The sequence below is a fragment of the Ambystoma mexicanum genome, chromosome 5p (genome assembly GCF_040938575.1).
Source record: "Ambystoma mexicanum isolate Mex_15411 chromosome 5p, UKY_AmexF1_1, whole genome shotgun sequence".
Taxonomy (NCBI): domain Eukaryota; kingdom Metazoa; phylum Chordata; class Amphibia; order Caudata; family Ambystomatidae; genus Ambystoma; species Ambystoma mexicanum.
Genome location: NC_090930.1, coordinates 846,227,071 through 846,299,159, shown reverse-complemented (window position 1 = coordinate 846,299,159; position 72,089 = coordinate 846,227,071).

The following is a 72,089-nucleotide window of genomic DNA, read 5'->3' as shown; positions in this document are numbered from 1 at the left end:
CGCCAAACCAGCCCCCGTTACCTGCGGCATCCCACAGGGATCCTGCGTCTAACCTACACTATACAATGTGTCAACAAAACCCCTATTCGACATACTGGATCATTTGGGTGTCATCTACACGAACTACGCAGATGACACTCAAATACTCATCCCACTAACAGGCAACCATTCCACTGACAATAAAGTCCTCAACAACATTTATTCTATCATCCAAGAATGGATGACCAAGCATGGACTATGCCTCAATTACGACAAGACCAAGCTTCTTCTTTTAGGTTCCCAATCCAGACTCAACAACCTTGACAAACTTTACCAAACATTTACCATTGACGGCAACAACATTGCTGTATCTAACCATGTAAAAACCCTAGGAATATACCTCGACTCTTCCCTCACACTGACTAGACAAATCAATGCCATCTCATCCTCTACCGCCTACACATGCAAGCTTATCAACGCCTGCAGACCCTACCTATCTACATCCAACTGCACAACCCTTGCTAGAGCACTAGTTCTCTCGAAAGTAGACTACTGCAATGCACTCTATCTCAGCACCAGCCAAAAGAACATTGACAAGCTACAAGTTGTTCAAAATAATGCTCTTAGAGCAGCTCTGAATATACCAAAATCTGAACACATCTCAGATTTGAGATGCTCCACCCAATGGCTATCTGTACCCCAAATAATTGAGTACAAAACACTCTCCCTCACCCACAAGTGCCTGTCCAACCAAGCCCCCAGATAACTTGCTGACAACTTCACTCATAACATCTCATCTCTGCCAACCAGATCAGCCCAAACACATTGCTTAAATGTCCCCAGACACAAGCTCCAAAGAGCAGGTGGCTCAAGCTTCCCTGTGCTTGCCTCGAAACTCTGGAACTCCCTTCCACTTGCTCTCAGAACTGAACCATCCTTCCACCGATTCCGACAAAATGCTAAAACTTGGCTAATCACCAAAGAAGCATAAGCCTGCACTCATTATTCACTTGAGACACTTGTACATATGTTTATAGACATGCATAACCAATACAACCTGCATAAACCATTTTTTTTGTAATTCTCTTGTAAATATTCTACTTGCTATTCTTGTTCTGAATATTCCCGTTCCACAACGGATTGCCAATACCGTGAATATCATGTACTATAAGAATTATGCTTATGTATCTAGTATCCTGTACTACAACAACCATGTATATATTACCTGTTACGTGTAACCATGTCAAGTGCCCAGATGCCCCAGGGTCAGGCCGTGCTATACAAACCAATAAACTAAACTAAACTAAACATATATCACACATGAAGAATAGGAAATGCATCAATTAAGAAGAAAACAGGAGCTGCCCGGTACACAGTATACAAGAATGCAATTATGGAACAATGGGAGAGTTGCCGCCGGACACACTTTCAGATTGATTAATAGGATAACTGTTAAAGGCTGACCAAACATTCTTGGGGCGGGAGTGTATTGGGAGCATTGTCAGGTACTCCTCCTCACAGGTACGGGACCAGGTAAGTGCACTGAGCCATTTCTGAAAGGTCGGGAGGAGGGACTTTTCCAGCTTTGTAGCATGCACTTCTTTGCCACCATGCAGCTTATGTCAAGAAATTTAGCCTGTCGTCTAGTGTCATCGGATTCTCACACTCCAAACAAGATCCCCAACGGGTTTGGGTCGATCTCTACACCCGTGATGTCAGCAAGGGCCCCCAAGGATCCCCTCCCAAAAGTCCACCAGTTTATGACATAACCAGAACATGTGTACAAGAATGCAATTATGGGACAATGGGAGAGTTGCGGCCGAAACACACTTTCAGATTGATTAATGGGATAACTGTTAAAGGCTAACCACACATTCTTGGGGCGGGAGTGTATTGGGAACATTGCCAGGTACTCCTCACAGGTACGGGACCAGGTAAGTGCACTGAGCCATTTCTGAAATGTCGGGAGGAGGGACTTTTCCAGCTTTGTAGCACACACTTCTTGGCCACCATGCAGTTCATGTCAAGAAATTAAGCCTGTCGTCTAGTGTCATCGGATTCTCACACTCCAAACAAGATCCCCAACGGGTTTGGGTCTTTCTCCACACCCGTGATGTCAGCAAAGGCCCCAAGGATCCCCTCCCAAAAGTCCACCAGCTTATGACATAACCAGAACATGTGTAAGTGGTCTGCATCCTCCTCACATGTGTTTGTGTCAGTGCCAGCATATTTGGAGAGTCTGCGAGGAGTGTAGTACAGTTGTTAAGCAGTTTAAACTGAATAAGGCGGTAGCGGAAATTGAGGGATACTCTTTTGGTGTGGGAACACATCTTCTTCCATAGATGGTCAGAGATCTCTAGGCCCAGCTCATCTGCCCACTCAGAACATGCACAGGAGGGCCACGGGGGTCGGGGGGATCCGAGCTAACAATAGTTTGTACAGGGAGGAAACAATGCCACAAGTGCCTCTCGAGTTGGCTATGAAAGCAATCTTAGGGGAGTCAGGAGGTTCGTCAGGGAAGGTGGGCCACATAGCACGGAAAGAGGCACGGAGTCTGTAGTACTGTAACATTGCAAGCGCAGACCCCATGTGGCCCTGCCTCCATGACTGATGATCAATGAACCTCCAGTTGGGGAAGAAGTCGGTTATTGCCTGGTATCCCAGAGCTGCCCAGTGGCGAGTGAGAGCAGCATCATTTGCGGGTTCCAGCCCAGGAAATCTCCAAGCAGGAAGCCACTTATAATAGGGGCATGTGTCAGCTATTGAGTTAAGGAGGCGGCCCCAAGTGTGTAAAGTAGCCGCAACTGGGTCAAATGGGGAGTCAGGCGAGAAGTCTTGCTGGAATACCAGGGTCATGGTGTTGGTCCCAGCTGCAGCCAATGTTTCCAGCTTAACATGCGGGTGAGTTAAGGGACCCGGGCACCAGTATGTAGCGTATTAGGCCTGCTCAGCAACCCAATAAAGCATCAGGTCAGGTGCTGTTAGTCCACCCCGCTCGTATGGGAGCACCATGTCAAGCCATTTCTTGCGGACTGCGCCCGAATGCCACAAGAACTTGCACAGGTTTTATGTAGGTTCATGAAATATTATTTCCCGGGCCAAATGGGTATGTTGCAGAACACATACAGCAGCTAAAGGACCAGGATCATTTTGATAAGGGAGAGCTTCCCAGCGAGTGACAATGGAAGGGAGCACCATCTGGCCATTTTGGACTCAGCAAGTTGTGCAACAGCCACATAGTTACCTGCCAGCAGGGTGGACCCAGAGAGGGACACCTGGACTCTCAGGTATCGGATACCGCCGGGGGACCAGTGGAGTGGATATTCAGAGGCAGGTTGTGGTGTGTTGGCAGTAAGTGGTAAAATTTCTGATTTGGAATAGTTGATTGTAAATCCTGAGCAGGTGCCAATAGGCATGATATCTCGAAGTATGGGGCCAAGGTGGATGGATCCCTAATATATAATAGTACATCACCTTTGTACAGGGATATTATTCTGGGAGTACCTGTCAACCGAACCCCTCTATGAGTGTGTCAAGCTCTAACGTGATCAGCCATGATCAGCCATGGGCTCTATGACAAGCGCGAAGAGTATTGGAGAGAACGGGCAGCCCTGACAGGTACCTCTAAAGAGTGTGAACATCGCAGAGGTCAAGGAATTGACCCGTATCCTGGCTACAGGGTCAGTGTACAGCAATTTAATGTATCTAATCATATTAGGACCGACACCCATGGTCTCCAGAACCAGCCACATGTATTTCCATGAAACCATATCAAATCCCTTCTGGGCATCGAGTGCGACGGCAATGGCATTGGAGTCCTGGTCAATTCTGGCCGTTAAATTAAAAAGCCGCCGGATGTTCAGGAAAGTGGACCTCCCCGGCACAAACCCTGCCTGGTCCTCATTAACCAAATCTGTCATGAGCTGGAGGAAGCAGTTATCAGTCACCTTAGCGAACATTCTGGTGTCGATGTTCATAAGTGAAAGAGGTCTATACGAGCCTCACTCATCACTTGGCTTGCCTGGTTTGTGCAGCACCATAATGATAACCTCACGCAACGAGGAGGGAAGGACAGCGAGACGAGTGACTCCTCCCAGACCTCAAGGAGTCTGGGAGCCAGAATGGCAACATGTTCCTGGTAAAACTTAGGGGTAAGCCCGTCGGGCCCAGGTGCCTTGCCCTTCGGAAGGTTGGAGATTACCTCGACTAATTCCTCCAGTGAGATCGGAGAGTCAAGCTGATCCCTGGTGGAGCCAGAGATGAGTGTCATGGGGATCTGGCCGAGGAGGTCTCTCATATGTTGCTCACTGTGCTCTGGTGGCAATGCGTAGAGGTTAGTATAGAAATCAGTAAAGATTTCTAGTATCTGCTGGTCTGACCAATGAGGCGTTCCTCCAACATCTTTAATAGACAAACTTTGGGTGTGGTCCCATTCCCCTTTCACTAGCCTGGCTAGTGTTTTCCCAGGTCTGTCCTCTTCCCTGTACCTACGCGCGGCTTGCGGCCGGCTGAAGTAGCGGACCTCCCTGGTGGCATGCGCATCGAAGGCACCAAGTTCCTTGTTGATCTGCGCAGGTTTAGATGGGTCGGCTGTAGTGGTGTAGTCCTGCTCTAGGTCCGAGAGCTTAGCTTTGGAGCGATTAAGGTCGTTTCTTATGGTCTTCAACATGCCAGCTTTCCTGGAGATAGACATCCCCCTGATATATACCTTGAATGCGTCCCAACGGATGCCAGAAGTAGTGGACTGTGGGGAATTACATTCAAAGTAGGTGACGATGTCAGCCAATATGTCAGCTTTGAAAACAATGTCAAGGAGGGCCGCATATTTAAAACACCAGGTGCTACAGGTAGGAGCCGGCGATCCAAGCTCCACAGACAAGGTGATGGGTGCATGATCGGATATCGTACGGGTCAGTATCTGGGCCTCACGGACCTTACCAACGAGGCAGTTGGACACCAAAAAGAGATCAATTCTGGATGAGCTGTCATGCACGGTCGAATAGTAAGTGTATTCTCGCAGGTGGGGATGGAAGGTCCTCCAGATGTCACAGCTGTTGAGCGCAGCACAATGTGAATGCAATTTGCGTGCTGCACACGATAACGCCCTAGGTGCCAATCCTGTCCTGTCAAGGTCGACATCTAGAACCAGGTTCATATCGCCCCCCCCCAGAGGATTTGGACCGCCACATAGCCCAGCAGGATTGTGGCCACAGCATCAAAGAAGTCAGGGGAGTCCACATTGGGGCCGGAGGTGTTTACCAGGAGGTATTCCCTATCCACCAGCATGCAGTGTAGTATGACGTATCTGTCATCAGGGTCAATGTAGCTTTTTAAGAGAGTACATTTTATAGATTTATGACCAATGTCAGTACCCCTTTAGCCTGAGGAGAATAAGTTGTGTAAAACCTGTTGGGTTCCCAAGATGATGCAATAGTAGTTGCCAGGTGAGACCGAGCATGTGTTTCCTGCAGCATGAGTATTTTAATACCGTGTTTTAGGGCATAAGCAATAATTTTGCGAGACTTGGTGTAATTGCCTAAACCCCGGACATTCCAGGACATTACCTTAGTGGGCATCACACAGGTCTAAGGTACATCCCAGCAATGTGGCTCAGTGTGCCATTCCATCTAGCGTCATTGCCATTAGGCAACTCTTTCATGGCATGAGATGCTTCTTTACTACTGCCATTTTTCAAAGGTTCACCCCAAACACCCCTTTCCCCTCACCACCCATTAACATTCGGCGGTGCCCACATCCACCCCCCGCCCACAACTACCAACAATTCCCTTTAACCAGATGTCAGGGGACCCAACACAACCACGTCCAACTGCTCTGCAGGCCCAACAGGGGCCAACAACCAAGAACCCCTCTAGATTAGCAGTTGCAACCGCAATAGGGTGCGCTGTTGCCGTGCGGACATCAAAGAAATAACAGGAGCAATGAAGTACCAGACCGGTACATATATCGGCGGAGTGCATATTAATCACACAGTTACCGTTACCATTATGTGCATCAAAGGAAAACATCAATGAAGCATGAGTAGGCCAGGTCTAATAGCCTCGAACAGTGGGCGTACAAGTGGCCTGGTCACTGTTGCAAGTATAACCATGAGTCCCTTAGTGATTAGTGGAGTAGTGATCAGGCCATGGTGAAGCCGATACGGTTCATCAGGTGCACCAAAGATACCAAGGGCCAGGCACATATGTTGTGGGAGAGCCAGAATGGCCAGTATTACTATCATCACATTATTGAGTGAATATTAATGAACAGACATGGATAACAAGAAGGCAGATAAACCATTAAACAGTCACTATAGGCAACTCAAGTATAGACCCACAGTAGGTCAGTCATTTTCCATGAGGTCATCGGCAGGATTATTGAGTGGTATCTGTGCCTCAATGAACTTCACTGCCTCATAAGGGACCGTAAAGAAGTAAAGTTTTTCCCTAAAGGTAAATTTGAGGTGCGCAGGAAACTGAATTGCATAGGAGATGTTGCGTTCTCTCAACAGTTTTTTCACCCCAAGGAATTGCCTTCTCTCCTGCTGAACACCCACCAAGAAGTCAGGGAAAATCCGGATGGTTTGGGAGCCAAGGTGCAACTCTCCCTTCTCGCGTGCAAGGCGGAGAATGAGATCCCTGTCTCTATAATTCCGAATTTTGGTGATGATAGGTCTAGGGAAATCTCTGGGCTTAGGCCGAGGGGCTAGAGCGCGGTGTGCACGTTCAACAGTGAAGAAGGGGAACAAATCAGGATTGTCCAGCAGTTCCTTAAGCAGGTTTTCATCAGCCAACTCCATGCGGTCTTTAAGTGCAGTCTCCGGAACACCTATGATACGTATGTTGTTCCTACGCGATCTGGACTCTAAGTCATCGCATTTAGCCTTTACGGACTTCATGTCACATGTGAGCGAGGTGACAGTGTCCTGGAGGGAGTGCAATGCATCTTCGTTGGCTCCTATTCGAGACTCCGCCTCAGTGATCCTGGTGCCAGCATGATCGATTTGGGATTTGAGTGATGCAACGTTGGCGTTAATATTGTCAAGCTTCTCATGGAAGGAAGCAACGTTTTTGGCCATGGACTCCATCATTGCGGTGAGGTCCGGGGCAGGCACACCAGGGGGTGAGACAGGATCCTCAGGGTTGAGTGATTAATGATTTGGCTCCGCTCTAGGCACCACCTTAGCACCTTAGCGTACTTATCCATTGCTCCTACTTTGCTGGTGCCCCAGGAATGATTCAACATCTCTGATTGACAGTGGGCCCCAGATGTGTAGTGACAGATGTGGTGAGTACAAACAGTTAAAGCTGGGTTCCACTGGTACACAGTGGTTGCCTCATAGGATGATGGGAGGTCAGGGTGGAGACACAGCCGGGCAGCAGTGCAGGGATGTTGATTATGCACCCACAAGTACCAGGTTGTAGTTCAGAGGGCTGAACCTCAGTGTGATGGCACAGAATAAGATTCTACAGTGATCCAGGGGCACGTGAATGTAAGCTGGGCAGTTCACAATAAGGTCTATGGAATGTGTGGCAGCAGGGTGGGCAACGTGTGCATGGACATACCCCACTGCCCAGAGCCCGCAGGGGGCCGCCGCGCGGTCACAAGTCGGCTGGCTCAGCCTTTATGGGTTGTTGGGCCAGGAGCACAGGGCCGTGTGGCAGAGCAGAACACTGTTGCGCTGAGATAGCAGGGTCAAAAGGACTCAAAGGGGCCCTGCACACAGACCCCAGCAGCAAGTTAGCTGTTATTAGTGAAGGGGCTGATGTCTCCGTGTCAAACAAAGTGCTGGCACAGGGCGCAGCATAGGGAGTTCTAGAGACAGGAATCAGAGTATCACGGGCCCAATACTGCCCGTGCACCAAGAAGGCACTGGTTGCAGCTGTATGTCGCTCTCAGCCCGCCCCAATAGTGAGCTCACCTGCGGCTGGAGTCATGGGCAAGTTGCCCTCTGTGCGCCCAAGATCCCCTGAGTAAGGAGGCTTGGAAACATGTACCGCTGTAACAGTTGGGCGGTCACCTAAGCGTCCCACAGGTGATGCCCACTGCAGGTGGATGCCGTTTGATGGGCCCCCTCGGCCCGAGATAGACCAGGTGCAGCGCACACGGGCGCCAGCTGCAGGCGCGGATCCCACGGCGCTGAGCTCCCCAAGGTAAGGCACACACCTCAAGGCAGTCCGCTCACTCCGGCGTGGGGGCCGGCCCAAGGCCATGTCCGCCCTCCCGGCTCCCCGCACTAGACCAGCAGGACCGGAGCTCTGACCGAAGGGGGAGCGGCCAGTGTCCCCACAGTCAGCAGCGGCGGGGCATCGAGGCAGGCCAATTAGAATGTCGTTGATCCAACGGGTCCCGCAGCGCAGCACCACCAGTCGATAGCTAGACCGCACCAACAGCGAAAGTTCACATGGCCCTATCAGGGCCCTGAAGCACCAATTTCACTTGGGGTTGAATCTAGACCCTCCTCGGGAACTCCTATGCAGGCAGTGCCAAGGCAAGAAGCTGGATGCCTGATATTTCCGCCGTTGAAGTCAGATGCAATTTGATGCCGCACGGAGCTCAAGGGCTAGGCAGCCATTTCTTGGGCTGCTCAACAGCGCCCCCTCTGATTATTCTGCCAATTCCCTTGGTTATTCTGAAAACCTCTTGCCCGAAATCCTCCCCTTCCTCGAGAAGCAAACTCATTATTGTCCTGATCAAACTGCCTTTGATTATTCATTTGTGGCACATTCGCCATCTGCTGTAAATTCTATCCGTCTACACTAATCAACAGTGCCCCTCCAATGGCATGCTTACACAATTTTTTCTGTACCAACTTTGCCTCTTCGCCTTTCCTAATGTCATCTTTCTTGCGATTCTTTTCCTGTAAGAGTCTGCAATAATGCGCAATGGTCAGCTGAATTTCCGACCACGATTTTGCTTCTATACCCACTAACTTCTTGAGCTGCTTCTGTACTGGGTCTGGCAGCCCATGCATGATATATGATAAAACACAGGTATAGATTTCCCCCAAGCTTCACGTGTCTCCAAGGCCCACTGCTCTTGGAAATTTTGAATGTAAACAAGCGGATCATCTCCTTCTTGCATCTTTTTTGTCATTATAGCTCCCATATTGGACGTGTCTGGATACAGTACTCTAAGCGCTTTCCAGACTGCCGCCCTACAGTTATTAAATGATGCTCCATCGTGAGCAGTGTTGACTGTAGTAACACCAGCATATCCTACCCTTGACCAAACGTCATCAGCTCTCTTACCAAGTATGGCGATCAGGAGACCCTTAATGTCCCCTATAGCTAACGTGTTTCCCCTGTCATTTTCTCAAGTTCATGTATCCATTTCCCAGCGCCAGAAGTAAAGCTCAGGAATTTACACCTTAAATTATCTTTGTCCATCTGGGGCCATGGTATATATATACATATATATATATATATATATATATACATATATATATATATATATATATATATATATATATATATATATATATATATATATATATATATACACACACTGTGGAATGGCTCCTCCTTTCTATAGTAAGGGAAACTGTGAAGTCCCAAAATCATTCTCATTTCTCATTTGCCTGTCCACCGTAGGGACAATATTTCTGCACCGCCATCTACCTGGCAGCAACCTTAACCTGCTTACATAGGGTGGCGACTCCCCCCTCTCACCATGGAGTTGCCCTTTAGATCGATCTATCTGTGTCATTGATTCTGATGTCTTAGATATAGGTGCATCTAAATCTGACCATCTTACTTCCTTCCCCATTGAAAAGCATCCCTCAGGACCACATATATCACCTCTCTCCTCCCCACGGAAAGTGTCTCTGTCTTCGTCTGACATTTCCTGTGCCCAACTCGTGCAACTTCTCTCCTCTTCATCTCTGTTCAGAGACAGTCTATCTAAAGACACCTCCTTCTGTCTCGTACTAAATGAGGTTCCCTCTATTTCGTACAGCTGCGTACTTTCGATAATTTTTTCCCTTCCCCTGGGATTCTTTCTGGGCTCTCATATCATGATAAACTTTATCGATCGTTTCCCCAATGCTCCTAGAGTCAAGCTCGTCCTCTAGATTTGGTCTGGACGGGCCTGGTAATGACTCATATTCTGGGAAGAACTCCTCTATATCCTCCCATGTGACTTCTGGATTAGGATTCCTTACTTTCTTTTCCAAGCTCTTTGCCTTCTTTTTCGTTCTATATCATCTTAAAATTCTCTCTGCTTCCTTGCTTCCTCTCTTACCCTGTCTTCTGCTTTTTTCTTTGTATCCCTTCTTTTGTGTGCCCTCCGTATCTCCTCATCCTTTCGTCTTTGTATTCTTTTATCCCTTAACTTCTGTTCTTCCTCTTCTATTCTTTTCCTTTGTAGCCTTTCCTGCTCATTAATTGCTCTTTGTCTATTATCATCTTTTCTTTGCTCCTCTGCTCTCTCCTGTTTTTTCACTTGTTCGTCTTGATATAACTGCTCTCGTCTTTGCCTATCTTTAATTTTTACTCCTTCATCTTTCAATTGTTCCTCTTTCTTTGTCCTTTTTATCTTGCTCGTCTTCCCTTTGTCTTACATCCTTGATGCCTTTACTATCGAGTTTTAGCAAAATCTGGCCACCCAGCCATTCATTCTGTAAGAGCGCTAACTCATCAGTTTTATCTCTTTCTCCCTTCCATTTTTTTATTTCTCTTCCTATATCTAGAGATGTGCTTGCTCGATCACTTCTCTTTTTATCGTGTCTCTCCCTGCCCCTCGGGACCTTAGAAATTATATCTGTCACAGTATTTTTCTCCAGACCCTCGTCACTGCTATACAGAGGTGACTCATATGCCAGGTTGCTATACACTGTTGCTGCTTTGAGCTCCCTCACTGGGTATAACCCATCGTCTTTCTTATTCTCGTCTTCTATTTCAGACAGGGCGGGGGGAGCAGAAGGCTCCTCACCCCCCTATTTGCATACGTTGAATATCCAATCTACAGCAGGCAGCTCATCTTGTTCCTCCTGGTACATTTTCCAAAGCTCTAAGCTCGCTAGTTGTTTTTCTAGCTTCTTCCCAGTATATGCTGCATGCAAATATGTCATCATATGCTGCTGGACTGTCTTCGATAGTGACCCTCCTTGCGGCCACAGCACAAACATTTTGTCTGCGGTTCATTTAACCCATTCTGCACTCTACTGTCTAAGCTTGGGTGCATGTTTTGGCAATTGCTTGCAGAGATGCACCAGTGGAGTAATATCCTCCATTCTCAACTTGTCTCTCTTAACCTGTTAACACTCGCTGTTTCAATCACAGATTAAAAAAATTAATTTCAGAAAAATACAATATGAGCGTGCACCAATCGTCACGGACTCCAATCCTGTTAATCACAATTTTCACTTTAATCTTGCTAATAAAACACCATCAACTTCAATTTTTAAAACAATAGATTAATGTTTTCTACTTTTTTCCATATATGATGTCATCATTTTCATAGTCATATAAAACGAACAGACAAACAAACATACTCGACCGGTCACATGTATTCTCTCTACAGCCCTTCTCTGGGACCTGTCTTACCCTCTAAAAATTCTCCATACGGAACTTAAATCAATCTCTTTAGATTTGCCTTTAATTGAATCCATCTCCTATGTCATCCGCTACGGGACTCTAGATTAAGATTTCTCCTGATACGTTCTTTAAAATGCAGGCCAGGGGGGCGTGGCTTGGATCCGAGGCGATGCAGTCGCTCCTCTAAAGCCGCCCGTGGACAGCCCGCTGCTTCAGCTAAAATTGCGCAGTTCCTGTGGCCTATACGATCCATCGACACCAGCTATGTGGATCGGAACCGATGGGGCACTAGCGGCTCAGAGATGAAAGCTGGGAGAGGGAGCACTATGTCCGTACTCATCGCCTGAATCCTGGTCCCCCCCTCTGCGGCTCGGAGAATCCAAGATGGCGGGCGCACGTATGATGGCAGCCACAGTCAGGAGGCGGAGGCGATCCTCCCCGTAGCACTCGAGCCGGAGGGGACGGACGGACATCCAGATATCCAGACAAACAGGGACTATTTACATCGGGCAATGAGGGCCCCCCCCTGGAACCGGCAAGGAGCCCTGCATACATCGGACCCGTTTTGTGCACCCTCTCCCTTTTCCTCCTGGGGCGCCCCGGCCCACGCCGCCCGACAGCTACACATCCAGCGGGCGGAGATCTACGCGGCTGCGTTAGGGGCCCACCTGGATGCTCGGTGGGGCCTACCTTCCGGCTCATGGACACAAGTAACAGCCCTAGAGGCGATTCAATTCCTGGAACGAAGATGAGAGACCCTCCCCCCAACGGTTGGCGGCGGGAGCCTCCAGCGGGAGCCCCTTGAGAGATTTAAGGCAGGCCTAGCTCGCATGCGCTTCTCCCTGAGCTCTTCCTGGAGCGCCCCGGCCCACGGTCCTGCTCCTCCTCACCACTACACTGCTCCCGGCGGCCATTGTCCTGCCTCTAACAATTAGCGCGATGTCCAAGCAACAAAAGACCACCAAGTCTTCGGACATAGCAACTCTGCTGACCGCTTCCAATAAAGATAAAAAACAAGATTCCGGATCCTCTATCTCACGGGAATCCCTAGATAACAAGGGACCTTTGGCGACCAAAGAAGATATCCGTGAATTCATGGCGGATATCAAATCAGAATTCCGCTCTTGTATGGCAGAACTCACAACTAAACTGGAAAGCACAGACAAAAAGGTCTCGGAGGTTGAACAAAGGGTAGGGGTTGCTGAGGATCATATCCAAGATCATGCCTCCGCGCTAACGGAGGTCAAACGCTCAATCGGACTATTGCAGGACAGGTGCGACATCCTGGAATACAAGCAAGAAGACCTCGAAAATAGGGCCCGGCGCAACAACCTCCGCATTCGGGGGGTTCCCACCTCAATTCCAGACAACGGGTTAGCTGAATTTGTGGACCTCTTTTTCCAATCTCTTCTCCCCGACCTCGAAGATTTACTGCTTCTCCTAGATCGCACCCAAAGGCTGAACCCCCGACGCGGAGTGGAATCGGATGGCCCCCCCGACGTCATTACTAGGGTGCACTTCTTTACTACGAAGGAAGCCATCTCGGCAATAAGCCGCTCCAAAGACGAAATTACATTCCAAGGGACTTCTCTCCAGATCTTTCAGGACCTCTCTCCGCTTACTCTGCAAAAGAGGCAAGCCCTTCACCCTTTAACCGCCCTTCTTCAGGCTCAAAAAATCTGCTACAGATGGCTCTTTCCCACAGCTTTGCAATTTTCCTAAAAGGGCTCGCTCAGGAAAATTAGCCGCCTGGAAGATGCTACCAACATCCTACGTCCAGATGCTTCCAAACCCTCATTTCTCCCGCCCTCCGAAGCAGCGGCTGTCTCAAACCTGGTGGCCTCCCCTGGTTTCACACAAGACTCTTGGTCGAGGGTTCCCAGATTCCGGAAGAAGAAATAGCCAGATACGACCCCATGATGGCGCTTCCACCTCGATCCCGGCTCACAGCCCGGCACCATGATCCGATCTGCACCCTCAGGAACACAGATAAGCTTTATTCTTTAAGCAGCGGGCATTATTCCACGGCCCATGCCCGGTTCCAAGGCACAATCCATCTACGAGTCCTTGGTACAAACCACTAAGATTACTCATAAGGTTAGCCATGTTGGCTACACACTGTTCAATGGCCCTGTTGGCCAAGGGAGGCATTAAACCCGCAAAAGGTCAGCCACCCTCAGTTAAAACTCGGTCCTCCCGTTGGCGGCCCGAGAAAAAATCCCACAGGCAGGTTGGGGAATGGCTACACACTCTGCGACATAATGGCTGATTCCTCTACATCTCCCCCTCTCCCCAGGACTCGTCAACCTCCCCGGACCTGGCCCCGGAACATCGAACTTTAAGATTTGTCTCCCTGAATGTCAAGGGACTAAATTCACCTGCCAAACGCAAGTCTATCCTACAGAAGCTTCAGAACGACGGTGCAGCTGTGGCTATGCTACAAGAAACCCATCTGCTGCCGGCAGACCACTGCCGCCTGCGCTCCCGAGACTTTCCGAAGCAACTTTTTGCATCTGGGAACTCCAAGAGGGGTGGCACTGCTATCCTATTCGGGAGGGGCCTGAACCCTCAGATTCTGGACTCTAGAAGCTGCCCGGAGGGGCGGTACATGGCGGTGAAATGCCTATTACTAGGACAACTTTATTCTATAATCTCTGTATACGCACCCAACTCAGGCCAGGCGCTGTTCTATGAATCCCTGAGTACAACCCTCTCCCTGTTTTTGGAAGGCTAGATAGTGATTGGAGGGGTCTTCAATGGGGTCCCGGACCCCTCGAAAGACAAGTCACACCCGCCCACTGCTGGAGACCTCACCATAGCCCTGGCTCTCCTACAACTATTTAGAACCTTGGAGTGGTGGATTCATGGAGAGTACTCCACCCATCCGAAAGAGACTTTTCTTTTATTCTTATGTCCACCGAACCTTCTCCAGGATAGATCTTCTGTCCCCACAAATCTTTACGTTTACTAACAATGTGACAATTGGCTCCAGAATCTTGTCTGATCATGCTCCGGTGACCCTGGAAATCCGAGTGCAGGAACCAGCTAACCCCCAACAGCGCAGATGGACTCTATATGATCCGATTCTCAACGAGATGCCACTCAGGGACACAATCGCAACCACGATCACCAACCTCTTTAAGGAGAACCCCAGTGAGGACACCTCTACCGCCAACACTTGGGACACAATGAAGGCAGTAGTGCAGGGTGAACTGATTGCGCAAGGAGTGGCCTATCATAGACACAAGCGTCAAACTCGCCAGGGCCTTGAGGAAGATCTTAAAAATTCAGAAAGGACTCATAAGGAGAAGGGCTGGACCCCTAAAACCCAGCGGGCCATCCGGGTAGCACAGAAAAAGATTGAAGCCCACTATGCTGAACACACTGCCCACCAAATGGCAAAAGCTAAACAGTTTTATTATGCTAAAAACAACAAAGCAAATAAGCTACTAGTGGCCAAACTTGCCAAGGCGAAGAGGAACAATACAGTTGTGGGCCTGCGGGACCAATGAGGCAAGGTCCATTACGCCGACCAGGACAAACTGCAGCTCGCTGCGGCCCACCTGACTCAGGTGATGACCGCTACAGTGCGGGACATGGAGGAACAGAAGGAATACTTACGGGGTGCAGCGCTTCCCCGGCTAAAAAGAACAGCCCGTGACTCTCTGAAGGTGCCGATCACTGACGAAGAAGTGGACGAGGCAATAAAAGCTCTTAAATCCCGAGCCCCTGGCCCTGATGGCTAAACAACTAGGTTCTACAAGATTTTCAAACCCCAACTATTAGCACCTTTGGTACAATTGTTTAACTCGTTCAGGACCACGGGCACTGTAACCCCGTCCATGCAGGAGTCAATTACGGTCCTACTACCTAAACCTGGGGGCGATCCGAAGAACGCTGCATCATATAGACCCATCGCCCTGCTCAACATAGATGCCAATATTTACTCTAAAATCCTGGCGTCCCGTCTGTCTTGATTTTTCCTGGAGATAAACAGTGCGGATCAGAGTGGCTTCCTCAGACACCGCTCCACGGCCGACAACATTGGAAGAGCCTTGGATCTGGTGGAACTGGCCCTGGACACGACCAAGGCTTTTGACAAAGTGAATTGGACTTTCATTAGGCTCACCCTGGAGGCTTTCGGATTTGGCCCGGAGTTCTGCACCATGACGCTGGCAAATTACAAAGCCCCCAAAACCCTTCTTAGGGTTAACGGCACCCTCTCCTCCCCATCAACCTAACTTGCGGAACCCGACAAGGATGCCCGCTGTCGCCACTTCTCTTCGCTTTAATTATGGAACCATTCGCCCAGCAGATCAGGTTGAATCCTGCAGTCGAAGGCTTTCAATCAGGCCCGGCGCACCACAAGCTGGCCCTCTATGCAGATGATATCCTCCTGACTATCACAAAACCCCGCTCCTCCCTCCATCAAGCCCTGGCTGAGATAACGAGCTGTGGCAGGGTCACAGGCTTCACAGTCAACTACCGGAAATCAGTCGCCATGGGAGTGGGCTTGACCCGAGAAGCCCGAAAAGCCCTGGTTCCGCTGTGCCCAATACAATGGTCGACCAAAGGAATTAGCTACTTGGGAGTTCAGATCCCGGCCAGTCCAAGCGAGACTTATCGGGCTAATTTTCCCCCATTATTTACAAACTTGGAGGCAGATTTGAGACGCTGGGCGACACAGGAGATTTCGCTGATGGACCGTATTACAGCCTGTAAAATGAACTTACTACCGAGATTTCTGTATGCATGCTCCACACTCCCGGTCCCGGCGCCGGCTCTTTGACGCTTACAGAAAAAAATGCTGCAGTTTATTTGGAGGGTGAAAAAGCCCAGGATCCCTAAATCCACGATGCTGGGCAATGCGAAATTGGGTGGGCTTGGGGTCCCTGACTTGCAGAAATACCAAATGGCGGCTCACCTGTCTTGTATCCAATCATGGCAAGTCCTCACCAACCGCCCCAGATGGGTAGACCTCAAACAAGCGCAATTGCCCCTCCCGCTACGCTTTCTCCCACATGTCCCCCCTCCGGAACGGCGACAGTGGCGGAATCTCCTGGCATCCACCAAACACACCATTTCAGTGTGGGACAAGGCGTTGAGACAGAAGAGGATCCCGATGGGGCTCAGCCCCCTTTCCCCAGTGTTCATGAAGCCGACCTTCTCTCCTGGTCTGTCTCCCCGGAATTTTAAGGCCTGGATTGAAGGAGGCCTAGAGACCCTGGGTCACCTTTTTGAAGGGGGCCAACCCTGCACCTTTGAGTGATGCAAAGAACTCTTTGGGATCCAGGAACGAGATAGGTTCACATATACCCAGCTACGCCACTGGTGCACTCATCCACAGACTCGCCAGGCGGCTACTCGTCCCCCCACAGCTATCGAATTGACCCTTAAGGAGCTCCCGCCCCGAGGAAGAATCTCCACTCTATACAAGCGCCTCCAAATGGACTTCCTAACCTCCAAGACCCGGTATATGGCCCTATGGGAGGCGGACCTGGCCATGCGATTGAGGACCAACAGTGGGTTGACATCTGGTCCCGGGCTCACACCTCCTCATCATGCATCACGAATAGAGAGTGCGCCTACAAGATCCTGCTCCGGTGGTACTACCCTCCCCTAAGACTCCACCACATGAACTCCACGATCAACCCTCAATGCTGGAGGCAGTGCGGCCAAATCGGCTCCTTCTTCCACATGTGGTGGTCCTGCCCCAAGGTCCAAGCCTTTTGGAAACAATGCCTGGCAACGATAGCGGACATCACTCAGGTGCGACTGCCCTTGGCCCCCGAACCTATCCTCCTTGGAGCACCGATCCCTGGGATCTACCCCAGGTCTGGCCCCAAGACCAAACTATTGTCACAATGCCTACTTGCGGGTAGGAACGTGATAGCCCGCACCTGGAAAACGACAGAAGGTCCTCTCATGCCATTCTGGTGAATAAAAGTCTGGGACATCCTGATCGTCGAGAAGGTGACGGCTGCCGGAGCAGGCACCCTGCATCGCTTTCGCAACATCTGGGGTCCGGTATTGGAGTTTGACCAAAGGTTCCCAGCCCTGACTTTCAAGCCCCAACTGGCCAGGAGAACTATTCGGGATGGAGACTCCCTACAGGGAAGTGAAGAAGGAACTTGAGACCGAAGGGTGGGGTGGGAGGAGCGTCAAATGGTATTACTGTATGCTACATGTCGCAAGTGATTAAGCTTTGTATTGCCATAACCTGCCTGTTTAAAATAAACATGTTTAAAAAAAAAATGCAGGCCAGGGCGTATCCTCTTTATCGTGGCTCCTCTCATGATATTTCTTATTGCTTGGCTACACTCAAGTCAATGGGCCTCATTACGACCCAGCGGAGGACCATGGTGCTATTAGCACCATGGTCCATGCCGGTGTCCGCCATGGCGGAATGGGGAATTACCACCCCATTCCGAGGTTGGTAGGGCGGTAATTACCCATGCCGCCATGGCCCTTCCCCATTCCCATTTTTGCCCAATAGGGCTCAATGGGAATGGGGAAGGCGCTAATTACGGTACCGCAAATTGCGGTACCGTAATTAGCACCAAGGTCCCTTTGCGGGTCCCTACTTTAACGGCTGGAAAAACCAGCCGTTAAGGTCGGGTCCCGCAAAGGGACCTCGTAATTAGGTGCTAAGTGTTTAACGGCGCCGCAGCCTTTTACGGCGCCGTTAAACACTTAGCACCTGGCTCGTAATGAGGCCCAATATCTATTCACTATATATATATTTCACTCTTATTCTTAAATTATGTTTTACCCACTTCCCTCCGTTACTCACTTTTTCCTTCACTCATCATCCATTAGTTTCCACAACTCTCTCAGATTTTGGTCACCACTCGCATTTTTCTTCTTCCGACTCTCTGGATCGTACGCCTCTTTTACTGCCTCTTCAACCTTCTGTCCGATAAGCTTCTCGTAGACGTGGGAGGGGATTCTGTTGAAATCAGGGGACCCATCACATCTCGCTTGCAAGCTTTCTCAAATTACACTTACCACTAGCTAAGGGGAGCTACACGTCCTTTCAGCCGAATGGCAAATGTCGTACGATATTTCTGGGACTCTAAAGTTTACTTATCTCGATGGATCTTGAACCATCCTCTCCGCTACCACGTAAACTGGGTGATCCAGTATTTTAAGATGAGTAGCAATTACCCTGGAGATGGATGGGGATGCAGATTTTTACTCATACATCAATAATCGAAACGACTCAGGTAGTTGGCAAAAGGATAACTGTTTTAATGTCAATTGTCTAAAACAGGGAGTACAACAAACATCAACGAATTTGCTCGATCTTCTGACTCAATGCATCTTATAAAAAAATGGAGGTTACACACCCAAAACTCGTCATCAATGACGTTAACCTACGTGTTACTAACGTCATCCTACGTGGCAAACAAAAAAAAAACATGCAAATGGGTGATTGGTTCTTAGTGAACATCTAAGTATATGATCCATGCTAGTCTACAATAATGAGTGAATATAATTGGTTACTTAACATCAGGTGGGACAACTAAGCCCGCCCCTACAAATGACGACTATGAACATCACTAAATACACAACGTCCCATTGGTTACACAACTATAGGACCCCTAAGTATGTGGTCCCCTATGATTGGTTGGCATTTTAACCTTCGTTAGTACTTTTCCATCTACATCTAGCAGCATGCAGGCTGGCCATCCAGATGCTGGTGAGCTCGCTTTAACACTTGCTTCCCACCCATTTGCATATCAATCCATCACCACCTCAGTGGTCTACTGTCAATTAGGCTTTGAAGCTTGTCCTTGAGAGTGTTCTTAGCTCTTAGAAATTTAGGGAGTGAAGGCATGCTCTGTCCTCATGCGTAGGTGTGACCATCTTGTTCTTCCAACTTCATCCTTCTACGTGAACGTGACTGGAGACCATGAAATCGAGCTTCTAGTGTCTTTAACCCTTTAAGTGCCAAGGACGAGGTATCTCATCCTTGGAATTCCTTCCAGGGTGCCAAGGACGAGATCACTCAGCCTTTTTGGCACTCTGTTTTGAGCAATCCCTGCTGTAATCCAACCCCCGGGCTATGTAAGGTGGAGGTCCCCTCTCACTGCCAGGGGGCTGGATTACCTTCAGTTAGTTCAGTAATGCACGCCGGCGTGAAACTGGAAGTAAATTCACTGCAGCAGCCATTTTGGGCTGCCGTGGTGAAGAGAGAAGCTGAGTGCCCTTCTCCCTCTGCCTCGATCTCTGGCTGTATTTCAAGCCAGAGATCGAGGCAGATGTCGTTGGAAAGGGGAGATTCTCCCCTTTCCAATGGCACCATTTGTGTAAGCATTGCTGCTCACGGATCGGGCACAGGGCGCTCGATCTGTGGGTAGCAATGCCACTAGACACCAGGGATGTCTTTTCAGTATGGGGGAGGGGAGGCTGCTTACTAGGTAAGCAGCCCCCTCCCCCCTGAGGCCCCAAAGCATGGGGCCACATGTATGGGGACCCCTGGGGGCAGATGAGTGACCATCGGCCCCCAGGGGTGGGGGCAAAAAAAAAACATGTAACAAAAAAGCTATGGAAAGGGGGTACGGGGTTGGGGACCCTAGGCACCAGGGATTTTGTTGTGGTGGTGTCGTTGTAAAGGGGAGATTCTCCCCTTTCCCACGACACCATTTGTGTAAGCATTGCTGCTCCCGGATCGGGTGCAGGGCACTCGATCCGTGGGCAGCAATGCCACTAGACACCAGGGATATCTTTTGAAATCAGGGGGAGGAGGGCTGCTTACTAGGTAAGCGGACCCCTCCCCCCCAAGGTCCCAAAGCATGGGGCCACATGTATGGAGACCCATGGGGGCAGATGGATTACCATCTGCCCCTAGGGGTGGGGGCATATAAAAAAAAATAGACCACAATGGGAAGGGGAGAGGATTGGGGACCACCAGCCACCACAGATTTTTTTAGGACATGAAAGGGTGGTGGCCCTCTCCCTCCCACCCCAAGTGGAAAGGGGGGACCCCTTGTCACCCTTCCTGGGGGAAGATTTCTCACCCCCGGGAGGAGTACATGAGGGGGCCCCCCCATCCAATGAGGTGAGTGGGAGAGGGCCACCAGGAAAGTGTGGGCAGGCCCCTCAAACGATGGGGCCTGCAGGTTAGGGCACCCTGGGGCAGATGGGAGCCCATCTGCTCCTAGGGAAGGGGGGGGTGCAAAGAAAAGAAAAAAGAAAACAAATATCATGGCTGGTGAATTCTTTTTGGAAAGAGGTTGTTCCGCCACACCCAAAATGGACTTGGGGTCATGTCATGCAGCCCTCCCGGGGGGCAGTTATGCTCTTAAGAAGGGCATGTAACCCCAGGGAGTGCTGCATGAGAACCCCTACCCTATTATCTGCCCCCAGGGAGGGCTGAATGAAATGCCCCCCTCCTGTCATTTAGAATTTTTTTCTTCGTTTACCAAACTTGCTTTGGCGCAGAGGGGCACATTGGTTTGCCAATCTGGCCCCAGGGTGCCCAAACCTTACTGCCCCACCCACTGGGGGACCTGTCCCACAATTTTTGGTGACCCCCACCCCAAATGGAGGGGGTGTACCTCACGCAGCCGTTTGTAGCAGGCTGCATGACATGGCCCCCACTCCATTGTGGGTGGGATGTTAGGGGGTCAGCCCCCTTCACATTATGCAATTCCCCAGCAGTGTAGGGTGCCCCTCAGCCCCCCTAAAGTGCAGCCTGCCATTTTCAATTTGTTTCTTTGTGTACCAAACTTGCCTTGGCGCAGAGGGGCACATTGGTGTGCCAATCTGGCCCCAGCGTGCCCAAACCCTACTTCCCCATCAATTGGGGGCCTGTCTGACGTTTTGGGGTGGGCTTCTCCCCCCACCTCAACTGAAGTGTGGGGGGCACCTCATGCAGCCCGCCCTGGGGGCAGATATCTGCCCGTACGAAGGGGTAAGTGGGTTTTCACTGGGGGGGGTGAGGTTCAGTAGACCACCAGGGATGGCTTGCAAGGCGGGGCATTCTTGGAAAGTATTGGTTTGTTTTTGCTGGTGTGACCGTAGGAAACACATTTTTTGTTTTGTTTACAGCTTTTTCTACGCGAGCAGCTGCAACGTTATGCGAGTACTGTTTTTTATTATTTTATGGTTAGGGCCCACTGTCAGTGGGGTGGGTGAGACTGGGCCTGGATTGTTGGTGGTGTGGGTGGGAATGGGCCATCTGGGCAGATATTTTGGTGGGCTGGGACACAATTGCAGGGGCAGGCCACAAAGTGCCCCCCATGCCAGCAGGGCATTGTTGTTTCCCTGGGAGCTGATGCCTCCCATGTGGGTTGTCTGTCTGCAAGCCCAGGCTGCAGCTCTGACTGTGCTACGTTACAGGTGTCATCTCCGGGGAGGAATGGGGATCCTGCCAGCGTTGGGCTGCATTACAGCTTTTCCCTTCGGGGAGGTATTGGCACACTGCCGGGACTCCCTGGTGGGGAGAAGCTGTAACGCAGGCCAGCCAGAGCTCCAGCAAAGTCGGCAGTAATATCCCTGGCCTTGGGCACCCTTCTCCCATGTGGGTCTTTGGCGGGGCTTGTGGGTAATACATTCTGGGAGATTTGCGCAAGTCAGACATCTTTGGATTCCCACGGTTGTCTTCTTTTCAGAAATGCATGGGGTTCCCTGTTTTCCTTGCTGGCTTCGACACCCTAGGCCCAAATCTGTAGGTTGCCCACACAAACCAAATGTGCAGTGCCGAAAGGCTCGGGGTTACCAGTGGGTTACCCTTTTCCTTTTGCGCACCGGTAGGTGCACCCACACATGTGAGGTACCGTTTTCATCGAGACAGCTCTGGGAACGCAGGAAGGTATGAGATCTGTTGTTGGCGACGTGTTTCGGTGAGTGGACAAAGGGAAATGTCTCTGAAATTGGCTGGAAATAAAAGACAATTCTCAGACATTTCTCTCTGGCCACCGACCGAAACACACCACCAGCAACACATGGCCTACCTTCCCGCGTCCCCACACGAGTACCGATGAAAACAGTACCGCACATGTGTGGGTGTACCTACCTGGGGTGCAAAAGGAAAAGGGTAACCCACTGGTAACCCCAATCCTTTCGGCACAGCAAATTTTGTTCATGTGCGCAACCTACCGATTTGGGCCTAGGGTGTCGAAGCCAGCAAGGAAAACAGGGAACCCCATGCATTTCCGAAAAGAGGACACCCGTGGGAATCCACAGAGGTCTGCCTTGCGCAAATTGCCCCAGTTTTTCTTAGCCACAATCCCCGACAAAGTGTGATATTTGATGGGGAAAAAACACAATGTTCAATTTGTCTGGGGTTCTGGGTAATAAATGCTGGGCCGCTTCGCGCAAGTCAGAACTCTGTGCATTCCCATGGGTGTCCTCTTTTGGGAAATGCATGGGGTTCCCTGTTTTCCTTGCTGGCTTCGACACTCTAGGCCCAAATCTGTAGATTGCCCACATGACCAAAATATGCTGTGCCGAAAGGCTTGGCGTTACTGGTGGGTTACCCTTTTCCTTTTGCCCCCCGGTAGGTGCACCAACACATATGAGGTACCGTTTTCATTGGGACACTTGTGGGAATGCGTTAAGGTATGACATCTGTTGTTGGCGACGTGTTTCGGTGAGTGGAAAGAGGGAAATGTCTCTGAAATTGGCTGGAAAAAAAGACAATTCTCAGACATGTCGCTCTGGCCACCCATCGAAACACACCGCCAACAACACATGGCCTACCTTCCCGCGTTCCCACATGTGTCCCGATGAAAATGGTACCACACATGTGTGGGTGCACCTACCTGGGGCGCGAAAGGAAAAGGATAACCCACTGGTAACCCCAAGCCTTTCGGCACAGCACATATTGTTCATGTGGGCAACCTACAGATTTGGGTCTAGGGTGACGAAGCCAGCAAGCAAACTTTAGAGCAAGATCAGAGGTGTATGTTGCAACAGTCCAAGGATTCTTGGAAAAATATACTCTGGATAGCTGTGTATGCATACAACAACTCTGTTCACACAAGCACAGGGCAAACTCCATTCTACACTGTGCACGGAAGACATCTGAGGACATCAGTATTTGATCCACCCGATACACTGGAGATGCCAGCCATAAAAAACTTGCATAAAACCATCACTCAGGTTCTTAAGGAGGCGACAGAGCATCTGACCAAGGCTAAGGAAAGACGAAAAACTGTTTGCCAATCGACATCGGAAGGAGGCTCCCGCCTACCCGATTGGAGAAAAGGTGTGGTTAGCATCCAAATATATTCCCCTGTAGGGGCCAAGAGCTTTCTGCCTAAGATACCTGGGTCCCTGCACTATAAATTCCATATTCAATCCTGTTGCCATGAAATTGGAGTTACGATCCATTTCTGTGGGTGTTTCCGTGGCGACGGTGACAGCGTTTCCGCGTCGGTGTGGTGTGGGCGACCGACAGGCCGTAATCGGCCGCTCTTTCTGCAACCTTGCGGACGTGGAAACTGTATCACCGTTGTCACGGAATTACTGCATTCTGGACTGGCGGACTCGTAATGAGGCCCATTATGTAGTGTAACTGATGAGCTTCCTCCGCACTCCCACAGGCGGGAGGATGTGCTGGATAATTGTGAGGGTCCTCGCCATAGTCATGTTTCAACCCCCCCAACATTCTATTCCCCAACGGGATTGTGTTTGGAGTGGTAATCCAAGTCGGCATGCGTATATGAGTATTTGAATTATGTGTCTGCATGTTAACCACCAGGTGATGGGTGAACCTTTCCGGATCTCTCGTCAGCCCTCTACCTACGCAACTAGACGCTCACGTATTTCCGACCAAAGGTTGGTGAGGATTTCTCTGCTCCCTGATGTGATCCCTAGTTACCATATTGAATCCATTGTTTCCTCCTTTAGATTATGTTCCCAGAGTTCACCTGAAATTGTGGCGGCATGCTTTTGCTAGGGCAGTTCTAGATATTTGCTCGCTGGTTGGGTTACTATTAGCTCCATGGTCTATCGGGCTGCGGGCATTCTTATATGAGAGCACCCTTGTGAGCCTCTCTTTAATACGTGGGAGATTTTCTTTGGTGACTTTTTCCAGTGCCCCACACATGTTTTTCATCATTTGTAGGTCTTCTCGTAGCGTTTCTACTAGGCTATTCCCCAACCCTAGCTCGGAGGTAGTAGGTAACCACCATTTGTTTGGGTGCCTATGCTAATACCTATACGGGGACCCTTGCAGTTAATTGGTCCCTGTGATGTTCCCAATGCTTCACAGGCATTACCTGCTAAAGAGGGTTTGTCCCCAAGGGCCTGGTACCTATTGGATGTGGCAATCATAATCTCTATCATACCCTACCTCTTCTCGGGCCAAGGGTTGTGTGGACCCCTCCCCCCCTCGCATCGCTTTCTGTTGGGCTTGATCGCCTTCACCTTTTCACCTTCGGATTCCCTGATAGGGCTAGTTAAAAAATCAGGAGGTCCTCATCATTCATATGTACCTCAATAACCTGAGCCCCTATATCTCCATGCACCAAGATGGGGAGAGTATAGTTTCCCCCGCCCCGCCCTCCCGCCCCTTGAAATGTCCTATCTCATGCATATCCAAGGGGTCTTTTTGTTTCCCAAAGCGCCCAGGGACATTTGTATGGGTGGATGGTTTCAGTACAGGTGCCACACTTTCTGATAATATTTCGCTATCTGTCGACTTTCTACATTTTAACTCATCGACTTTCTTGTCATTAGGACTTTATATGTCGTGCAATAGATCTTTTATTTCTGTAATGAGTTAATTGACATCCCTTATTGGTTCGAACATTTTGAACACCCTCTTGCCACCTCCCTTTGGTGAGATGGGTTGTGCTTCTTTACGTTTAGTCATTTCCCTGTATTATGAAGCAGAGTACCTTTTATTCTTTTATGCCCAATAACCCCGATTGCCAATAGCCAGCGTCAGACAAGGAAACATGAATGAACAATTTAAAACAAGTAAGATCAATTGTTTGTATTAACACAACGGCACATCAATAATAATATAAAAATCACTCTGCAATAAAAATGCAAATCGAGTTAAAAGCCAGTGCCAAAAATCAAATCAGTTTTGCATTCAGCTCCCGGAACACCACTTCGAGTTAAAACCAATAGCCAAAATCAGTTGTGTATCCTGCTCGAGGGGAGCCGCTTTGAACAAAGGCTTGGGGCACAGGACGATAATTTGGAAAATGCGCTGAGAAAGCAGGGCCACAGGGCCAAGGTCTCGGATGGAGCACTTAGAACCAATTATTTCTCCACCTTTTTCCAATGCACACACTTTGACCAAGACTCCCTCCTCCCCCCTGCACCTCGCACCCACACTGATTATAGCACTCCTCAACTTCAATTCGGGTGTATGCGTTCAGTTTCTGTCTTCAAAAACCAGGCCCATATAAATGTCTTCACTTAGTGGGGGCATCCCATTGCTGCACCTCCCCCCCCACCAGACACCACATCTTGTATGCCACGTTCATACACCCCCCACCCCAACCCCGATGAAATTCCCAGAATAAAAGACCAAACACGTTTTTCAAGATGGAAATCACAATGCCACAGCAAGCTTGATTTGCATAAAGTCAAGGAGTTATCTTACAGGCAGGCGATCCATGTATCCACCACCCACAGGTTCTTCTACGCCGGGTGTGGCTTCTTAAGTACGCCCCGTATGTCCTCCCCCCACGGTCCGTGTCTGGTGGACCCTTCCGGTTGAGCCCGGCTCTCCCTACCGAATTCTCTCTACCCATGGCCATTCTGTGTTTGCATTTTTACATTTTTCGAGACACTTTTACCGGTGTCTTTGTTCTCAGTACACATTCCCCAGACACTTTTTCGGTGTCCTATTCACAGTACACGTTTAAATCTCACAGACACTTTTTTCGGTGTCCTCAATCACAGTCACGTTTCTACTCTGCTCTGTGCTCCCGTCCCCTTTCTGTAACAACTCTTCCTTTATACGTTCCTGTTCCCTTGTTCTACCTGCCCAACCAACCATCCAGTTGTAGCACTAAGTGATCCCTGCTTCATTTCTATCTCCCATTTCCCATCTCAGTGTGCTCTGATTCACCTTCATTCCATTCCTCCTTATTCTCTCTCCCCCATATCCAACTTCAATTATCTTACCCCGGTCTACCCCCGTTCCTTTTCTCCCTTGCACTTACACTTCAGTTCCTGAGGTTCACTCCTCCTCCCCCTTCCGGGTGTCTTCTCTTTCGCCCGACCCCCCCTTGCCTCCATGCTCTGTTCCCTGTGATCCATTACACCCGCCCCCTGGCCTCTATGTTATGTTCTTTCTATTCCCAAAGTATCCCATTCTCCCCCCCACCAGCCTTCCGCTTACTCCCCCCAGGCCATTTGAACCTTTCCCCCCCTGCTCTCCCTTGTCACCCCCCGAGCCCTTCCCAAGGTATTTACCTTCAGTTATCCCTTCCCCTACTTGTTTCCTTACCAACCTTACAGACCACCTTCTTCTTGTTCCCCCTGACTTCCCTTCTTGTCCTTTTCGTTTTCTTCGTTCTCCTCTCCCTCCCCTCCCGCATTTGGGGTTGGAATGCCTTCCAAGCCCCCTAACCCCTCCCCTTCTTCCCAGGGCCTCCCCAGAGTCTATTACTCGTGGGCGCCGTAGATTCTAAGCTGTTGGCTGAGCAGCCCCTTACGGGTCTGCCAGTGCTTTGCTAAGGGATCGACCTGTGACTCCGCCAAGACTCTCTGCTGGTTGCCGGCGGCAGAGAGTTCCCCCCTGAGAACAGGTCGTAGCCCTAAAACTAGGCCCCATAGCCCCATTCATCCCGCTCAACACTCACATTCGTGCGCATTCACATGCAACCTGACATTAACCCATTTGAAAGGGGACTTCGGACTTGTCCGGCAGTATGGCGAAGAACACTGGTCCTGTCTTTCCCCTCGTGTGAGTGTCTCTCTTGCGACCCCTGAGTTTCCACTGTCACTTAATATAAGCCCACCCTTAACCAAAGGTGACTTGCTTGTTGTTGCACAGAAACCATATGGACAAGGCGCTGGTATGCTAAATTTAAGCACATTTTTGGTCGAACACCTGGATATCAGTCGTTCTTGGGCAGCCGTATAGATCCCCATCACACGTAATTGACCTTGATTTCCAATACACCATTGCCCCCAGGATTGCTTCCTTCCACTAAGTGCCCAGGATAAATGTTCCACGGGTCCCAAACCTATGACCAGTTGGTGTATTGTGCGCTTGGTATTGAAAAACTCTGTGCAGCTAGAGAAGGGGGAGAAGGGGTATGGCCATTGCCATACATATATAACTGAAGATGCCCCAATTTGAGCCCTGTTTTTGCAGGACCCGGATCATCAGGATTTCTTGGTCAACCGCCGAAGTTCACTTCGTATCACCTGAGTCTTTTGGGCAGCTCAATACCTTCACAACACACCTTTATCTCTCTTGTGCCATTTTGACATCTAACCCCTCTGCCCCTTGTTGGCAGCCATTCCCCCACGCCCTGCCGCAAGTGTTCCTCTATTCACCAAAAGTATATCGTCCAGCTGACAGATTATTTGAATTGTGGTAGGGAGTCGCTGTGCCACTGGTAGGGTCTAGTGCCCTTGCATTAATGGATGCAATTATTGACGCTGTATACCACTGTTGGGTGTTCTTGTGCCCACATCCCTTATACTCTGTCCCCCCGACTAACCTTTGACAGCCCTAACCAGAGCTGTGTGCCCCCATGACCTTAACCTTTATCACTGGGCCTGCCCTCGTTGCACCAGCCAGCGCACCACACTCCCCTGCACCTTTGCTCAGGGAGAGGGGGATCTAGCGAATGCGTGGTGCTCTGTGTGGTCTTGCTTCCAACAAAATTCCTGGTTCTTAATATGTAAATAGTAGCATTTGTAGCATTAAGCAACGGTACAGAGCAGTCAACACATCCTTAAAATCTCTGGCCCAATGACTGACTACTGGCGGGTTGGCCCTCTCCAAAGAAACGTGCTCCAACAAGTGAGGCAGCAGAAAACCAACTTTTTATTAGCCTCCTGCCGCAATGAAACACCACCAACCCCCTCTCAAGAGACGACCCTCTTCATGCATTGTGCTTTCCCCTTGTGCTGTTTCTGCAGCCCACCCCTCCCTTCACGCTTCTCCAGACAACAATGTCACTGTGCGTCGTGAGTGTCACACACCGGGAAATGTCCATCAACTAGCTTGACACACAAGTAAAACAGCAGTAACCACAGTAAACATCATCCAACAGCAAGTAAACTTTGGTGGTGGACTGGCCTATAGAGAATTCTGGAGATTAGCCAGTGGGCCTCTGCATCACAGGACTCTTTTGTGTGATAACCCATTTTATTTGTAACTGTTCTCATAGGAGAAAGCTTGGGCATCCTTTGGTTCCCAGACCACCCTTGTTAATCATAAAGGAACAGCAACAGGAAAATGTTGGTACATGGGTTAATCTCAGACTATAACACCGTTAAATTCCATGCAACAATGAAACAACCCACTGCTCCTTAACACATCTCCGCACTACCCACCGACAGCATGCACCCCGTATAGAGAAGGGGGGGGAGCGGCCATTGTCATGCATATGTAACCGGAGGTGCCCAATTCGAGCCTGGTTTTTGCATAACCCGGATCGTCAGGATTACTTGGCCAACCGCCAAAGTTTACTTCATGTAACCTGAGTCTTTTGGGCAGCTCAATACCTTCACTGCACACCTTTATTCCTCGTCTACCTTTTGACAATATAACCCCTTTGCCCCTTGTTGGCAGCCATTCCCCCACCCCCCTGCCGTAAGTGTTCCACCATTCACTCAAAATATATTGTCCAGCTGATAGACTATGTTAATTGTAATTGAGAGTCGCTGTGTCACTGGTAGGGTCGAATGCCCTTGCCTTACTGGATGTAATTGCAAAAGAAATCATTGGTTTTAGTGCTCAACAATATGTCTGCACTGTGCTGAATGTGTTAGGAAAGGTATTGACGCCCGTAAACCACTGCTGGGTGTTCTCAACTATGGTTTGTGCTTTGGACTATGTACCTTTGCATAGCGTTGACCCTGACTTGGCCATGAAGTCGAAACCCCAACTCTCAGCCCGCTCCGCATAGGTTTACAGATGCCACTTCCCCATGCTCACCGCTTCCCCCCGATTAGCATGCCAGTTGCGACTCAGTGCGTGCCTTGTCGCATGCACTGATCTTCTGGCCAAAACCCCTCTACTCTGCCGCCCCCTCGACTAACCTTTGACAGCCCTCCCCAGAGCTGTGTGCTCCCATGACCCTACCTTTTATCGCTGGGCCTGCCCTTGTCTCACCAGCCAGAGCACCCCACTCCCCTGCACCTCTTTGCTCAGGGAGAGGGGGATCCAGCGAATGTGTGGTGCTCCGTGTGGTCTTGCTTCCAACAGGACCTTCTTGCCACGAGCTCTCAATGGATCCTGTTCAGATGAGCGAGCCAGCAATCCAATTCTGGGTTATTTTAATATGTAAATAGTAGCATTAAGCAATGGAACAGGGCCCTCAACACCTCATTAACACCTCTAGCTCAATGACTGACTGTTGGTGGGCTGGCCCCCTCCAACGAGATGTGCTCCAAACGTGTGAGGCAGCAGAAAACCAACTTTTATTAGCCTCCAGCCGCAATGAAACACCCACAACACTCTTTCAAGAGAGGACCCTCTTCATGCATTGTGCTCGATGAACAATCAAGCCACACCAAAATCCGAATTGGAGCATTTCTGCACTTGCATCGTGCCTCCAAGCGACACTGACTAATTGTGTGAAGGTTAGCCCTCCTTACGGATCGTGCTCCAAATCAGCGAGCAAGCCAATTCTTAATGCCTGACATTTTAGTATTTGCATCAAGCCGTACTAATAACCCCAGCAAACACTGTTTCAAGTTTTGACCCACTTCCACCGTTGTAGGGTTAGCCATCTACAATGGATCTTTCCCCAAACATGCGAGCCACCATCCCAAATTTCAGGTTCTTTAACATGTTTCCCTCAGCATCATGATACAGTACTGAGCAACCAATACCATTACCAGTCTCTAGCCCATCCACTGAATGCTCTCCACACCACCTCCCTCCACCTGATCGACCAATCTGCCCCCACTCCTACTGCCCGCAGAGCTTCAGCCCTCGGCTCCCTTGTAATGCTCCTTCAAATTAAATCCCGCTCTCTTTAATGCGTTATTGGTAATTTGGTAAACCGCAGCCTGCCAGCGCGCCCGTACCTCTTCCCATACAGTTGGGCTCCCCTAACGTCTTGACCCTGAAGACCTCTCCGGCCCCATACCTTGGTTCCACCACATATGAAGTGACATGCTGCATAAGCCCTTGCTAGAAGCCATTGGTCTTGGCTAAACAACCTCATAGCTGCTGAACCCATATGCATGCATATTTGTACATTGCCGAACCCATACCCTCACCCAGAATAATTTGGCTCACACATTGTTTGTCAAGTGCTGGCAATAAAAGGACGTAGGTTTTATTGTACATATATGGTTATCCAAATAACAATAATCGCATATCATAAGATAATAACAATACTTTTGGGCACCGGGTCTTGGGGTTACCCCCTCTGGCCCGTGCCCGCCTTCTCATGTCCCACGACTTGTTGTGGGCACCGTACAGTGCCCTGTACTTGTTTTCCTTTGTTCTTCTCCCTTATTTGTTGGGTGGGAGGGTTTTGTGGTAAAGAAGCAAAGGTTTGGAAGGCACTGAGTAAACAGTGCACCTCCCGTGTGTTTGGGTCCGCGTTCAGGGTCCACAAACTGATTGTGTTTTCTCAAAGCAATTGCTCTGTATTTATAAGACCTAGGGGAGCCCTGGGTCTTTGATATGTTTAGTAGTGGGGGCTGTTGTTGCACGAAGGAAGGGTGAGGTGATTGCTCACACCTCACCCTTCCTCGCATTATACTGTACAGACTGCGTGTCTCTTCGACTAGTGGGGGAGGAGAGGAGCAGTGGGTGGAAGAGGTTGGGCTTCCCCTCTCCGGGCCTGCTGATGGTAACAGCAGTTACCCTGCCTCGCTTTGTGAGGCACTGCAGCATTGCCCATAACTGCTGAACCCATATGCATGCATATTTGTACATTGCCGAACCCATACCCCCACCCAGAATAATTTGGCTCACACATTGTTTGTCAAGTGTTGGCAATAAAAGGCCGTAGGTTTTATTGTACAGATATGGTTATGCAAATAACAATAATCACATATCATAAGATAATAACAATACTTTTGGGCATCGGGTCTTGGGGTTGCCCCCTCTGGCCCGTGCCGCCACACGTGGGCAGGTTGACGGCTGACCGCGTTCCCCCAAAAGTATCTCCTATTGACAACCACTGGAGGCTAGAGTTGCTATAATTTCTCGAAAGAAATGTTCCATGCCCTTGGTTGATAGGTGGGTGCCGTCTTTGTGAAAAAGGTCCGGGTCACCCAGTGTAATGGCTGGGTGCTTTATGAAGCCCAGTCCTCTTGCTGTACAAACATTTTTCTAGCCCCCTGTTGATTTTCCATCTGGAAATGTCTACAGATTTGTAGCAGTTGGCCTCTAGCCATTTCCTTCTGGGTAGGATGGCCGAGAAGTATATTTCTGTTCCTCTCCAATTATGTGATATATGTGCAAGGGATGAGCACATGTCCTCAAGTAACTTTCTCCTCCCAAAGGATACTAGGTCGTTGCCCCCTAGGTGGATGATCAGAAATTCTGGCGGGTCTCTGTATGCAACTAGTTCTGCTAATGTTTCGTGGATTTCTGCCCATCGCAGGCCTCTGTAGCCCCACCACGAGGAAATTCTGTTCCTGAAAGGTGGCCTTTCTTTGGTCTCCTCTGCCCATCGGCCCGTCCTGAAGATAAAAGAGTGGCCGACTATCCATGCAGATTGCAGAGTGGTCCTCCCTTCGCATGGTGTTTCTGTATGAAGGGGGGGGGAGAGGGGTGAGGGTGGCTGGCTATATTAGTTGCGGTCTGATGTATCTTTTGTAACAATCTGATTTCCAACCCCCTATGTTTTTTAGTTGTTGAGGAGCTAAACCTCCTTGCCATGCTGAGGTGGAAGCACCTATTCGGAAAGAGGGGGTGCCGAACCCCCTGGGATCCCATCACGCATTGTTGATTGCTTTCATAAGCACCCCTTTGAACTGGTAGCGGCTTAGTGCCGTGGTGTCCCTGCGGATCAAAAACCTCCCCCCAACCATGGGTCTTTGTGTATAGTAGAGGTTGGTAATGCATACCGGGCAGTTTACTGCCTCATCTATGCAACAAATGTTGATGGTTCTTATTGCCCCAGTTTTTGATTGTTGGATTTCTATGCTGACGCTCTCCTGTCTGACCCTGACTTCCATGACGCCCAACCCGTTGCTGGCCTTGGTGCTGGAAGCAATGAGCTCTCCCACCCGGAAAGCCCCGAAATATGCCAGGAAGAAAGCCGTTCTGAACAATAAGATCTCATATGGATGCCAACATATGGCTTCCAGCTGGTTTGCAATTTGTACCAGTTTGTTGAAATCAAGGGGGCGGCGGGTGTCTACCTGGGGACCTTCGATTCTGCCCCACCCTTTCAATGTGTAAGAAATGAGGGCGCTTTGGGTGGGGTCCGAATCACCCCGTATTTTTGAGAAATATGAGACTGCAACTAGCCCAGTCTCTCTTAAAGCCTTGTTCATGTGCCCATTTAAAAAAAAAATGTTCTTCTTTAATCGTTGTTAACTCTACGTGTTTTGTGCCTGTGGCTTTAAAAACTGTTTGTAAGCACTTACTGTACTGCGCTGCGGTGGTGCTTTCCAGCGCTTTCCCTGCCATCTCCGTGAGGAAGCCTAGGGAGGTGTTGACACCCGTCTTTGAGGTGTCTGGTTCTTGTTGGACATCCCGGTCTTGGCTCTCTGGCACTGGCATTGATGCTGTTATAATATTGGCACCCGTATTTGAGGTGCTTGGTTCATGTTGTGCATCCCGGCCTGGGCTCTCTGGCGCTGGTGTTGCTGCCGTTATTTTTGTTTCCCCATTATTTCCCAGCATTCCGCCGGTATTGGCGTCATCTGTTCCTGGGCGTGCAGCGATAGCTCCCGGAATCTTGGCCACTGAAAGCGAGATAAGGCATCTGCAATGTTATTATCTGCCCCAGCAATGTGCTTGGTTTTGACCACAATGTTTTCTTGTAATGTGACTTCTGTGATGGCTTGTAGGACTTTTAGCACTAAAGGGCATTTGGTAGACCTTCTGTTTATGGAGCCTACTACTGCCATGTTGTTGCACCATACCAAGAGTTCCGTGTTAGCGAGCTGCCTGCCCCAGATGTGTAATGTTAGCCAGATGGGAAATATTTCTAGGAGGGTGATGTTTTTTGTCCACCCTGCCTGTTGCCATGAGCTGGGCCAGTGTCCTGCCACCCACTCTGTGTTTAGTATGGCTCCAAACCCCTTGCTCCCGGCTGCATCGGTGAAAAGGACTCTTTTTGTCCATGTATTCAAAGGTGTTCGCCAAAGTGAGGTCCTGTTGAAATTTTTTAGGAAATTCCCCCAGTTTTCCAGATGTTGTTTCACCTCTGCGCCTAGTCGGATTTGTAGGTGCGGTTTGGTAAATGATTTGATTTTTAGTTCCAGGCTTCTGGAAAATATCCTCCCTTGAGGGAATATTCTGGCAGCGAAATTGAGACTGCCTGCTAAAGATTGGATTTCTTTGACTGTGCCCTTGTCTTTCGTTATCAGGGCTTGTGTCTTCTCCAAGAGTTCTGCAATTTTTGTTTTCGGGATCCTGCATAGTCCTTGTGCAGAGTCAATTTCAATGCCCAGGAAAATTATGTTGGTGGCTGGTTTGGTCGTTTTCTCTTTTGCTAGGGGTATGCCCCAGTGTGCGGCCATTCCTTTTTCCTAATTTCGCCAGGGCCCTACTGCATTCTTCTGAATTTGCTGGGCCCATAACCATAAAATCATCTAGGTAGTGAACTACTTTAGTCCCTGGTCTTTGTTTTTGAAAAGCCCATTGAAAAAAGGAGCTGAATTGCTCAAATAGGGCGCAGGACACTGCACACCCCATCGGGAGGCATCTGTCTACATAGAATTTGTTGTTAAATTGAAACCTAACCATTGCTGGGAGTCTGGGTGGACTGGCAATAATCTGAAAGCGGATTCAATGTCTAGTTTGGCCATCAGGGCGTTCCAGCCACATTCCTGTATGAGTCTTACCGCCTCATGGAAGTGTGTGTAGGATACTGCAGATTCTGTGTGCGGAATGCCGTCGTTCAGGGATCGGCCTTTGGGGTAGGATAAGTGGTGGATTAGTCTCATTTTTCCTGGCTCTTTTTTGGGGACCAGTCCTAGCGGTGATATTATGTACTCCTTGAGGGGCATGTGGTCCCAGGGTCCAGCAATCCTGCCTAAAAGCAGTTCTTTCTTGATTTTGCTTTCCACTATTTGGGGGTTGTCCCTGGGTGATCTTAGGTTCAGTGGGATGTTCTGTGACCCTGTGCCCTGAGATTATATGATAAAACCTTTGGAGAAACCCTGCCAAATATTTTCGCTGGTTTCTCTGTCTGGGTAGTTCAATAGCGCATCTCTAAAATTGTTGGGTTGATTGGAGTACTACCTGGTGCCAAAACTGTGGTTGAAAAAACGTGGTTGGCACTGGTCTTTTGGGTTTTTGGCTGGCAGTCTGGTGCAGTTGCTTGCTGCATGATCACTGTTGCAGTTTGTGCAAGTGTATTTGTACCAGCATTCCTTACCCCAAGAGCATTGGTTTTTCCCAAAATTCCTGCATAGAGTGTTGGCTTTTAAACTATGATTTTTGTTTTGCCTTTGGGTATTGGATTTAGCCGCCCACGGCTGGTTCTTACGAAAACGCTGTTCTCCCTTTTTATGCTTCTCATTGTCGTTATTTCTGGGACCTGCGTTTTTGGTATTTTTGGAGGGGTTCAGGGAGACCTCTTCCTCTACTGGGAGCTCAGAATTTAACATGTATAAATCATTTTGGACGTCGTCCCATTCTATGACTGGCCTCTCTGACATGCTTATCCTAAATCTGATGCCATATGCTAGCCAGGTTTTCCCTTTGTGTGCAACTTTCACCTCTCTTATTTGATCCATGTAGGCCCATATTTTTCTCCCATCATGAGGACATTTCTCCTCATTGATTGTTGCCAAAATGGCAAAGGCTTGGAGCCAGTTGTCCCAGTTCTGTTCTACCTGGGCGTTTCTGGCTATGGCTTTCTCTTCTATCTTTTTAGGGTCTCTAAAGGCATCTTTTCCTTTGCGTTGGGCTTCTATTAATGAAAAGATTTCTATGAATTCTTTGGCTTCTTTGATTGTGACATCAATATTCCATGCAAGACATCTTTTATATCTGTTCAGTATTTCAGTCTGGAAAGATTTCATTTTTAAATCTAATTGGGCATTGCAGATCATTGCTATGTCTGTTGGATTGTTATTGCTCTGCCCCGTTTGCCCTACTGTAACTGTATTGGGAGTTGACCATGCCTTTAGAGCCCCTGCTGGGTCTGCCGTGGTTGCCGTTGGTGCAACTGTGGGGGCAGTTGTTGGTGCAGCTGGCGCTTGTGGCTGTGCTGTGGCTGGTGTTGGTATAGCTTGGATTGCTGCAGATGTGGGGCGTCATCAATAGGCTAGTTTCTAAAGGTATGTTGAGGTTTGTTGCCCCTTATTCCCCTGTTTGAGGTAATTTTTTCTCCCTCATTTCTCTTAATAACTGCTGCATTTCAGACATGTTCTCGCACAATTTTGCCAGTTTTTTGTTACCTTTTTTGGGGCCATCCATCACTTTCTGTCTCTTTGATGGTGTAGTGATGTCATCTTGGGTGAGTGGCATGGTTATCCCGTCCCTTGGCAGGCCGTATATATACTCCCTCACCCAAGCCCTACCGTAGTGCTCTGCTGCTTCTATGGCTGCCAATAGGTGTGGGGACTTGGGTTTTTGCGCTGGTGCGTTGGCATCCCGTGATTTTCGTTTGGGACCCATGTTTTCTTTTTACCTGTTTCGGTTGGAGAGATAAATCTTAATGAGTGATTCTTGCTGTGACAGCAAACTCTGCACCGTTGTCAAACTATTGAGCTTCCTGTTCTTGTTTGTCTGTAATAGTTGTTTTTTACACTTATACTGGTGAAATGCCCCAAATTACTGTCTCCCGTGCTGGGAAAGTGTCTAGTGATGTCATGACACTTACTGACTGTGTCACAGCGACTGGCTATCAATTCGATTTAGCTCTGTATGTAGCTGTAAAACAAATGCCTGTTTAGACTGACAATTAAAAAAGGCCCTCCCTGGGGCTATTTCTGATGTTTCTTTAGCCGTAAATTTGTTGATTTCCCAGGGCGGGCTCTCCCCCTTAGCTCTTGTGCTTACTTTTGTAAGTTAGCCGGGCAGCGCGTGTCCCGCGTCTGCCAGGGGAACGGCTGACTGGGGATGTTTACTTTGTCCTACTCGCGTAAGAAAACAAAGTTTCTAATGTGCCCGTCGGGGCCCGGCATGACAGCTTACCTTGCAAAGAAGACGTATGCTCGAAAACGTTGCCGCCTACGCCGAGCCGCGCTGCAGTATTTCTTTCGCTCTGCTCAGGTAATCGGGTTCTTGCTGCTTTCCGCAATTCTTCCCGGCAGACTTTGTTTTCTTAGTCAATGTTCGCCGCTCGCTCTGTCGGGTTGAACAGGTCAATGTTCAAAAGGAAAAAGACGCGGTGAAATGCAACAAACTTTTAAAAGGGGCTAAAGAAGCAAAGGTTTGGAAGTCACTGAGTAAACAGTGCACCTCCTGTGTGTTTGGGTCCCCGTTCAGGGTCCACAAACTGATTGTGTTTTCTCAGAGCAATTGCTCTGTATTTATAAGACCCAGGGGAGCCCTGGGTCTTTGATATGTATAGTAGTGGGGGCTGTTAAGTTTCAGCCCCCAGTTGGATAGCTGACTATCTGGCCCCCCGGGGGGGCAGGTCTTTGAACCTGATCCCTGCCTGCCTGTTGCTTTCCTTGGGTGCTTAGCACCTTTTTGCACGAAGGAAGGGTGAGGAGATTGCTCACACTTCACCCTTCCTCGCATTGTGCTGTACAGACTGCGTGTCTCTTTGACTAGTGGGGGAGGAGAGGAGCGGTGGGGGGAAGAGGTTGGGCTGCCTCTCTCCGGGCCTGCTGATGGTAACAGCAGTTACCCTGTCTCACTTTGTGAGGCACTGCAGCATTGCCCATCACATGCCGTCGCGCTTCCCTGGGACTGGGGACCGGGCGGGCATGCACACTACCAGTGGCTAAGAACCATTCCCTTCATGTGGCGACGCAGCCCCCATCCCCCGCCCCAAACTTGCCTGCTAAAACTACCTTCCCCGACCATGCCCGTGCGTCTTCTGCATGTACGCTACTTCCCCAACCCTGAGCCCATGTTGACATTGCACCCTTACAAAACCTACAAAACAGCATCAAGGGAGCAAACACGACGTGGTGAGGCCCGCATTATCTGCCCGCCCACAACCCTTACACGATCAGCCACACTACACACTCCCACAGTCCCACTAAACAGCAACAAACCGGACCCAACCTGCAGGGCGAGGTGATTGCACCACGGAACTACAAACCGCACTCGGCCTCAACACCAAGCAAGGAGAGGCAGCCAGTGAATGAAAGCACATCGGTTAACTACCATCATTGCAGAGCTTTAAAACTTGTACCTAAAGCAACCCACCATTTTACCAGCTGTGATTGGTCTAACCAGCTCAAGCCCTGCTCCCCCCACTTTTTGCGGTACGCCCCGACCAATTACTGCATGCATCCTCACCTTTCCTGACCAAACGGTATTTAGGACTTGAACCCAATGCTCACCGACCGCTTGCTACTTCCCTCGTCACAATTAGGCAGCCTGCGCAAAGAAGAGGCCTAAATTAACGTGTTTTTCATGCTGCGGTTCTTTGTCTGTTCCATGCTGAGACCGAACCAAAGTGTGACGTCCATCCCCAGTAAACCGTAGTGCCCAGGACAAAGCCCACAATATCCCTTATAATAGAATGCACTCCCATGTACTGGCGGATACCGTAAATACTCCTCACCAAAGTCGAGTTCACGAATATGCCATAACCTTCCCACAATACAAATAATAATACTAATAGAATGCACTCCCATGTACTGGCGGGTACCGTAAATACTCCTCGACAAAGTCGAGTTCACGAATATGCCATAACCTTCCCACAATACAAATAATAATACTAATAGAATGCACTCCCATGTACTGGCGGGTACCGTAAATACTCCTCACCAAAGTCGAGTTCACGAATATGCCATAACCTTCCCACAATACAAATAATAATACTAATAGTATGCACTCCCATGTACTGGCGGGTACCGTAAATACTCCTCACCAAAGTCGAGTTCACGAATATGCCATAACCTTCCCACAATACAAATAATAATACTTATAATAGAATGCACTCCCATGTACTGGCGGGTACCGGAAATACTCCTCGACAAAGTCGAGTTCACGAATATGCCATAACCTTCCCACAATACAAATAATAATACTTATAATAGAATGCACTCCCATGTACTGGCGGGTACCGTAAATACTCCTCGACAAAGTCGAGTTCACGAATATGCCATACCCTTCCCACAATACAAATAATAATACTTATAATAGAATGCACTCCCATGTACTGGCGGGTACCGTAAATACTCCTCGACAAAGTCGAGTTCACGTATATGCCATAACCTTCCCACAATACAAATAATAATACTTATAATAGAATGCACTCCCATGTACTGGCGGGTACCGTAAATACTCCTCGACAAAGTCGAGTTCACGAATATGCCATAACCTTCCCACAATACAAATAATAATACTAATAGAATGCACTCCCATGTACTGGCGGGTACCGTAAATACTCCTCGACAAAGTCGAGTTCACGAATATGCCATAACCTTCCCACAATACAAATAATAATACTTATAATAGAATGCACTCCCATGTACTGGCGGGTACCGTAAATACTCCTCGACAAAGTCGAGTTCACGAATATGCCATAACCTTCCCACAATACAAATAATAATACTAATAGAATGCACTCCCATGTACTGGCGGGTACCGTAAATACTCCTCGACAAAGTCGAGTTCACGAATATGCCATAACCTTCCCACAATACAAATAATAATACTTATAATAGAATGCACTCCCATGTACTGGCGGGTACCGTAAATACTCCTCGACAAAGTCGAGTTCACGAATATGCCATAACCTTCCCACAATACAAATACAATAATTACTGTAGCCCTGCGCATAGCATACACCTAACACGAAATCTGTTATTTAGCAAACAACCATGCGATTTACCTTACATACACAATAAACAGTGTTATTATTACTCTTTGCATTAAGTGACCGCAAAACAACTGCCCGCTCCGTCTCACCTGGCGCTCGCTTAGAACCCCTGCATGCTCGCTCCCTGAGGCCCTAACCCACATGGCCTGTGCAATGTGTCCCACACAGTATGCGACCTACGAGAGATATACCTTTCCATCTATGAGGCACCCTTGCCAGTGCATAGAACTCGGAAAATGGCACGCAGACCGCTCAATGCTTACACTAGGAACACATGTTAATCAAAAGTCATTCATTAACTAGCATTCATATTCGAACTCGCAGCACTCAAATAACTAGTGGATGGGCCCCCCAATCCCCTCGTGTACATCTGATGCCTTGGTATCTTAGTTACCCGGCCCCAAGTGTCCGCAGATCAGCTGGGTGCTGCCTTGCAACTATCTCCTATTGCCCATGCCGTTTACCATTTGAGTTCCCCCATGCTTCCCTGCGGTAGCACGCCCCCGCTGTTCCCAGCTTGCTTGTCTCCGCCTGAAACGCCCAACTGCCCTGCCACTAACCAGCCCCAACCCCTATTGTGAGTTAACAGATCCTTACCTCGGATATTCACCTCATGTTCCTCTTCCAACACAAACCACGACGCTCCTTCACTGGAACTGAAAACCACCCTTTGCTCGAACTCCCGGACTTCTGGGAATGGAGTCATTCCGCTACCATTTGCTGACACTAACCGTTACCCATAAATAAAAGTAAGTTGTTGCATATTGGTCTTGCCTGGCGGTCCTCCTACCGTACTTTGTCAGCATATATCTTGTATTTTATTTTTATTTTTAATGCGTTGTTTGGGCCATTATCCGTCCCGCAGCAACGGCCGCCACAAGGCACTGCCTCAGCCCCAACTGAGACAACTAAACAATGTGTGTCTACCACTCCAATAAACGCCTCCTAAACATCCTGCAATCCTGCTTTCCGCTTGTTCCACTCCCCCGACTACGAGCAGACCTATTGAATTGTTCATTAGGACAGAAACTTTATTGCACCACATGCTCTTAAATACGTGCAGCTTCAATAAACATGTGCTTTTTAGTCCCTTTGACCGGCACATAACATTAACCTTTAACTTGGCCAAGAACATACCATTTACATTTCCCCAAGATTCACCATGCGGCGTAGCGTTCCCGTGGACCGACGACCCATGTCCCCCAAGCTGCCCATTAAAACGCTTAAGGCTACTGTACCCGGCGGCCACCTACCACACCCCAGGCCCCCAACGAAAATTCACGTGGCACCGAGACCGCTACATGCTTGCAAGCGCACCCGAAGGCGCAAGTCAGAAATTATGCCCAGGCTCGCTTAGATATACGTAACTGGACCTCTTTAGCCTTCTTTAAACATTGCAGCGGGGTCAATAATACAGCCTATGTACATTCTGCATACTCCACGTTAGCGGGCAACCTGCCGACCTCTTGTGCCTATACATGTTACCCAACACAAGACTACAGCTTCTATCCCGAGCAAGACAAATATATGGTAACTACTGGCGCCCGGGTCACATATCCCCCACCCCAAATCTAGTACCCTATTAAGATCTCTCCCTACCACAGTACCTTCACTCACTGTTGTTGCCGTCTATCATGGAAAGGAGGACGCACACACAGGAGCGCTTTACAAACATATCTTTATTCTTCTAACTCCAACAGTGAACTGGCACTCTCGCGCCTTACCCATAACTCTACTCTTACCCGAACAAATGTCACTAGCGACCGCCTCTATGACAGGCAGGCTGGCATTAACCCTTTGCCATTGGGTAACACCACCCCCGGACAATATGTCCATACTCAGCTAACACTCTTCAACCAGTCTCACAGGCCTCTTGATTGTCCGGTGAGGCCTCCCTTCCCAAGCGCCTGACTTCTCCGCCTGGGGCGGATCCAGCCCCTGCTCTGTCTCCCCCGGATCTCCTTCTGGGGGAAACCATAGGTCATCTCTTTGAGCCTGTGGCTCTGGCGAAGCAGGCCTCAGAGGGGCCTTAGCGTCTTCTCTCTTCATGTAGTGTCTAAACTGCTGACAGTTCCGTGTGATGGCTCTGGCGTGGTCTTGAGCTGTGACCATCGTCCCTTTAATTGTGGTGACCCTCATGGGGCTTGGAGCAAAACGCGGGTCAGTCTTACGGAGCATTGGTTGTTGCACCAGGACTTCATCGCCTAATTGGAAATCTTTCGGCGTCGCCTTGCGTCTGGCATCAGTGTCTTGCTTGGCCCTCTCTTTCCCTTCTGCATCTCTCTGTAGTACCTAAACATCAGAAGGTCCAGCTGTAGCCGGGTTCTGAGGAATGCGGGTACGTACTTCATAGCGAAGCATGAGTTCGGCAGGTGTTTTGTTCGTGGCCTCATGCGGCGTGTTTTGGTAGTCCCTGAGGAGCCGGCACAATGCTTGATGTGCATCAACTGTTTCGATCCTTGCTCTCTGGATCGCCTTTTTGATTGATGCCATAAATCGCTCCGCCATTCCATTTGCTTGCGGGTAGTGAGGGGTGATTGTCATGTGCTGAAACCCAAGATGTTTGGCCAGCGTCCTGAACTCATGTCCGCAGAACGGGGTCTATTGTCCGACTTGATTACTCTGGGAATCCCCCATTCGCTAAGTATTTCTTCCAATACCGCCGCCAACTGTGGGAACGCTATGGTGGCAACACTTTTCACTATCGGAAATCGTGAATGCTCAGTCTCCTGACTCTGTGGGTCCATAGAAATCCATGGCTACTCTTTCCCAAGGGTGGTCAGGTATTTGCGTGTGCTGCAATTGAGCTGGGGTTTCAGCTGGTGCCGTGCACTGGCAGGCGTGACAGTTTTTGACCCATTCATCAACTGTAGCATCTAGGAACGGGAACCAAACATGGCACCTTAACTGTTTCTTCGTGTTTTCAGCTCCACGATGACCCTCATGTGCAGTGCGGACAACCTCATTTCTTAGCACTGCAGGTATTACCAGTCTGCACCCTCGGAGTAGGATGTTGTTGTTTTTACGGCTAGTTTATTTTGCACTCTGGCTAGCCTTTCAATTTCCTGTCTGCATACCCCCGGGTGTGCTAGCATCACTCTCCGGTGATCTCTCCATTTGCTGGTCGTCGTGAGGCTGATCGTGAGAGCGGTCGTGGGATCTGCAGCGGATGCAGCAGCGACTGTCTTGAGCGACAGAGCAGGTGGCAGTGAGTTTGATGCAATGTACTGCACGTAGGCAATGTCCCCTTTTCGTGTCACCGGGGGTCCAACTGGGTGACGCGACAAATAGTCAGCAGGGTGTAGGTCTTCCCCCGGTCGGTGAATGATGTCATAGTCATAATCTTGGAGCCGTATGCCCCATCGCTCAATCCTTGCCGGCATCTTGGTGTGAGGGTTACCAAATAGGGAGAGGTGAGCCTGGTGGTCGGTAATTAGGGTGAATCGTTTCCCGATCAAGAAGTTATTAAACTGTTCACACGCCCAGACTGCAGCCAGACTTTCTTTTTCTGCCTGTAAGTATGCGGTCTCTGTGTTCGATGATGCCCTGCTCGCATAGGCGACTATGTGTCTTGGGTTGATGTCTGCGTCGCTGGTCTGGGCTAGGATGGCACAAAGACCCACAGGGCTCGCGTCAACAATCACTTCCGTGTGCCATAAGGGGTTGAAGTAGGCGAGGCAATGTGCTTCCGTGAGGGCCTGTTTGATGTCCAGGAAGGACCGTTGACACGCTGGTGTCCACTCAAAAAGTGCATCTTTCTGCAGCAGTCGCCGGAGCGGTTCCGTGATGGACGCATAGTGGGGTATATATCTGGCGCAGTACCCTGCCATGCCTAGGAAGGACCGCACATCCGCGGTCTGCTGTGGTTCGCCGAGATTGGTGATCGTCACAACCTTTTCTGGGTCAGGCATCATCCCTTGACTGGAAAAGATGTGTCCGAAAAATTTAAGTTTAACCTTGCTGAACCTGCATTTGCCGATGTTCAGTGTGAGGCCAGCAGCGCTCAGTGCTTCGCAGGTGGCATACAGCGCACTGTCGTGAAACTCTTTTGACGACCCGAACATGAGGATGTCGTCGCTGTAATTCAAAGCACCCCATATGGGTCTGATGATTTGGCGGATAGATTCCTGGAAAATATTGGCTGTTGATGAGATTCCAAACTTTAGTCTCCGGTATCTGAATAATCCATCATGAGTCGCAAAGGCCGTGATGTTCCTAGAGTCGGGGTGCAACTCCAGTTGATGGTAGCCTTGAATTAGGTAGAGTTTGGAAAACATCTGGGCGTTGTTTAGCTGCACAATCATGTCCTCGATGCAGGGGCCTAGGTGTCTTTCGCGTTGGATGGCAGTGTTGGCTACTCGCATGTCTACACATAGGCGTATTTTGCCTCCTTCTTTTGGTACGACCACAAGGGCGGGGACCCATGGCATTGGTCCAGTCGCTGTTTCGATGATGCCGCCAGCAAGCAACTGTTGGAGTGCCTCCGACACCGCTTCCTGGAGGTGAAACCCAACTCTTCTGGAATGTTGCGGCACCTGTCGCACGGCGGGATCTATGTGCAGCCTGACAGGGGGACCTTTGAGTTTTCCCAGGCCCGAACATATCTCTGGGAATTTCTGCATGATGTCTTCTTGTGTGATGAGTTTATTGGATTGGCTGCATGTGATTTCCCCAATGTGATGTTCCTGGTTTCGTCCTTTTGTTGTAGACATGATGGTGTCGCCTGTTTTTACGTGGATTTCAATTAGTCCTAGGTGAGAGGCTGTGTGGTAGTTAAGTAGGCACGACTCCTGATGAGTGAGCGAATGACATGGATGGTGGGTCCACCTGACGGCCGTTCAGGAGGAGCCGGCGTGTGAAATGTCCAATGGTCTGCAGCGGTGTAGAGGCTCCCCACTGGAAGATTTGTGAGTGCGACGGCTCAAGGGTCGGTGGGTTTGGCATTTTGGCATAGTCTTTCTCGCCCATGATGTTTACCATGGCGCCAGAGTCTATCATGAATTGAAACAGGTTGTTCCCCATCTTGATAGGTATTTTGGGAGCTTCTCTGGCGTCCTCGTTGTCAAGTATGAGATTGACATACTCATCCTGGGCGTGTGCATCATAGTAAGCATTGAGAGTGGACGCCGGAGGGTCATGATGGTAGCATTCGTCCCCATAGTCTTCCGGTGGATTGTCATATTCATCCGTCATATATTGTGGTTGGTCTGCGTACTCAGGAGCCAGCGGATATTCGTGTCCTTGATACTCATCGATAGCTCTGACAAACCGGCGTTGGCCCTGCGGGTAGTAGCTCTGTTGTCGATATTGTGGAGACGGTAGGCGGAAAGGCGTCCTGTTGGGCGCTTGTGGGCACATTGGCAGAAATGGTATACCTTCTCTGCACACCGAGTGAAAATGTCCTTCACGTCCGGAGTTGGTGCATCGTTGCGATAGCGCTGGGCATGACCCCGAGTGTGGAAACGCCATTCCGCAATGGTAGCATTGCCTCTGTTGGCGCGGAACCTGTGGGGCTTGAGCTCTGTCTGATTGCGGGCCCCTGTCTCCTTGATGAGGTGACTGAAAAGGGGCTATGAGTTCGGTGGTGTCATGCTTGGGGTTGTTGTTGCCACTCATTGAGGCGGCCTGGGCGCCGACCCTTTCAGATATGTGTGCAAGTTCGCTAACTTCAGGGATGGTGAGTTTTTTTTAGCAGTTGTTTCTTCAGTGCGGGCAAGAGGCAGCCCTCTATGATCCTGAGGCGTATTGCTTCCTCGAGGGAAAACGCGTCAAATTGACAATGTGCTCCTTTCACCCTAAGGCGTGTTATGAATTCATCGACTGTCTCCTGTGGCCTTTGCGTACATTGGTTGAACAGGTATCTTTCGTAATCCCTATTTACTTCACTTATGAAGAGTTTGTCCAGTGCTTTTATTAGTTCTGCAAAAATGTTTTGTTCTGCTGCAGGAATTGTTTTTACGATCGTCTTTATCTCATCCCCCACCAGATTAAGGAAGATGTCCCTGATGTTGGGGAAGTCACCGTCACCTGAACCTCACACAAAATGGTGAAAAGCCTCCGTCCATTCAGTTCATCTGGGCCCTTTCGTGGCTTGGGGCGTCAAGTTGAATGGCGGTGGCATCCGCAACTGTATGGACTTTGCTGCGCGAGCAGGCTGGGGAGATGGTGGATTGCTCATAATGGCAGTAGCGTGCGATCAGCACCGTTGGAATGGAGGGTGGAGGTGCGGGTGCGCCAAGACAGGCGCGCAGCGTTTGCACACAGGCGCTGTGATCCGGTGACAGCGAAGAGGTGGACCCTCCACACAGGAATGTAGGCTGTTGTATGAGGTTTGAATAAGCTCTCACCTGTGTAGGAGGTCGTAGCTGCTCAATGCTGGTCAGCGCCACATAAGGAAAAAAAACGTGCATGGCTCCCTCCGGGCGTGTCTCCACACGTGTCCAGGCTGCTTTCACGCTCAAAGGGTGTGGTGGGACCAAACGCGGACACGTGTGCACGTGGATAAACTGCAAAGTGCACTGCCGTATCCGGGCGAGCTGCTCACCATGCTCGTGAAATGTACTGGAGAGAAGGAGGCAGAGGCCCTACTTTGCGACTGCATGTCGCACTTCACACTTGTAGTAGGAGGAGGAGATGGGCCTGGCGGAATGCCAGGCCGTAGCATCCGCGGGGCCCTCACTGGGCAGAGGAGGAGGAGACTCGCCGGGCTGCCGGGTCGGATCCGCACACGTGTGCGAAAGCGCCCGCCGTGGCGAGTGAAGAAGGAGGAAAACACGGCGGACTGCCGAGGAGGAGGAGAAGGAGGACTCCTGTGTAGTGCAGGACGAGTCCTCGTTGCCAATGTTGCCGTCTATCATGGAAAGGAGGACGCACACACAGGAGTGCTTTACAAACGTATCTTTATTCTTCTAACTCGAACAGTGAACTGGCGCTCTCGCACCTTACCCATAATTCCCCTCTTCCCCGAACAAACGTCACTAGCGACCCGCCTCTATGACGGGCAGGCTGGCATTAACCCTTTGCTGTCGGGTAACAACTGTCTCTTTACCGCAACCCGACTGGAAATGAAAACCCCTTCGCTGGAACATCCACGATCGAACACTGGAACTCCCACGCCAGAACGCAGCAGCTACGCGAATTCCGCTCTGTTGCCATGAAGTATGGCAGAGCCGAGAGAGAAAGCCACGTGCTTGGTGGCCTTTATAGTCCCAACTCTCACTCGGTCCTGCGCCCCCTCCCCCTTCAGGCATCGCTAAGCGTCGTCCCCACTCCACTTCCGGGCCAGACCTTCCTTTGGCCCGCCCTATGCTCCAAGTGGGGTGGCTGGCCAGAAGCCCCCACTAAGGGGCAGCACCCGCAATGCCTCCTCTGTCGTCTCGTTCGCCCGCCAGAATAAGAGGCCAGGTGGAAAGTTCAGTTCCCAACAGGGATTAAGCTATCAGGCCTATTAGCGAGTCAATACACCTCCAAGTTTCGTATAAGCCACATAGGTTAGGGAGGCACACCCGACAGCTCAAGGAGCACAAAGAGTCAGAGACTTCTCTCACCCTACACCTATTGTTATTGTGCAGTATCCTCCTATCCCAACAAGCTATACTGCTGTCATATGGCAATACTGCCTCGTGCCTCCCCATTTTTTGTGGTGAAAAACAGTCTAAATGATTATCAAGGCTTTCAAAGGGTTTCAAGTATTCACAGCTTTACAGCACTACCTCATGTGCACAGGTCAGTCCCATGCGATTGCCGTCATGAAGTCCAGTATGGGAACTGCCCCTTCAAGGGCACACACACGTGGTGGAGTGATGTAACTCTGCAGCGTGTACTTTAAATAAATGGGGCGTTCCACAGCCGGATCAGAGTGACCATGGAGCCGGACCAAGAACATGTCTGTGTGTGTGCTGTGAGAGGAGGGGGGTCACGGGGGCTAGAAGGGAATCTTGGCCACACGCAACAGTGGCGACGAGTTGGGGGAGTATGCTGACGCAGAACCGGGTACAGTGGTCAGAAACGCAGGGGCATTTCTTTCTCCGGTTTTCATGCCATGGAGCCGGCAGTGTACAGCAGTCGGTTGCCATCTTGTGCACGCAGTGGTGAGGGTTGCGGCTCCTACTAGGAGTGCTTGTGCGCCCCCCACATGCACTTTTTCGAATCCCTGTAACAGGGGACAGCATCGTGCTGCCCATCCTTAATTTTGGAAGTGTTTTAACATTTCTAATGCATCAAGTGTGAGGTGAGGAGCTGGGGGCTAAAGTCCATTGTTCTTGTCCCCTGGGCCCACCCCACTTAATTTGTGGAAATCTAATCTGTGGATCAGGAGATCTTTTACATTCTTCCTGGCTGTTTGGACATTGGTGGAGGGGGCTACTGTGTTTGTTGGCCCTAGGGTGGTATTGTGGCAAGTGTCTATACTCTCAATTTTTTGACACTTTGGGCTAAGCGCCAGGCAGGGCACTTGGTAGCTGTGTGGTGGGGGAGAAGAATCATCAAAAGTGGCTGCAAGGGGTGTGTCTGAGCAACATCATCACACTCAGCGTCTTGACGCAGTGTTACCTGGAGGAGGCCATTGGTGAGTTGCGGCCCCAGTGCTCTGGTGGGCTGCCTGTGCGCTCACTGTCATGGATAACCAGGGTGATGGGGCAGGAGCCCCAGTGCCAGAAGCAGCTGACTCAGTGGCTGTGTGCACGCTGAGACAGCAGGAGGCGCTCACACCAATGCCCGAATTTGATACCTCTGGGGCCCTGTCAAGCACTGGACCAAGATGGAGACACTGGATTGATAGGCTCGACATTTACTTCCGGCCACTGGGGAGACTGATGAGGACAGCAAGGTGGCCACACTTCTTTACTCAGCAGGGTCGGAGGTGCATTTCAGTCTCTGACACCTGCTAATGCGTACTACATGGCAGCCAAAGACACACTGCTTGAGCATTTCATGCCGCTTGCCAGTGCAGATTATGAGCGTTTTGTGATGTGCAGTGCTAGACAGAAGGACGATCAGTCTCTGGACAATTTCTATGGACGACTGTGCCAGATGTCCCTGTCATGCGCTTGGGAAAATCCCCAAACAATGATTAGAAACCAACTCATACAGGGCTGTTCTTCTGGCAAACTGCACAGACAGGTGCTGTGGGAACCCGGACTCATGCTGTCTCACATACTGGAGCTAGGCCGCTACCAGGAGGTGTGGGAGGTACGTGCTTCAAGGATGGATGCGGCTATTCTCCCACCAGAAGACAGCCGCAGTGCCTCATGAAAGTCAAAAAATCCTTGGTGCCAGTGCTGGTGGACACAGGGGCGTCAGTTAATGCGATGGCCAGGGTTCCCACCGATGCCATGGTGGCACTGCCCAAATTACAGAAGCCGAGGGCGCGCATATTCACCTTTGGTGCCGAGCAGCTGATCACGCTGGCTGGGGCGTTTGTGGCCAATGTTGAGCATGGAGAGTCGTCCATCCAGGTCCGATTCTACGTAACAAGCGTCAGCAGATACACCCTCCTGAGTTGTGCGGCAGCGGAAGCACTGGGCATTGTGGGTTTTACATACTCGGTGTATGTGGAAGACGTGCAGGGGCTGCTGGCGAAATGGAACGCTGCTTACATAAGCTCCCATCTTAGCTCAACCCGACATTGATCACCCTTTTCTTGTGGAAACTGATGCCTCCAGCTATGCCATCGGGGCAGTCCTAAAACAGGAACTTGATGATAAGTTAGAACACCCCATCACCTATCTTTCTCGCACCTTGACTACCAGTGAAACTCATTATTCCGTCCTGGAAAAGGAACTGCTAGCCATCCGCCAGGCTTTCACTGATTGGCGTCATCTTCTCCTAGGAGCCAAACACCCAGTACAGGTCCGCACAGACCATCGGAATCTTCAAGTCCTGCAATCCTTAGAAACAGTCGTCAAGTCAGTTGGGCCTTCTTTTTTGCTCAATATCAGTTTCAAATCCATCATGTCCCTGGAACACACAACATAATAGCCGATGCCTTATCCGGACGCCCTGATTACGAAACCCTGGAAGATCGGACTTTTCCTAAGATGTTTCCCCACACAATATTTGTTGCCCAAGAAATCACCCTCCTGGAGGATATTCAAATTCAAACCCAGTCCTCTGAAACCTGGAAGGAGTTTAAGAGAAACAATCGATGGAAACTCAAGACAAAGGACAGATATCTGTTCAAGGACAATCGCTTGGTCATCCCTACTCCTGGACTGCAGCAAAAAATCACAAGCCTATGTCATGATACTTTTCATTCAGGACACCGTGGCATCACCAACACCCTCCGTTCAATACAAAGACAATTTTGGTGGCCGAGGATGAAAGAGGATGTCCGGATCCATATCCAGGCATGTGCAGTCTGCAATCAGAACAAACATAATAATAAGAAACTAGCAGGTCTTCTGCTTCAACCACCAATACCAACAAGACCTTGGGAATTCATCACCACGGATTTTATCGTGGAACTACCATCTTCCAGGAGATACACAACTATCATGGTTACCATTGATTTGTTCACTCATATGGCTCATTTTACACCTTTATACAAACTGCCATCCTCATCTGAACTCGCCGGAATCTTCCTGGAACACATATTCCGGCTTCATGGGCTACCCTCCAAGATCATTTCTGACCGAGGACCCCAATACATATCCCAGTTCTGGAGACAATTATGTCGTATACTGGGAATCCAACGTGCCTTGTCCTCAGGTTATCACCCACAGACCAATGGAGCCACTGAACGTGTAAACCAAACTCTATAACAATATCTTCGTTGCTTCGCCACCAAGGTCCAGGATGATTGGTCACTCTTAATACCTGTGGCTGAATTCGCCTACAACTATTCGGATCATTCAGCTATCAACACCAGTCCCTTCTTCTTTAGTTAAGGATTTCATCCATCAGTTCTACCTTCCATTCTACCACACCCCACCCCAGTTCCTACGGATGATTCCTGGATTGAAACCCTTATTAATGTACACAAAGAAGCAAAGGAACACTTAGAAAAGCCCCGAAAAGATGTTAAACATCATGCTGACACCAAAAGAATACCTGGGCCTTCTTACTCAGTAGGCGATAAAGTCTGGTTATCCTCGAAACTCCTTCCTCAACATCTGCGACCAAATAAACTGGCTCCCAGGTATTACTGCCCCTTTTCTATAAAAGAAATCATCAACTCAGTGGCATTTTGACTTCGGCTACCAGAATCATGGAAAAGGATCCATCCTGTCTTCCACACCTCTCTATTGAAACCATATGTTCAACCCTCTCGAACTGCTCCAAGATCTACCCCAGTGATTATCAATGACCAACTCGAATATGAGGTTTCCAGAATCTGTGACTCTAGATACCGACGTGGTCAACTACAATATTTGGTCGAATGGAAAGGGTACCCTCCCAGTGAGTGCACCTGGGAACCCGTGTCAAACATGAATGCTCCCAGGCTGATTCGAAGATACCATCTTATACATCCGGGCAAACCCGGAGGAGCTGGACTTCAGAGGAGGCATACTGTCATGAACCGCCGTCTGCGTCCCTTCTGGACTTCGTGGTCCCTGACACATAGGGGATTGAACTCAGTAATCCTTCCAGCATGGCCGCTTGATGTGGAACGCTGCTTACCAGTCTTTGCGTTACACGCTCTAAGTTCTACAAAAGAGACACGCCCCCGCGGCTCTGCGCGTCTCAACGCTACTGCTCGCCGTAGCTGGACATGTGCTGCCGGAGTTCACTCGGGGCTATTTTCCTGATCTTTATTCCCGGTTCCTTGATTCCTCCTCCTTTTCCTTTCATCCCTTGATTTTTGCACCCGCTCGAGCCACGGGTTCTGTGCCTCCGCGCGCGGACATTGTTCCTTCCTGGTTCCGTCCTGGACAATCTGAATGAAGCACACTGGTATCCGAAGACTCGCGCGCGGGCTTATACAAAGCCCGGACCGTGCGGAAGAAGTCACAAAACAAGGTTGCAAGTAAACAGGAAAGACAGGTGAGAAGGGGAGAGACTTGTGACAGTAACAATGCTGCAGACTACTTGTCTAGGCACCCCAGAGGTGAGCCAGCGGGACATGGAAACATCAGTGCAGACGAAGCAGATGAACATGTGAGGCTGGTGGTAGAGGCAGCAATCCAAAACTCAGTGACTATCCAGGAGCTGGAACAGGCGCCGGCCGGGGATGAGTGTTTCACCATTCTAAAGGTGGCCCTTCAGCAAAGGTCATGGAGGTCGGTGGTGGACATGCTGGCCCAGAGGACCCAGGAGGCAAGATCAGCGCTGGAACAACTGTGGAGGGTCAAGAATGAACAGACTTTTTTGGAGTCGGGACTCTTACTCTGGGGTAACCGCATAGTAATAGTGATGTGCAAGATCTCCCGAGTCATCGATGTGGTGCACCAGGGCCATCAAGGCATTGCCAAAACTAAGGCTTGGCTATGGCAGAAGGTATGGTTCCCAGACCTTGAGAGACAGGTGGAGGAGTTTGTATCAGGCTGTGTGTGGTGCCAGGCGGCGGCCCCAGCACAGAAGGACCCCCTAAATGAGACCATGCCACGAGGAACGAGGCCTTGGGAGAGTGTCCATGCTGACTTCGGGTCCACAGATCAGGACACTCAGTTTCTGGTCATCGTCGATGAATGGTCGTGCTATCCTGAGGTCGAGTTCGTTGGCCCTGCGGGTAGTAGCTCTGTTGTCGATATTGTGGAGACGGTGGGCGGAAAGGCGTCCTGTTGGGCGCTTGTGGATACATTGGCAGAAATGGTATACCTTCTCTGCACACCGAGTGAAAATGTCCTTCACGTCCGGAGTTGGTGCATCGTTGCGATAGCGCTGGGCATGACCCCCAGTGTGGAAACGCCATTCCGCAATGGTAGCATTGCCTCTGTTGGCGCGGAACCTGTGGGGCTTGAGCTCTGACTGATTGCGGGCCCCTGTCTCCTTGGTGAGGTGACTGAAAAGCGGCTATGAGTTCAGTGGTGTCATGCTTGGGGTTGTTATTGCCACTCATTGAGGCGGCCTGGGCGCCGACCCTTTCAGATATGTGTGCAAGTTCGCTAACTTCAGGGATGGTGAGTTTTTTTTTAGCAGTTGTTTCTTGAGTGGGGACGAGAGGCAGCCCTCTATGATCCTGAGGCGTATTGCTTCCTCGAGGGAAAACGCGTCAAATTGACAATGTGCTCCTTTCACCCTAAGGCGTGTTATGAATTCATCGACTGTCTCCTGTGGCCTTTGCGTACATTGGTTGAACAGGTATCTTTCGTAATCCCTATTTACTTCACTTATGAAGAGTTTGTCCAGTGCTTTTATTAGTTCTGCAAAAATGTTTTGTTCTGCTGCAGGAATTGTTTTTACGATCGTCTTTATCTCATCCCCCACCAGATTAAGGAAGATGTCCCTGATGTTGGGGAAGTCACCGTCACCTGAACCTCACACAAAATGGTGAAAAGCCTCCGTCCATTCAGTCCATCTGGGCCCTTTCGTGGCTTGGGGCGTCAAGTTGAATGGCGGTAGCATCCGCAACTGTATGGACTTTGCTGCGCGAGCAGGCTGGGGAGATGGTGGATTGCTCATTTATTTATTTTTTATTTTATTTGCATTTGTTAAGCGCACTTGCAGCCCATGAGGCATCGAGGCGCTGTTACAGAGGAAACACAGATTAAGATTAGATTTTTTTTTTCTTTTTGTCTTAGTTACGAATTTATAACGCGCTTAAACACTCGGAGGTTTCTAAGCGCGGACCCGGGGATCGAACCAGTTGTTGCTTTGTGTCGTCTTGCTTCCAAGACGCGCACGCTGCTGCTGTGCTATCCTCCCGGGACAGGGGAATGGCAGTAGCGTGCGATCAGCACCGTTGGAATGGAGGTTGGAGGTGCGGGTGCGCCAAGACAGGCGCGCAGCGTTTGCACACAGGCGCTGTGATCCGGTGACAGCGAAGAGGTGGACCCTTCACACAGGAATGTAGGCTGTTGTATGAGGTTTGAATAAGCTCTCACCTGTGTTGGAGGTCGTAACTGCTCAATGCTGGTCAGCGCCACAGAAGGAAAAGAAATGTGCATGGCTCCCTCCGGGCGTGTCTCCACACGTGTCCAGGCTGCTTTCACGCTCAAAGTGTGTGGTGGGACCAAACGCGGACACGTGTGCACGTGGATAAACTGCAAAGCGCACTGCCGTATCCGGGCGAGCTGCTCACCATGCTCGTGAAATGTACTGGAGAGAAGGAGGCAGAGGCCCTACTTTGCGACTGCATGTCGCACTTCACACTTGTAGGAGGAGGAGGAGATGGGCCTGGCGGAATGCCAGGCCGTAGCATCCGCGGGGCCCTCACTGGGCGGAGGAGGAGGAGACTCGCCGGGCTGCCGGGTCGGATCCGCACACGTGTGCGAAAGCGCCCGCCGTGGCGAGTGAAGAAGGAGGAAAACACGGCAGACTGCCGAGGAGGAGGAGAAGGAGGACTCCTTTGTAGTGCAGGACGAGTCCTCGTTGCCAATGTTGCCGTCTATCATGGAAAGGAGGACGCACACACAGGAGTGCTTTACAAACGTATCTTTATTCTTCTAACTCGAACAGTGAACTGGCGCTCTCGCACCTTACCCATAACTCCCCTCTTCCCCGAACAAACGTCACTAGCGACCCGCCTCTATGACGGGCAGGCTGGCATTAACCCTTTGCCGTCGGGTAACAACTGTCTCTTTACCGCAACCCGACTGGAAACGAAAACCCCTTTGCTGGAACGCTGGAACATCCACGATCGAACACTGGAACTCCCACGCCAGAACGCAGCAGCTACGCGAATTCCGCTCTGTTGCCATGAAGTATGGCAGAACCGAGAGAGAAAGCCACTTGCGTGGTGGCCTTTATAGTCCCAACTCTCACTCGGTCCTGCGCCACCTCCCCCTTCCGGCATTGCTAAGCGTCGTCCCCACTCCACTTCCGGGCCAGACCTCCTTTTGGCCCGCCCTATGCTCCAAGTGGGGTGGCTGGCCAGAAGCCCCCACTAAGGGGCAGCACCCGCAATGCCTCCTCTGTCGTCTCGTTCGCCCGCCAGAATAAGAGGCCAGGTGGAAAGTTCAGTTCCCAACAGGGATTAAGCTATCAGGCCTATTAGCGAGTCAATACACCTCCAAGTTTCGTATAAGCCACATAGGTTAGGGAGGCACACCCGACAGCTCAAGGAGCACAAAGAGACCGAGACTTCTCTCACCCTACACCTATTGTTATTGTGCAGTATCCTCCTATCCCAACAAGCTATACTGCTGTCATATGGCAATACTGCCTCGTGCCTCCCCATTTTTTGTGGTGAAAAACAGTCTAAATGATTATCAAGGCTTTCAAAGGGTTTCAAGTATTCACAGCTTTACAGCACTACCTCATGTGCACAGGTCAGTCCCATGTGATTGCCGTCATGAAGTCCAGTATGGGGACTGCTCCTTCAAGGGCACACACACGTGGTGGAGTGATGTAACTCTGCAGCGTGTACTTTAAATAAACGGGGCGTTCCACGGCCGGGTCAGAGTGACCGTGGAGCCGGACCAAGAACATGTCTGTGTGTGTGCTGTGAGAGGAGGGGGGTCACGGGGGCTAGAAGGGAATCTTGGCCACACGCAACAGTGGCGACGAGTTGGGGGAGTATGCTGACGCAGAACCGGGTACAGTGGTCAGAAACGCAGGGGCATTTCTTTCTCCGGTTTTCATGCCATGGAGCCGGCAGTGTACAGCAGTCGGTTGCCATCTTGTGCACGCAGTGGTGAGGGTTGCGGCTCCTACTAGGAGTGCTTGTGCGCCCCCCACATGCACTTTTTCGAATCCCTGTAACGGGACAGCATCGTGCTGCCCATCCTTAATTTTGGAAGTGTTTTAACATTTCTAATGCATCAAGTGTGAGGTGAGGAGCTGGGAGCTAAAGTCCATTGTTCTTGTCCCCTGGGCCCACCCCACTTAATTTGTGGAAATCTAATCTGTGGATCAAGAGATCTTTTACATTCTTCCTGGCTGTTTGGACATTGGTGGAGGGGGCTACTGTGTTTGTTGGCCCTAGGGTGGTATTGTGGCAAGTGTCTATACTCCCAATTTTTTGACACTTTGGGCTAAGCGCCAGGCAGGGCACTTGGTAGCTGTGTGGTGGGGGAGAGGAATCATCAAAAGTGGCTGCAAGGGGTGTGTCTGAGCAACATCATCACACTCAGCGTCTTGACGCAGTGTTACCTGGAGGAGGCCATTGGTGAGTTGCGGCCCCAGTGCTCTGGTGGGCTGCCTGTGCGCTCACTGTCATGGATAACCAGGGTGATGGGGCAGGAGCCCCAGTGCCAGAAGCAGCTGACTCAGTGGCTGTGTGCACGCTGAGACAGCAGGAGGCGCTCACACCAATGCCCGAATTTGATACCTCTGGGGCCCTGTCAAGCACTGGACCAAGATGGAGACACTGGATTGATAGGCTCGACATTTACTTCCGGCCACTGGGGAGACTGCTGAGGACAGCAAGGTGGCCACACTTCTTTACTCAGCAGGGTCGGAGGTGCATTTCAGTCTCTGACACCTGCTAATGCGTACTACATGGCAGCCAAAGACACACTGCTTGAGCATTTCATGCCGCTTGCCAGCGCAGATTATGAGCGTTTTGCGATGTGCAGTGCTAGACAGAAGGACGATGAGTCTCTGGACAATTTCTATGGACGACTGTGCCAGATGTCCCTGTCATGCGCTTGGGAAATCCCCAAACAATGATTAGAAACCAACTCATACAGGGCTGTTCTTCTGGCAAACTGCACAGACAGGTGCTGTGGGAACCCGGACTCACGCTGTCTCGCATACTGGAGCTAGGCCGCTACCAGGAGGTGTGGGAGGTACGTGCTTCAAGGATGGATGCAGCTATTCTCCCACCAGAAGACAGCCGCAGTGCCTCATGAAAGTCAAAAAATCCTTGGTGCCAGTGCTGGTGGACACAGGGGCGTCAGTTAATGCGATGGCCAGGGTTCCCACCGATGCCATGGTGGCACTGCCCAAATTACAGAAGCCGAGGGCGCGCATATTCACCTTTGGTGCCGAGCAGCTGATCACCCTGGCTGGGGCGTCTGTGGCCAATGTTGAGCATGGAGAGTCGTCCATCCAGGTCCGATTCTACGTAACAAGCGTCAGCAGATACACCCTCCTGAGTTGTGCGGCAGCGGAAGCACTGGGCATAGTGAGTTTTACATATTCGGTGTATATGGAAGACGTGCAGGGGCTGCTGGCGAAATGGAACGCTGCTTACATAAGTTCCCATCTTAGCTCAACCCGACATTGATCACCCTTTTCTTGTGGAAACTGATGCCTCCAGCTATGCCATCGGGGCAGTCCTAAAACAGGAACTTGATGATAAGTTAGAACACCCCATCACCTATCTTTCTCGCACCTTGACTCCCATTGAAACTCATTATTCCGTCCTGGAAAAGGAACTGCTAGCCATCCGCCAGGCTTTCACTGATTGGCGTCATTTTCTCCTAGGAGCCAAACACCCAGTACAGGTCCGCACAGACCATCGGAATCTTCAATCCTGCAATCCTTAGAAACAGTCGTCAAGTCAGTTGGGCCTTCTTTTTTGCTCAATATCAGTTTCAAATCCATCATGTCCCTGGAACACACAACATAATAGCCGATGCCTTATCCGGACGTCCTGATTACGAAACCCTGGAAGATCGGACTTTTCCTAAGATGTTTCTCCACACAATATTTGTTGCCCAAGCAATCACCCTCCTGGAGGATATTCAAATTCAAACCCAGTCCTCTGAAACCTGGAAGGAGTTTAAGAGAAACAATCGATGGAAACTCAAGACAAAGGACAGATATCTGTTCAAGGACAATCGCTTGGTCATCCCTACTCCTGGACTGCAGCAAAAGATCACAAGCCTATATCATGATACTTTTCATTCAGGACACCGTGGCATCACCAACACCCTCCGTTCAATACAAAGACAATTTTGGTGGCCGAGGATGAAAGAGGATGTCCGGATCCATATCCAGGCATGTGCAGTCTGCAATCAGAACAAACATAATAATAAGAAACCAGCAGGTCTACTGCTTTAACCACCAATACCAACAAGACCTTGAGAATTCATCACCACGGATTTTATCGTGGAACTACCATCCTCCAGGAGATACACAACTATCATGGTTACCATTGATTTGTTCACTCATATGGCTCATTTTACACCTTTATACAAACTGCCATCCTCATCTGAACTCGCCGGAATCTTCCTGGAACACATATTCCGGCTTCATGGGCTACCCTCCAAGATCATTTCTGACCGAGGACCCCAATACATATCCCAGTTCTGGAGACAATTATGTCGTATACTGGGAATCCAACGTGCCTTGTCCTCAGGTTATCACCCACAGACCAATGGAGCCACTGAACGTGTAAACCAAACTCTATAACAATATCTTCGTTGCTTCGCCACCAAGGTCCAGGATGATTGGTCACTCTTAATACCTGTGGCTGAATTCGCCTACAACTATTCGGATCATTCAGCTATCAACACCATTCCCTTCTTCTTTAGTTAAGGATTTCATCCATCAGTTCTACCTTCTATTCTACCACACCCTACCCCAGTTCCTACGGTTGATTCCTGGATTGAAACCCTTATTAATGTACACAAAGAAGCAAAGGAACACTTAGAAAAGCCCCGAAAAGACGTTAAACATCATGCCGACACCAAAAGAATACCTGGGCCTTCTTACTCAGTAGGCGATAATGTCTGGTTATCCTCGAAACTCCTTCCTCGACATCTGCGACCAAATAAACTGGCTCCCAGGTATTACGGCCCCTTTCCTATAAAAGAAATCATCAACCCACTGGCATTTCGACTTCGGCTACCAGAATCATGGAAAAGGATCCATCCTGTCTTCCACACCTCTCTATTGAAACCATATGTTCAACCCTCTCGAACTGCTCCAAGATCTACCCCAGTGATTATCAATGACCAACTCGAATATGAGGTTTCCAGAATCTGTGACTCTAGATACCGACGTGGTCAACTACAATATTTGGTCGAATGGAAAGGGTACCCTCCCAGTGAGCGCACCTGGGAACCCGTGTCAAACATGAATGCTCCCAGGCTGATTCGAAGATATCATCTTATACATCCGGGCAAACCCGGAGGAGCTGGACTTCAGAGGAGGCATACTGTCATGAACCGCCGTCTGCTTCCCTTCTGGACTTTGTGGTCCCTGACACATAGGGGATTGAACTCAGTAATCCTTCCAGCATGGCCGCTTGATGTGGAACGCTGCTTACCAGTCTTTGCGTTACACGCTCTACGTTCTACAAAAGAGACACACCCCCGCGGCTCTGCGCGTCTCAACGCTACTGCTCGCCGTAGCTGGACATGTGCTGCCGGAGTTCACTCGGGGCTATTTTCCTGATCTTTATTCCCGGTTCCTTGATTCCTCCTCCTTTTCCTTTCATCCCTCGATTTTTGCACCGGCTCGAGCCACGGGTTCTGTGCCTCCGCGCGCGGACATTGTTCCTTCCTGGTTCCGTCCTGGACAATCTGAATGAAGCACACTGGTATCCGAAGACTCGCGCGCGGGCTTATACAAAGTCCGGACCGTGCGGAAGAAGTCACAAAAGAAGTTTGCAAGTAAACAGGAAAGACAGGTGAGAAGGGGAGAGACTTGTGACAGTAACAACGCTGCAGACTACTTGTCTAGGTACCCCAGAGGTGAGCCAGCGGGACATGGAAACATCAGTGCAGACGAAGCAGATGAACATGTGAGGCTGGTGGTAGAGGCAGCAATCCAAAACTCAGTGACTATCCAGGAGCTGGAACAGGCGCCGGCCGGGGATGAGTGTTTCACCATTCTAAAGGTGGCCCTTCAACAAAGGTGGTGGACATGCTGGCCCAGAGGACCCAGGAGGCAAGATCAGCGCTGGAACAACTGTGGAGGGTCAAGAATGAACAGACTTTTTTGGAGTCGGGACTCTTACTCTGGGGTAACCGCATAGTAATAGTGATGTGCAAGATCTCCCGAGTCATCGATGTGGCGCACCAGGGCCATCAAGGCATTGCCAAAACTAAGGCTTGGCTATGGCAGAAGGTATGGTTCCCAGACCTTGAGAGACAGGTGGAGGAGTTTGTATCAGGCTGTGTGTGGTGCCAGGCGGCGGCCCCAGCACAGAAGGACCCCCTAAATGAGACCATGCCACGAGGAACGAGGCCTTGGGAGAGTGTCCATGCTGACTTCGGGTCCACAGATCAGGACACTCAGTTTCTGGTCATCGTCGATGAATGGTCGTGCTATCCTGAGGTCGAGTTCATTGACTCTTGTCTCTTTTGACAAGTTGGCTGTGGCCCTAGAGAAGATCTTTGCCACCCATGGCCTGCCCCAGACCCTGTGTTCTGATAATGGACCACCACTCCAGGGGAACAGCTTCACCCAGCTGATGGGGGAGTACAGGATATAACATTGGAAGATCACACCCGTTTGGCCCTGTGCAAATGGTGAAGCAGAATGGTTTATGAGAACGTTGAACAAAGTGTTTCGCATCACCCACATCCAAGGACACTGCCTGCAACGGGTCTTGTATCAGTTCCTGAGGGAATACAGGGCCACCTAGCATGCGTCCACTGGTGTGGCACCAACACAGGTGATGTTTTGGCGAACCCCGAGGGGTGTGATCCCTGAAGTGCGGAAGCGGGAACCAGCTGTCATTGACAATGCTCAGTTGGAATGTGAGAGGCGGCTCAGGCCTGAGGAAGAGAACATGATGAGAGGACTCCGGCCCCAGCAGCTAGCTCCGAGGGATGAAGCACTTGTGAAGAACCGGCACCCTCAAGGCAAGCTGTCATTAACTTATGGGCCCCGTCCAATAGACATGGTGGCGGTGCGTGGTTCGATGATGATGGCATCAGACGGGACTGCAACTGTCACCCGCAATGCCAGCTTCTTTAAGAAGGTTGGAGACACCAGGCCGGAGGAGATTCTAAGAAGGGGCTGTGGTGATGCACGGAGGAGCGCAGTGGTCGGGTCCTTCCTCCAAGTTCCCCAGGTCGGAGGGACACAGGTGAGGAGGGCCCGATCTGGGAGGCGAGCAGGAGGTATCCCCAAAGGGTCAGAAGGGGGAAGCCTGCCCATCTCAATGATTATGTTTTGGACCCCTGAAATGGTGGGCCCAGCCTATGGGCTGAAGAGTGACTTGTGGGACTGGGAGGAATGTGATTAAAGGGGTGTTCAATTTTGGATGCAGTGTAATAGTTTGATGTGTGTGTAGTTTACCCCTTTTGTTGTTTGATATGAAAAAGGAGGAGTGTGGTGACTGCCCCTTTAAGGGCACACACACGTTGCAGAGTGACATAACGGCCGTGGAGCCCAGACCAAGAACACATCTGTGTGTGTGCTCTGTGAGGCGGGGGCTCACGGGTACCAGAAGGGAATCTTGGCCACATGCAACATCCAGCACCAGCGAGCAAAGAATGAAAACAGCCTGCCCAGCCTGGGATTGATGAAAGTCTGATATCACTGAGAGTGCTCGCCAACGTGCTATAACTTTCTGTGGGCTCCAACTCCCTTGCCCTTGCTCCCCCGCGAGCTCAGCCCTGAAGCTTGCAGGGATGTTCAGGACTTTAGTAGTTAGAGTGGGCGAAGCTAAGGTAACGGCAGCTCACGCCGGACACAGCACACAGCTACTCCAGGCGACTGCGGGCTTTCAATTTAATGATCAGCGTTTCCATATATTTTCCCCGATCAGAGCCCCCTCTGGCATCCACTACTTGTAGGCTATTTCTTTGGGACCTACCATCCAAATCTTCTAATCTTCATTTGGAGCACCTTCATTTCTGCAACCGTGTGCGATTACCTTTTATCTATTTGAACAATCAGATCTTCAGCCTCAGCAATTTGTTCTTATGCTTCTTTGGTCCTGTTCATTATTTCGTCATCCTGGCTTGTAGACCGCTACCCTGCACATGACATGGCTAATATGTGACAATAATTCGGTATGATTGTTCTCAAGCACTGTCATTATTTCTTAAAGTCTTGGTTCCCGTGTTACATCTCCTGTTTTAGGCAAGTCGTTTGGCATTTCAGGACCTGCTTTGTCTACTTGCTTGTTTTAGAAGGCGAAGCACTTCAGCCGCATGTCAGTATCTTGATTGATCAACTACATTTGACGTCAGTTAGCAGCCTCTAGGGTCGTATTGTGATGGATTGAGTGCCATCCCCACAAACAGAGAAAGTCAATGTATGTCAGTTTGAATTGGGTAGGCACTTGCACTGTCATAACGGTGTTCTGCCTGTATGTTAACCCCTTAACGCCAGGGTTGTAATGAGGCCCAAGGTGTACACTCAGACCTGAATTCACCCGATTCCCCTGGGCCCTTCCCTTCTCTTTATTGTGTGCTGTGATGTCCCCCTATGGGCTTACCTTGATCTTTAGTAGGGCGTGCACTCCATCCTGCATTTGCAGAGGCACGATTCACTCATGTGATTGGTGCCAATGTCTGCAGGCTGAGTTCAGATGCCAAATGCTGTTTTATGCCTTCACAGCGAGGCAGAGTTCAAGACACCAGTTTCTTCACTGGCTAGAAAGTCCTTCCCACAAGTGAACGTTGCGCGGAGAATGTTGAGTGTCCAAAACTGTCTGCATTGTCTTTGTTTGCCGGTATTTTTGTGGGTGAGTAGCGCTTCATGTAGAAGCTAGCTGCTGGTAGTTTTGCGCAGCCCCTTCAATTTGAGCGCTCCTGGTAATGTCTCTCCCTTTCCCTTGTAGGAGAAATTATGTGGTATTAGCGCCTCGAGTCCGGGTTCAGCGCTACTAGAGACTTGGTGGTTAGGTAAGTCTGCACGGAGGCTTTTGGTAAGTATGCACCGCGTAGAGAGATAGAGAGCGCAGTGAAATAAGTGTCCGCGTTATTGGAGCGAGCGCAATTAATAATGTCTCTTCTTTCTTACAGGGGTTTGTGCGCTCGTGCAACTAACCTGGATTCCAGCGTCGCAGGAAGATTCGGTGAGTATGCGCAGCGTTACTGATGTGTGCATGTTAACACTGTTCTTCTTTGTTCTTACAGGTGCCGGTGTAGAAGTCCCCTATTGGCTGGAGTTAGCTGCGGCGTGGAGTAAGAACCAGGTAAACTGAAGCTGAATGATCCAGAGCGGGTAAGCAGAAGTAGGATGATCCAGAGCAGGTAAGCAGAAACAGGATGATCCGCAGCAGGTAAGCAGTAGCAGGATGATCCGGAGCAGGGAAGCAGAAACAGGATGATCCGGAGCAGGTAAGCAGATGCTTGCTGATCCAGAGCACAGCAAGTGTGTTGCTGATACAGCTCACAGTAAGCAACACGAAGCACTGGAAGAATCTTGGTTGTGGCTTATATAGGTAGCCACTCCCAAACACTAGAGAGCTCATGAGTTATCATGCACTTCCTGTTTAGCAACAGTAAGTGGTAACCAGGAAGTTACTACAAACACTAGGAAGGAATGAAAGGAGGGATTTGTTATTGGTTCTTTGTGTGCCTATGCAAGGCCTGCCAAGCCTCCACCGAGCTTGCCCCAACTACCTGCCTGATACCCATGACAGTCTTCACCCTCAAGACCCTGCTCAATGGTGTGTATGAGGGCTTTGGTTTCTCAGGATGATCCCGATGGAATTTCTGCACCAATCGGGGGGCATGCACATGTGTGCTGGGTTACCATGATCTTTCCTGGGGTCCGTACCCCTTCCAGTCAATAAAATAATACAGGGTCTTTCGTACTTGTTTGTAATCTAATATGTTCTTTACTTCATAATCTGGTGCTTCTTCACCCACTTGTATGGGTGCGGGAGGTGTGGAAGTTCGAGTTGCTCGGTGTGCTGGTTTTAATAGTGACAAGTGAAATACGGGATGTATACGTGTGTTGAGGTAACGCCAGTCTCATGGCTGCTGGATTAATTACTTTTTCTATTGTATATGGGCCCATGTATCTAGGCTGTAGTTTCTTGAGACCCTTTAAAGCAATGTGCCTAGTGGCCAGCCAGACAGAGTCACCCACTTGATAATCTGGGGCTTTTCGTCGATGGCGATCAGCGTTTCTTTTCTGTGTTTCTTTGGCTTGCTGTAGGTTCCTGCTGGCTTCTTTGGCTGCTTTCATGATGCTGGCATGTAGATTCTTTACTGCGGGCATTTCAATCTTTTCTGGCGGATCGTATACCGACGTTCTGGGGTTTCGACCATATGTAGTAAAGAAGGGTGTTGATGGGTTGATGAATGTGTTGAGTTGTTGTAGGCATACTCTGCCATCCATAGAATTTCTGTCCAGCTTTGGTTTGTTTGGTGTAATAGACAGCGCAAATACTGTTCGATGGTCTGGTTCGTACGCTCGGTTTGGCCAGCCGTTTGAGGGTGGTGACTAGAAGACAGACGGACTTCTACTCTTGACAAGGCACAACATTTTTTCCAAAAACGAGATACAAATTGGCTGCCTCTGTCAGAAACGATTATGGTAGGGAATCCATGTAGCTTGACGATTCGGTCTAGAAAAACCTGCGCCAGGGTCTGAGCTGAGGGAATGCCCTTTAGAGCAATGAAATGGACCATTTTGGAGAAGAGGTCCACTACTACGAGGATGGTATTATAACCTGAGTTAGGAGGTAGATCAGTGACGAAGTCCATTGATACTGTGTGCCAGGGTGCTGGCGGAATGGTGATTGGCTGAAGGAGGCCAGCTGGTTTTTGCCTAGATGTTTTGTATTGTGCACACACCTCACAGGTGCCTATGTAGGTGGCAATATCTTCTCGCCAAGTTGGCCACCAATAAGATTTGCTTACTTTCTTCATGGTTTTGGCTATACCCAGATGGGCTTCTAACAGCGAGTCGTGGTAGTCTGATATGATTGCTTGTTGCAGATCCTTAGTTGGAACGTAGAGGCGTTTTTGGTACTATGGTAGTTTGTCTTGAATGGTGAACTGATCTCCCTTCGTGTCCCAAGCCAGTAGGTCTTTTCAGACATATTTTCTTTTATTGTTTCCTGCAGAGTATTTAACAGAGATGGGCCAATGCAGAGGCCGAGAATTTTATGGCTGGGTATGATCTCCACCGGGTTAGGGGCATTGTAGACTTCCTCTCCTGTGCCAATGCGGGATAACACATCCGCTTTCCCGTTCTTAACTCCGGGGTGGTAGGTGATTACAAAGTCGTATTCCATTAAGGGCAGGGCCCAACGGAGCTGCCTAGAAGACAGAGCTTTTGCTGAGCGTAAGTATTGCAAGTTCTGATGATCTGTTATTATTGTGATGGTGTGTTTCGCTCCTAGTAAGTAATGTCGCTATTCACACAGTGCGCTTTTGATTGCTAGGCGTTCTTTCTCAGAAATTGCATAGTTTAATTCTGCTGGGGAAAATTTCCTTGACCAAAAGGCAATGGGGTGAAGGCATCTGGTTTCAGGATTTTGTTGAGACAATACGGCCCCCAGGGCAATGCTTGAAGCCCCCGTTTCCACAATGTACGGTAAATCGGGCTGAGGGTGTTGCAGAATTGGGGCTGAGGTGAATTTTTCCTTGAGAGCTCGGAAAGCTTCTTCCGCCGCTGGTGTCCATTCAAACTTTCGGTGTTTGCGCAGCAAGGACGTTATTGGATGTACAATATGTGAGAATCCTGGTATAAAGCGTCGATAAAAGTTTGCATACCCTAGGAAACTCTGTACTCCCTTTACAGACGTGGGTGAGGCCCAAGTGAGGATTGCCTCCACTTTTCTATTGTCCATCTTGATCTCCTGCGGTGTCAGTACATATACCAGAAACTCCACCTCGGTGATGTGGAAGGAGCATTTTTGTAGCTTTGCATACAGTTGGTTTTCACGCAGTTTGCGGAGTACAGCTCGCACTTGGGTTACGTGCTCTTGGGGAGTGGTGGAGTAGATCAGAATGTCATCGATGTAGAGTGAGCAGACATCGAGGAGTTCCCGCAATACATCATTCATAAAATGCTGGAACGCAGCCAGGCCATTGCAAAGCCCAAAGGGCATGACCTGGTATTCGTACAAGCCATAGAGGAACACAGTCTTCCACTCGTCCCCTTTCTTCATGCGTACCAGGTGATATGTGCCACGTAAGTCTAGCTTGGTGAAAATCTTTGCTTGTCTCACTTGGTCTATGAGTACTGGTATCAGAGGTAACAGGTACTTATTTTTTAAAGTGACTTGATTTAGGGCCCGGTAATCAATACACATTAAGTCCCCCTCCTTCTTCAGTACGAATAAGAGTGGGGAGGTGGCTGGTGACTTAGATGGTCTAATGAAGCCATTGGCCAGGTATTGATCCAAGTAGGTCCGTAGATGAGTGTTTTCTTTCTCGGTTAATGCATAAATGCGGCTGCACGGTACTTGTGCCCCTGGTTGCAAGTCGCTCGGGCAGTCGTAAACTCGATGTGGTGGTAGTGCATTAGCTTGCTCCTTCGCGAACACATCCTGGAACCACTGGTATTCCTCTGGTAAAGTACCCACCAAGCCTAAACCTGCTATCTTTTCCTGCAAAGCTAATAATGGGCTTCCTTTGATCCCGTTGATGTCGTAACATGAGGTGCATTCTGTGGAAAAGAGTAAGGTTTGAGCTTGCCAATCTATCTTTGGGTTGTGCGTCTCTAGCCACGGTATCCCAAGAATCAGCTGGAATTGGGGTGCAGCGAAAAGGTTGAATCTAATACTTTCTCTGTGGCCATCTTGGCAGATTAAGGTGATGGTGGAAGTACACTGTGTTACTGTTACCGAAAGGAGTTGTGTGCCATCCACAGCTGTCACGCTTTCTGCGGTGTCCTTACAGTGGAATGCTAATCCCAAGGTCTGTGCAGTGTTTATGTCCAGGTAGTTCCCAATAGTCCCACTGTCTATGAAAGCCTTGAGGGCACGCATTAAGGTGGGCTGTGAAGGGTCTACCAAAACCACAGGAATACTGAAATCTGAGATCTGAGTGCTCCGTTCCTGACTCGACAGACCAACCTCTACATCTGCCGGGCGTTGGAGTTTTCCGCCACTGCACCTGTGTCTTCCCCTATGTTAAATAGTACCCCCATTGCCTTCCGTGGGGGTTTAATCGTGCAGTTCCGGAGGAAGTGACCAGATTGGCCGCAATATAAGCAAAGTTTTTCCTGACGCCTCTGTTCTCTCTACGCCTTGGTGAGTGGTCCCCTGAGAACACCCAATTGCATGGGCTCTGAGTGTATTTCTGAGGCCTGTCGATGGGACGGTTCCTTTGGTCGGACATACACTGGCCTATGCTCTGATCTGGTTTGGTCGGCCTTGCGATCCTGTAACCGGTGGTCTAGTTGCATAGTTAGGTTGATTATTCACTGCAATCTTCGGGAGGATTAACTACCTGCACCAAGACATCTTTTAATTCTCCTCTCAGTCCTCGATAAAATAACGTTATTCATTTCTCCTCTGGCCAACCTGATTTGGCTATTAAGCGATTGAATGTGGTGACATATGAGATTAGATCCTGACTACCCTGTCGCTGAGAGAGTAGCTCATCATCCAGGGCCTGACCTTGAGTCCGATGGGCAAATAGGTTTTCCAGTTCACGCTGAAAACCTGGGTAATTTCTCAGTAAAGGGTCGCCCCTAAGCACTAACGGGACAGACTAGTCCACCGTGTGCCCTCCTAAATAGGAGAGGACAAAAGCTACTTTAGCTTGATCATTCATAAAGGTGTCTGGTTTGCATATGAAATGTAGCCGGCATTGATTTATGAATGCTCCAAATTTCTTGGGATCCCTAGAGAAGCGTTCTGGGGGTGCTAAAGGGATGTTGCCTGGAAGCAATACCTGAACGGGTGTGGCTACAGGTGCCACGGTAGTCTGCCCCTGTGGAACTCCACCTGGTAGGGGTGCTAGACCAGCTTGGGTCTGTAGGAGCTGTCTTGCCAAATTGTCCCTGTTGACTACCAGTTCGTACCTTAAGGCATTTGTTTCTGAGCGGGCTGCATGCACCTCGGCCTGTAGTTCACCTAACAATAGGGAAAGCTGGTCTACCTCGGAGGTTTCCATCGCTCGGGCAGAGGTATTGAGGATGGCTTCGTGTTCTGTCACACTCACCTATGTCTCTGCAGCAGCGATGGACGAGCCTCCCTTGACCCCGAGTCTTCACTTCCCCTGTTTCACCCGGAGGAATACCTGTCAAATACAAGGTGTACACTCAGACCTGAATTCACCCGATTCCCCTGGGCCCTTCCCTTCTCTTTACTGTGTGCTGTGATGGCCCCTATGGGCTTACCTTGATTTTTAGTAGGATGTGCACTCCATCCTGCATTTGTAGGGGCGCGATTCACTCATGTGATTGGTGCCAATGTCTGTAGGCTGAGTTCAGATGCCAAACATTGTTTTATGCCTTCACAGCGAGGCAGAGAGTTCAAGGAGCCAGTTTCTTCACTGGCTAGAAAGTCCTTCCCACAAGTGAACATTGCGCAGAGAATGTTGAGTGTCCAAAATTGTCCGTATTGTCTTTGTTTGCCGGTATTTTTGTGGGTGAGTAGCGCTGCGTGTAGAAGCTAGTTGCTGGTAGGTTTGCGCAGCACCTTCAATTCGAGCGCGCCTGGTAATGTCTCTCCCTTTCCCTTGCAGGAGAAATTATGTGGTATTAGCGCCTCGAGTCCGGGTTCAGCGCTGCTGGAGACTTGGTGGTTAGCTAAGTTTGCACAGAGGCTTTTGGTATGTATGCACCGCGTAGAGAGAGAGAGAGAGAGAGAGCGCAGTGAAATAAGCGTCCGCGTTATTGAAGCGAGCGCAATGAATAATGTCTCTTCTTTCTTACAGGGGTTTGTGCGCTCGTTCAACTAACCTGGATTCCAGCGTCACGGGAAGATTTGATCAGTATGTGCAGCGTTACTGATGTGCGCGTGTTAACACTGTTCTTCTTTGTTCTTAAAGGTGCCAGTGTAGCAGTCCCCTCTTGATTGGAGATAGCTGCGGCGTGGAGTACGAACCAAGTAAGCTGAAGCTGAATGATCCAGAGCGGGTAAGCAGAAGTAGGATGATCCGGAGCAGATAAGCAGAAGCAGGATGATCCAGAGCAGGTAAGCAGAAACAGGATGATCCGGAGCAGGTAAGCAGATGCTGGCTGATCCAGAGCACGGCAAGTGTGTTGCCGATACAGCTCACAGTAAGCAACACGAAGCACTGGAAGAATCTTGGGTGTGGCTTATATAGCCAGCCACACCCAAACACTAGCGAGCTCATGAGTTATCATGCACTTCCTGTTTGGCAACAGGAAGTGGCAACCAGGAAGTTACTACAAACACTAGGAAGGAATGAAAGGAGGGATTTGTTATGTGTTCTTTGTGTGCCTATGCCAGGCCTGCCAAGCCTCCACCGAGCTTGCCCCAACTACCTGTCTGATACCCATGACAGTCTGATACATTGTAGTATTCAGAAATGAACAACACTATCCATCTCTACATCTTTTGTTTAGTTAATGACTTTCCCTTCATTATGTCTACGTAGCCTATGAATAATTGGCCCTCGGCCCTGAAGTGGCTTGTTCTCGTTATATAGAAACTCAAAGCCCTTTTCTTTAATCTAACCTATGTAACCTCTTCTCTTCCTTTGAGGTGAGGAGGGTAAAAGGCTGGTAAGTGAATTTTCTGTGTCAAGGGAAACTTATACACCAACTATGCCCCAAGACTATGGAACCTCCTCCCTATCGGCATCAGACTTGACCCCACGCTCCTACAATTCAGAAAATAACTCAAGGCCCACTTCTTTAAGGAGTCTCTCCTCAACACCTCGGCCATCACATCGCCCGCACCACCTGACTTGCTAGGCCCCGTCCACCCCATTGTCCTGCCACCCTGTACAGCTGTACCCCTCCTCTGTGTCCCTCTGTTTCCTACTCCCCGAGGTATATCTTTTCTGTTGTTACCTGTGAAAAGCACACTGTTAAGCATCTGTCCTTCTGTATACCTCTGTAAAGTGCTCTGTTGTGTATCTGTATTGTTGTATACCTCTGTAAAGTGCTCCATTACTTCTTAAAGCTAGGTTTGTGCTCAATAAATACAATAATAATAATAATAATAATAATAATAATAATAATAATAATAATAATAAAGAAGGATGGGTGAACTCTCAACATCATCTTATCCCTAGAAAAGATATTAAATGGTAACTTGCATGAGAACATTTAGAGCTCCAACCTCTGCACAGCAAGGTTTTTACGACAAGAAAGGCTGTCTTCGAGGAAAGAGACCTAAGCTGGCAAGAGTGCATGGGTTTGAACGGGGCTCCATTAGAAATGTTAAGACCAAATGTAAGTCCCACGTCTGTACCACAAAGACGGTCGGCGGAAAAGTGTTCACCAGATCTTTCAAAAATGGAATGTGCAAAGGAACTCTGAAGTAAGAAAAAGCCTTTATCTGCTGTACGTTTAAAAATGGTGAGCACTGCTATATACCCCTTGGCTGTTGCCACCTGTAGTCCTTGCTGTGTTAGGTGCAACAGGAAAGAGAATACTGCATTGATGTTGCAAAATGTCTGCCATCAGCAGTGGTAAAGAGCCTTCATTGCTGGTCTTCTCAGTAGTCATGCGTGCAGATTGAGTGTGGTGACCTTCAGGTGAAGAATCAGACCCCCTTCTAGCGAGAGAAGGTCCACTCTACGAAAGACGTTGTGGGGAGCAAATGGCCATGTCCCGAAGCTCTGGGTGCCAAGTTCTCCACAACATTCCGGAGCTATCAGGATCATGGTTGTGCCAAACGTCCTTAACCTACTGATGACATGAAGAATTGCATATCGAAGTGTGAAGTTCCAGTGGTACAAATGCGTTCCCCAGCACTCCTCTCGGGGGAAATTCCCTAGTGCAGAACCGCTCACTCTTCCTGCTGGAGTTGGATACGAACAGACCCACTTGAAGGGTTCCCCAGAGGGTGAAGATCTCTGCAAGGACGTTCTGGCATAGCTCCCATTTCTGGGAGCCCTGCCTGCTCATGGTGCATGTTGTAATTTTCTCCTTCCTGGCTAAGTCAATCGGTGACAAGGAGATTTGTCTTTTTAACTCCCAAAAGCAGAACTGCATTGCCTCTCTGCACAGTGGTCACAGTATGACCATTGTACTGTATGTCATGATATGGAGTGTTTTCCCCTGTATCAAGGGCATATACGCCATCAGCACCAGTCTGATCGCTATCAGTGCCAAAAGGTTTATGTGGAGTTTCATCTCCGCTAGGGATCACAATGCTTTCACAGTGAGTTTATTCGGATGTGCACTCTAGGCTTTTAGTGAAGCACCCGTAACTACAGTCACTTCGGCCAAGGTTGCCAAAAGGGTTCTCCTGTATCCATTTTTCCTTGCAGGACCACTACCATGGTTGGGACTTATAAAAGGTCTGTCATGTCGCCCAAAAACTGGCAACAGAAAAATGCAGGATATTTTGAGGCCCACCAACCATAGAAAGTTCAGAGCCGGCAGAGTGTGGGCATTTTTGAATCTGGTGACCATATGCTGGATGTTCAAAGCTCTGTCCTCAGGGGTTCGGGGGATCTTTTAGAGTTCAGGACCACTCCGATAAACTGGAGCATTAGTGAGGGTGTCATTTGGGACTTTTTGAAGTTGAGGAAGAAGCCCAGCTTGTGTAAGTGATCTAGGTGATCTCTGGCTTGTTTCTGTGAGCGGGCCTGAGTGGTCCCTGATTAGCCAGTTGTCCAAGTAAGGAAAGACATGGATTCCCCTCCCCCCTATGCCACTGCCGACAACAACTTAGTGAAGACCCTCGGGCAGAGGTGTGCTGAATGGCAGTACCCAAAACTGGTAGTGTGCGCTGCCAATCACAGTACCTCCTGTGCTTCGGTAGTATCGGCACATGGAAGTAAGCATCCTGAAAATCCAATGACACCAGCCAATCCTGAAGCTCTACAGCCTGGAGGAGCTTAAACATGTTACGATCTTGAGCATGTCTTTCCTAAGGAACATGTTCAAATGCCTCAGGCCCAAGATAGGGTGCAGTCCTCTGAAGACATTTGCTACTAAGATGATTCATGGGAGTACTACCCCTGATTCCTCTCTGATAGAGGCACTGGCTCTATTGTGCCTTTCTCCAGTAATCTCCTACTGAGCAGTGGGTCCAGAGGCTGGGGTCTCAGGACAGGAGGTGGACAGATAGGGGGATGTAAAGAGGAGACACTACCCTTGTGACACTACCTGACTTACCCACACATCTGTAGTATTGCTGAATCATTCTAGGTAATGCTGTGTCAGGGGATCCCCCACTAGAATGGTACGCAAAGTATTATTCAGAGGTTTTGGTGCCGCTGCTTAGCCGAATGGGGCAGAACCGGTGGATAAGGACTGCATGGACTTTCCTCCCCTTCCCTTTATGACTTTATAAATCCTGGGGGAC